General features: G+C 46.9%; 8 protein-coding genes and 1 pseudogene across 10 annotated transcripts; 5 read left to right on the top strand and 4 right to left on the bottom strand.

The window, feature by feature from the left end:
- Window positions 1–2,861: 2,861 nt before the first annotated feature.
- LOC147578337 (histone H2B type 2-E-like) lies at window positions 2,862–3,579 on the bottom strand. The gene has a single exon (XM_086718073.1). It carries the CDS (start codon window positions 3,406–3,408, stop codon window positions 3,028–3,030), a length of 381 nt encoding a protein of 126 aa, XP_086574199.1. The 5' UTR covers window positions 3,409–3,579; the 3' UTR covers window positions 2,862–3,027.
- Window positions 3,580–3,680: 101 nt separating this feature from the next.
- LOC147578338 (histone H2A type 2-A) lies at window positions 3,681–4,264 on the top strand. The gene has a single exon (XM_086718072.1). The coding sequence runs from the start codon at window positions 3,764–3,766 to the stop codon at window positions 4,154–4,156; it is 393 nt and encodes a 130-aa protein (XP_086574198.1). The 5' UTR covers window positions 3,681–3,763; the 3' UTR covers window positions 4,157–4,264.
- A 774-nt stretch (window positions 4,265–5,038) lies between these two features.
- On the top strand, window positions 5,039–5,702 carry LOC147578339 (histone H3-like). The gene has a single exon (XM_086718070.1). The coding sequence runs from the start codon at window positions 5,070–5,072 to the stop codon at window positions 5,643–5,645; it is 576 nt and encodes a 191-aa protein (XP_086574196.1). The 5' UTR covers window positions 5,039–5,069; the 3' UTR covers window positions 5,646–5,702.
- Window positions 5,703–5,846: 144 nt separating this feature from the next.
- On the top strand, window positions 5,847–9,937 carry LOC112865247 (small ribosomal subunit protein eS6-like; annotated as a pseudogene). The gene is made up of 2 exons (XR_015255080.1): window positions 5,847–6,770; window positions 8,983–9,937. The product of XR_015255080.1 is annotated as a small ribosomal subunit protein eS6-like (transcript).
- Window positions 9,938–28,131: 18,194 nt separating this feature from the next.
- H2BC21 (H2B clustered histone 21) lies at window positions 28,132–30,385 on the bottom strand. Its single transcript, XM_086718075.1, has one exon. It carries the CDS (start codon window positions 30,333–30,335, stop codon window positions 29,955–29,957), a length of 381 nt encoding a protein of 126 aa, XP_086574201.1. The 5' UTR covers window positions 30,336–30,385; the 3' UTR covers window positions 28,132–29,954.
- A 277-nt stretch (window positions 30,386–30,662) lies between these two features.
- On the top strand, window positions 30,663–31,098 carry H2AC20 (H2A clustered histone 20). The gene has a single exon (XM_025935315.2). The coding sequence runs from the start codon at window positions 30,663–30,665 to the stop codon at window positions 31,050–31,052; it is 390 nt and encodes a 129-aa protein (XP_025791100.1). The 3' UTR covers window positions 31,053–31,098.
- Window positions 30,834–31,665, bottom strand: H2AC21 (H2A clustered histone 21). The gene has a single exon (XM_086718074.1). It carries the CDS (start codon window positions 31,599–31,601, stop codon window positions 31,209–31,211), a length of 393 nt encoding a protein of 130 aa, XP_086574200.1. The 5' UTR covers window positions 31,602–31,665; the 3' UTR covers window positions 30,834–31,208.
- A 10,143-nt stretch (window positions 31,666–41,808) lies between these two features.
- On the top strand, window positions 41,809–50,014 carry BOLA1 (bolA family member 1). 2 transcript variants are annotated; one of them, XM_086718091.1, is made up of 4 exons: window positions 41,809–41,944; window positions 42,298–42,516; window positions 48,903–49,004; window positions 49,875–50,014. In XM_086718091.1, the coding sequence occupies exons 2-4, from the start codon at window positions 42,301–42,303 to the stop codon at window positions 49,887–49,889; spliced, it is 333 nt and encodes a 110-aa protein (XP_086574217.1). In that variant the 5' UTR covers window positions 41,809–41,944; window positions 42,298–42,300; the 3' UTR covers window positions 49,890–50,014. The 2 variants fall into 2 exon arrangements, with proteins under 2 accessions (XP_086574217.1, XP_086574216.1); XM_086718090.1 differs by lacking the exons at window positions 48,903–49,004; window positions 49,875–50,014 and having other exon boundaries at window positions 42,298–43,035.
- SV2A (synaptic vesicle glycoprotein 2A) lies at window positions 46,091–55,631 on the bottom strand. The gene is made up of 12 exons (XM_086718082.1): window positions 55,010–55,631; window positions 53,551–53,731; window positions 52,569–52,720; window positions 52,324–52,457; window positions 51,593–51,682; window positions 51,243–51,353; window positions 50,984–51,072; window positions 50,517–50,681; window positions 50,190–50,323; window positions 49,087–49,293; window positions 48,323–48,482; window positions 46,091–47,922 (listed from the first exon to the last, which is right to left on the bottom strand). The coding sequence occupies exons 1-12, from the start codon at window positions 55,629–55,631 to the stop codon at window positions 47,739–47,741; spliced, it is 2,229 nt and encodes a 742-aa protein (XP_086574208.1). The 3' UTR covers window positions 46,091–47,738.
- Window positions 55,632–56,012: the final 381 nt, after the last annotated feature.

Consider the following 56,012-nt stretch of genomic DNA (forward strand, 5'->3'; position numbering starts at 1 on the left):
ATGGTAATATTAACCTCTGGCCCTGGTCACATACTGATTTTAACACTTGGAGACTTACTCCAAACATGTAGTTTGGAGCCCCTCTATTTTTTTCTTATCTACCCTATTTATCCTCTGAGACCTTTCAGGACAAAAGGCCTATCATCTTTTATGCTGGGAAATTATGTGCTATTATTTCTCAAATATTTCAAGAGTCAAAGTAGTTGAAATAAAATACATCAGACAAACAGGCTTAACCGGATATCCGAAGGTACAGCAGGGCTCCAAGGTTGGCTGAATTCCAGGAGTGGCTCAGAACACTGATCCTCCCCTGAAGATGTTCCTTCTTCTAGTGTTGTCTACAATTCTTTGCCTTCACACCCCAGAGCACTCCATCCTTTGCCCTTCAAAGAAACTTCTTTCCCAAAAGATAAAAGCAATCTACATTCCCTTAGTTACTTCAATTTCTGAAATGTTTGTGCTAATCAGATAGGTCTAGATTTCTGAACTAATCAATGTGCAAAGGGGGCTGGGATTACACTCCAACCAATCAGGCCAACCCTGTAGGATTTGTTGTCTGGGAAACACATGTGACAGTGGTTCTCAAATTTCCCTGCCCGTTAAAGTCACTTGGAGAGCTTTTTAAAAATCACCCAAGTGCAGGGGCGCCTGGGTGGCTCAGTCGGTTAAACGGCCGACTTCGGCTCCGGTCACGATCTCGCGGTCCGTGAGTTCGAGCCCCGCGTCAGGCTCTGTGCCGACAGCTCAGAGCCTGGAGCTTGTTTCGGATTCTGTATCTCCCTCTCTCTGACCCTCCCCTGTTCATGCTCTGTCTCTCCCTGTCTCAAAAATAAATAAAAAGTTAAAAAAAAATTAAAAAAAAAATCACCCAAGTGCAGACTGTTAGATCCCAAACCACTTAGATAAGAATTTCTGGGGATGTCATCCAAGCATCAGTATTTTTTAAAGTTCTCCAGGTGATTACAATAGACAGTCCAATCTGAGAAACACATAAGGGATTAGGTGGATTCCTTAATGAAAATCAGGACGCTATTAGAAAAACAGAATAAGAAAAATAAATGCTACAGTAATATTATTATAGGACTATCAACTACTAAGTTGTATTTCATGACACATAAGAAGAAATAACATTTTCAAGAATACATTAAAGCTGGGCACCTCGGTGGCTCGGTTGGGCGGCCAACTTCAGCTCAGGTCATGATCTCACAGCTGGTGAGTTTGAGCCCCCCATGCGGCTCTGTGCTGACAGCTCATAGCCTGGAGCCTGCTTCAGATTCTGTGTCTCCCTTTCTCTCTGCCCCTCCCCTGCTCACATTCTGTCTTTCTCTCTCAAAAATATTTTTTTTTTTTTTTAAAGAATACATTAAGGAGTCAAGGAGAAATAGTCTGGAAGAATACTTTAAGGTGATAGTCCTTCATCCCCATTCCTCTGTGTTTGTGTTCTTTTCCCTGAGTACTACATGCACTCTCAAATTGCCAACGCCATATATCCACCTGAATATTAAAAGCTTCTCAAATTTGACTCAGAACTCTAGATCACTTTTCAGTGCCCCAAAAGCCATACCTCCTCCCAATATTCATCCTCATTAATAGCACCAGATGTTCAAATAAAAAACTTAGGGTTTTTGCTTTTAACTACATCTTATTCCTCACCAAAACCTATCACTTTTACCTCCAAAATCGAATCCTAATTCCAACATATTTAACCATCACATTATCATTGTACTCCAATCCAACAGGTCTAGACTACCAGTGGTTCTCACACTTTAGCAACCATCAGAATCAGCCAGAGGACCTGTTAACACTGATTACTGGGGCCTGAAATTTTCATTTTTGATTGATTCTCAGGTAATACTGACGCTGCTCATCTGAGACCAGACTTTAGTAATCACTGCTCTACTTCACAACACTGCTATATAGCCTAGTAGTTGGTTTTCTTGCTTCTACTATGGACAACCTAGAATCTAGATCCACTAAGCAACCAGAGTAATTTTTTTTTTTTTTTTTTTTTTTTTTTTTTTGGTAAGGAGCAGCAGGCAGAAGTTTATTACAGATCAGAAAGTATGAATAGTATGAAGTCTCTCTTTACAGAGAGGGGGCATTTACAATGCCCCCAGAGTATTCGTTAAGGCTAATGAGGTCATGTGTGCAGATCCTTGCCTAAAACAATCCAAGAGTTCCCAAAACACCGAGAACAAACTCTCAAGCCAATCTAACTCCTTTTCACTTTCCCAGCCATATTGGGGCTTTCTACTCGGCTAGCATTTTACACTCTCCTGCTTCAGAAATTACGCATATGTTGTACCCATTCTGTGGAAATAGCCTTCAAATTGGACAAGCTTTTCTAATAATTCTCATCACGACCATGTATTAGGCAATTTTGAGGATTTGCACCAGCATTAACGGTTACTAGGTATCAAAATCCGCTTAATTCTTCCCATGAATGAAGAAAAAAAAGAGCAGGTGCTCGTGAATCAGGGATACCGAGTCAATGAATTTGTCAGAAGCAAAACTAAAAGTTATCCTTTTTAGTTCACAACTCTAAAGCACATGATGGAAAGACTGAAGTACCACCACCGTTTTACCAATTGGGAACACCAACCAGATAGTTGGTTGCACCTTTGTTAACCTGACAACTTCCTTATCCACCATAAATAAGTTAATGAAAACAAACACAGCATTTCTCAACGTTAACGACTTAGCAACGCACACGTTCAACTCTACGCAGCAAAGCCAAAGCCAGTTTCAAGGGAGGTCCTCTACAAGCCAAGTAACATCATTTCCCATTACGTTCTTCTACCCAACTATACAGGAACTACTCTATCGTCTAACTAAAAAAGAAAAGGAAAGGTCACTTGTGCTTCACAAAAGAATTCGGTGTACTGAAAGAAAAACCCCAAAGGCAAACTAGGAACCATAATAGAGAAAACGAACAGCGTCTTTCCCCGAGAAGGTGGGTGGCTCTGAAAAGAGCCTTTGGAGTCAAGCGGCCGGCGACCCGTGCGAGCGCCGAGTCCCGGCAGGGACTCACTTGGAGCTGGTGTACTTGGTGACGGCCTTGGTGCCCTCGGACACGGCGTGCTTGGCCAGCTCGCCGGGCAGCAGCAGGCGCACGGCGGTCTGGATCTCCCGGGAGGTGATGGTCGAGCGCTTGTTGTAATGCGCCAGGCGGGAGGCCTCGCCGGCGATGCGCTCGAAGATGTCGTTGACGAACGAGTTCATGATGCCCATGGCCTTGGACGAGATGCCGGTGTCGGGGTGCACCTGCTTGAGCACCTTGTACACGTAGATGGAGTAACTCTCCTTGCGGCTGCGCTTGCGCTTCTTGCCGTCCTTCTTCTGGGCTTTGGTGACCGCCTTCTTCGAGCCCTTCTTGGCCGCGGGGGCGGACTTTGCCGGCTCGGGCATAGCGGCGAGCACAAGGCACGGACGCCGACCACCGGGAACGCAAACCCCACCGTAGGGCCGAGGCTACCGGAAGCGACTCGGTACTTAAAGAGGCCCCACGCAAATTAAGGTTCTGGTTACGCTGCGTCGTGATTCGCGAGTTTTCGGCCGCGCTCCTGCGAGGGGGACGAGATTATGTAAATGAGCGGATTCTGGCCGAGCCGGCCTATTGGTCGTCAGAACAAAGATCTGCCTTAGCCAATCAAAGTGCCCCGTAGACAATCCGGGTTCTGCCTATAAAAGGCTGAAGCGGCGGCGTTTGCGGCGACTATTCTCGGCCGTCAAGCGGGAGGTGGTCGCGGTGAGCGTAGCCATCATGTCTGGCCGTGGCAAACAAGGAGGCAAGGCCCGCGCCAAGGCCAAGTCTCGCTCGTCCCGCGCTGGCCTGCAGTTCCCGGTGGGGCGAGTGCACCGCCTGCTGCGCAAGGGCAACTACGCCGAGCGGGTGGGGGCCGGCGCGCCGGTCTACATGGCGGCGGTGCTGGAGTACCTGACGGCGGAAATTCTGGAGCTGGCGGGGAACGCGGCCCGCGACAACAAGAAGACGCGCATCATCCCCCGCCACCTGCAGCTGGCCATCCGCAACGACGAGGAACTGAACAAGCTGTTGGGCAAAGTCACCATCGCCCAGGGCGGCGTGCTGCCCAACATCCAGGCCGTGTTGCTCCCCAAGAAGACGGAGAGCCACCACAAGGCAAAGGGCAAGTGAGGCCGGCGTCCGGAAGCTCAGCCAGCCCTGGTGGCAAAGGGGTACCCGTGAAATCAAAGGCTCTTTTAAGAGCCACCCACCCTTTCAAATAAAGAGTTGTTCACAGTAGCGACTCTTCTCCGTTCCACTATTGGCCAGTAGTCGCCGAGCCGCTCCTGGCCTCTCAAATCTTGCGCCTCAACCATCTCGTAGATCTTACTTAGGACTTGAAGGCAGGGAGAGGAGCCAGAGCCCGTTGGGCGCAGCCACGGTCGACTGCGCTAGGAGTAGTACTGTTGGGTGGCCCCCGGGCTCCTCCCTCGGGAGTGGGTGCCAAGTACGCGACTCCCGGGCTCGCGAGGCCTTTGCCCAACACACACGTGCACCCCCAGTCGGCAGGGGAGCTGGCAGTTTGCGGGAGTGTGGCGGCCCTGACCTTGGCTTAGCTGAGCCGCCTGTCTCAAGTAAAAGTGAGGAGGCCGCCTTCGAAGCGGAGGGACAGGTCCCCGCTTGGGTTCCCGGAGGCGGGATCTTGCGCTCGGGAGGCGAGGGGGTGGGGTGAGACCGACAACTTTCCCATCCGAAAAGTACCGACAAGGCGGGAAAAGAAGATCCATCACACCAACGAGGGGGCTCTTGGAAGGGGACAAGGCGCTTTGGGGGGCGGGGAGCAAACGGAAGAGTGAGGTGGGAGTTGGGGAGCCCGCGAGGGAAGGAAGAGGGTACTGCGCGGCAAAGGGGTAAAAGGGTCAGGGAGGAAGATTCGGACAGAGTTGAGCTCAAAAATGAGCCCCCCCCCCCCCCCCCCGCCTCCCGCCTCCCCGCCCGCGGAAAAGAAAGGAAAAACAAGGTAGGAGAAAGACTTGGCGAACTGGAAAGTAGAAAGCGAGGCGAGTGGGCGGGGTAGGGAGGATTCTGCCCAGGCCAATGAGTGATGCCGGGGCGGGTGACGTCACAGCCAATGGACAGCCAGCGCGGGACTTTCAATTATCGCCCCGCCCGATCGGAAGAAGACGGTGCCTATAAAGAGTGCGGCGGCGGGCCGAGGCCCCGTTACTCTCGCTGCCGCTGCGCTGGTGAGTTGGTGTTTTGGTTCGCTATGGCCCGTACAAAGCAGACCGCCCGCAAGTCGACCGGCGGCAAGGCCCCGCGGAAGCAGCTGGCCACCAAGGCGGCCCGCAAGAGCGCGCCCGCCACGGGCGGCGTGAAGAAGCCGCACCGCTACCGGCCGGGCACCGTGGCCCTGCGGGAGATCCGGCGCTACCAGAAGTCCACCGAGCTGCTGATCCGCAAGCTGCCGTTCCAGCGGCTGGTGCGCGAGATCGCGCAGGACTTCAAGACGGACCTGCGCTTCCAGAGCTCGGCCGTGATGGCGCTGCAGGAGGCGAGCGAGGCCTACCTGGTGGGGCTGTTCGAGGACACGAACCTGTGCGCTATCCACGCCAAGCGCGTCACCATCATGCCCAAGGACATCCAGCTGGCTCGCCGCATCCGCGGGGAGCGGGCTTAAAGTGCGCGCTCGGCTCGAGGTTCCATCCCATCCAAAGGCTCTTTTCAGAGCCACCCACGACGGCACCTGAAAGAAGCTGTGCCACTCGTCTTCGCTCTCTCCCGGCCGACGCTCTCATACTCTACCACCTCCCCTGTACAAAGCAGACCCGCCCCCCCCCCCCCCCCCGCACCGGGCGGATGAGACACCAGAACCGGGTAAAGCTGAGTGTCTCCCGGCAGGTAGCTCGCGGGGCCACGCGCCGAGTCCAGGGGCGTCCCGTCCCGTTTGTTGGCTCCCTTTTTCGGGTGCGGCCAGGACCCCCACTTCGGCCTCTGTGGGGCGGGCATGCGTGCTCTCTTCCTGGGGTGTCCTCACGTGCCCCACGGTGGCCCCGGGTTGTAAGCTGTCGGGACAGGAGACGAGGGGCCTTGGGCTCCAGGACGGGCCGAGACGACGAAGAGTCCCTAGGGAGCGGTCCGGACTCGGCTGGCCCGGCTTCTTCCCCAGCGGGTGCGCTGCTCCCGCGGCCTCCACACCCCCGCCGGAAGTGGCCCCCAGAGGCGCGGCGCTCCGGCTGGTGGGACGGGGCAAATCCGCCACCCGCCACCTTGGTACCGCCAGGTATCTGCTAGGTCGTCGTCGGGATTCCCAAACCCTGCCTGCACGTCGGGTGTCGGTAACGCCCAGGTTGCCCCGGGCAGCGGGACACTTAGCGGGTGCCATTCATCCCCTTCACCCACTTTGTCAAAACTCCCTTGCTCGCCGCAGCGACGTTGCCAGAGGTCTCGCGCTCTGCACTTTCTCACCCCGCCTTTCTCGCCCCGCCCCGCCCCGCCCTTTGTTTTGAATGCCAAGGAACCTTAAGGAAGAAGGTAGGATTGGGCAGCTCCGGGCAGGAGCACACAGGACAAAGAGGGTCTGGCTTGTGTGGCCCAGCATTCAGCTCTGACAGTCCTATGGGTTTCGCTAAAACAGCGGCGGTGGGAAGATGGACCGGGATTCAAAGGCCTCCTCAACACGACACCACTCCCCGGGAGCTCCGCCTGGTCGGTATCCTTCCCTGCTCACGTCCACAGCAGGAGACGCGCGATTCTTCCAGGAGGACAACCCCACATGCAGAGACATTTGAGGAGTTTTGTGCAGGTACTTGAGTTATCCAGCGCGGGGGCGCTCAGTAGTTCAAGCTCTCGGGCGGCTGGAACCAAGGGAAGGCAGAGCACGCCCTGCTCCCTTCCCCTCCTTGCCCACGTCTGTCTGCCCCAGCATCTGTGCGGGCGGAGGCTTGAGTTTCTCTCCGAGGGGCCACTCTTATTACACCAGATGAAATGGAAGTCTTCACGCCTCTCGGGGTCTTAGAAATGAGTCTGTTTACCTAGAAGAGTGGGGCAGGACCTCGGGAAGCTGGCATTACACGAGCAAGCACTCAAACACCAGCGGCTGTGTGCGTCTCAGATGACACCTCTTATCCTTGATCGTCGTTTATGTACACCCGGAAGAGACCAGAGTTGGTGGTTTCGTTCACACAGAGATTGGTGAAAATTCACCGAGGGGAACAGAAACAGGCAGAGATAACTTTTGAAAACTTTTGCCCTTTGCAAGGAGTGTGGGGAGGAAAGAAAGAGAGAGAGGAAGGAAGGAAGAAAACTTTTTCTGCTCCTGCCAGAGGGTCCCCAGTTTTCAGCCCCAGACTCAGAGATTTTCAGAATAGGCCCTGTGACCGGCTGAATTGTGTCTCTCCTCCCCGCCCCCCCCCCCCCCCCCCCCAGCAATTCCTGTGTTGAAGCTCTAACTCCTAGTACCTCAGAAGGTGACTGTATTTGGAGATAGGGCCTTTGAAGAGGCATTTAAGTTAAAATGTCATTAGGATGTGCTCTCATCCTATATGAGTAGTGTCTTTTTTATAAGAGGAGATCAGGACACAGTCAGCACAGAGGGACGACCATAAGAGGACACAGTGAGAAGGCAGCCACCTGCAGGCTAAGGAGAGGCCTCAGAGGAAACCAAACCTGATGACATCTTGATCTTGGACTTCTTAACACAAAAAAAGGTTTTTTTGTAAGTTTTTATTTATTTATTTTGAGAGAGAGAGAGAGAGAGAGAGAGCACCAGGGGCGGGGGTACACAGAGAGAATCCCTAGCAGGCTCCATACAGCGCAGAGTCCAACGCGGGTCTCCAACCCACAAACGGTGAGATTATGACCCGAGCCAAAGTCTGGCACTTAACCAACTGAGCCACCCAGGTGCCCCTTGATCTTGGACTTCTAGCCTCTAGAGCTGGGAGTCGGTAAATTTCTGTTGTTTAAGCCAGGCAGTCTGGTATCTTGCGAGGGCAGCCCTAGGACATCAATACAGGCCCCATGGTCTCTGCCCGGGGCCTCATTCCCTGCTCAGACCAACAGTACGTGATGGGATCCCCTGTGACTTAGTTATAAGCAGAAGTAGCAGTGACTTGGAGCTCTGCAGGGATGACCCCTTTGCAGCCCGCATCTCTTGTCCGTTGAAATTTGTTTCCAAAAGTGCAGCCTGAAGTCTTCAAAGGCAGAATTACGTTCCAGAGTGGCAGAGCCCTTAGTGGCTCAGCAGACCCCTGATTTCCATGCCGGAGCCCTTCCTCCTCAGGATCCCATGCCTCAAACTGATACTACATCAGCTTCAACCAACCTAAAATACCAAAGATGCCCAAGACCTGCCCGTGGCCCTGAGATTTGAGAACAGCCTGCGGGCATCTGCCGTGGCTAAGGCAGTTCAGGGATTCCTGGCTTAGTGGGAATGGCTATGATCTGCCTTCACCCCTCTCCTCGCGTTTCTACCCACGTGTGCTCCTCCCACCACAACAAGTGGAGCGCTCGCTCCCCAAATCCACGATTGCAGGATGTGGAAGGAAAATAGGAAAGCAGAGGAGGAAGAGCACGGGGGAGTTAGGACCTGGCCCCTCACTGGTGCGGGACAGTGGTGGCCTTCCCTGGGTGGTCTTAACTGGTTTCCTGTCAAAGGTGAGCCCTTCAGAGGATGGACCTCGTCTGCATCACTAATCTGCCTTTCCGAGATATGGCCTTGCTGCCTAGTTGGCGGCCCCTAACTGGGCTTCCTGCTCTGATAGGCTATAGAGCAGTGGAGGGCTCTTTGCTCTGGGCTCATTCCGCGATGCTGGAGGAAAAATTAGCTTGATTTTTAGTGCAGTGCTTGTGCGTTACTGTGTACACACGTTTAGCTAGTAAAAACGATATTTCAGGATCTCTGCTCATTTTCTGAGGGTTCCATAAAAGGCTTTTTGCAATGGAATTTCCTTTGTAGGTGGTTTTGCAGTTTTCTTAAGACTTTTCCCTCCCCACCCCACCCCTTTTATCATCCTTAGCTGAACAACTCTTTCCCGGCTACTGGCTGCCAGAAACTCATTGAAGTGGACGACGAACGTGAACTTCGTACCTTTTATGAGAAGCGAACAGTCACAGAAGTTGCTGCTGATGCTCTAGGTGAAGAGTGTAAGGGTTACGTGTTCCAAATCAGTGGTGGCAATGACAAACAAGGCTTCCCCATGAAGCAGGGTGTCTTGACCCATGGCTGTGTCTGCCTGCTGCCGAGTACAGGGCCTTCCTGCCACCGACCCAGAAGGACTCTGGGGGAAGAAAGCACAGATCTGTTCAGGCTTGCATTGTGGATGTCAATCTCAGTGTTCTCAACTTGGTCATTGTAAAAAACGGGGAGAAGGATACTCCTGGACTCACTGATCCTACTGTGCCTTGTCGCCTGGGGGCCCCAAAGACCTAGCAGAATCCGCAAAGTTTTCAATCTCTCTAAGGAAGATGATGTCCGCCAGGATGTTGTGAGAAAGTCCCTAAACAAACAAAGTAGGAAACCTCATACCTGAGCGGCCAAGATTGGGCATCTTCTCACTCCATGTGTCCTCCAACACAGACGTCAGGGTACTGCTTTGAACAAGCAGTGCATGAAGACAAATAAGGAAGAGCCCGCAGAAAATGCTAACCTTTTGGCCAAGAGAATGAAGGAGGCCATAGGAACGGACTGCCAAGAGACAGAGGCTGTCTTCTCTAAGAGGTTCTACCTCTCGTCTGAGTCCAGTCAAAAATGAGATTTTGTAAGAGTGGCAAATAAATATTCATTTCTTTGTTGAATAAAACAAATGAATTTTTATTTATTGAGCGTCTCAGGGAAGCTCAGGAGCAGGAACTAGCCTGGTTGAGGATGGGGAACAAAATTCTAGGCCTAGGGGTAAGGGAAGAGACACCCAGAAGGAGGCGGGGTCTCTTCTGATTACCCCAAATAGTCCGCTGGGGCAAATGTGAGGGTACTTGGAGGACGCTCCTTGTACAGGGAAAAAGGGCACTTTTTCATAAGGGCACTTTTCATGCATTGTGTATAGATCATTAAAACTGTATTCCTCAGAGTGTACAAAAGATTTTTTTAAAAATCTGTCTTTCAGCTCTCCTACACAACAGCAGGTCTGGGTCTTGACAATGGAAGTGTTCTCTATTCAGCCTGACTGAGCCCCCTGTCTTCACATAGGGCCAGCAAACCACAGGCGGTGGAAGCAGGTGTATGCATACTCACTTTCTGAGGATTTGGAGCCTATTGACCCAGTCTTTCTCACCCAGCAGAGGGTCAGGCCTTGGCAGGACACTGCTGCCTTACCTATTAGCTGCCATATTGGTGATTTGCCTCAAGGGGCTAGGGCAACAGAATCTGATTCTCACTGTGAACATATTCTGGGAGGACTATGTGGAATTTCCCAGTGCCTTCAAGGGCTTCGTAAATTGCCACAGGCATTCTAGTGACAACTTGGACACCTGTTTGGCAATAGGACAAAGTTGACATCCCTGCCACTATCCTGTGAAATCCAAACTTCCTAGGCCTAATAGGAAACTTTTGGAATGTCTTTGTGGGTTTGAGAAACTAGGGTGAAAATTAGTACCAAAAACTAGTACCAAAAATTTTTAAGTCAGCATTAAAATCTAATTGTTTTAGGTACTTAAGTAATTTCCCACTTTCAGATCAGTCAGAAAGAAAAAAAAAAAAAAGTCAGGCAAAAAGCAATTCATGTTCTCTTCAAAAGCCTTCTCATGTCCAACCTGGTTGGAAAATCTGTCAGCCAAGGAGCTGGTATTGTTCATTGGACTTTGGGTCCTTTAATCAGAGCTGATGGTGGCCTCAGCTATAGCAGCAACTAGGAGTGGACAGAGATGAAGTGATGGATTTGAGGGAATTGTAGGGGGTAAAGTTGGTAAGATGTGGTGATTTAGGCATTTGGAGAATGCAAGAGAAAAAGGAGATTCTCCTTGACCCAAGGAACTAGGAGATGATAGAAGATTTCACTAAGGTGAAGAATTCAGGGAGAGCAAACTGCTTTTGGAACCAAGAAGATGCTTAAAGGCCCTTCTGACATTGATGTTGAGAATCCTGTTAACCATCTAGAAAGACGCATTCACCAGGAATTCTGAATATTAATCTATTCAGTAAAGGGGCTCACCTGGAAATACTTTGGGGGGAAGCCCTTAGCAGAAGGATAAGGGAATAAGGGCTAACAGAAGGCAGGGAATTGGATGAGATGTAGCCAGAAGTCCAGGAGAAGAGAAGAGGGCTGAGGCAGCACCCTGGGCAAGCAGGAGCAGTGAGGGGGCTGGTAGAAGAAGGGAACGTCAGGAGACAGAGGATAGCTGGTGACAGATGAGGACCACCAGGACAGCATATGTCCCAAGGAGGCATAGGTGGTAGCAACAGCACTGTATTATGCACACCATTCAGAAATGATGATAACCACTCATGTTCATCAAGCTCAGTCACTTTTTTTTAATGTTTATTTTATTTTTGAGAGAGAGAGCCTGAGCGGGGAAAGAGAGACACAGAATCCCCTCTTGTGAGAGAGAGAAATGAAGACACAGAATATGAAACAGGCTTCTGGTTCTGAGCTGTCAGCACAGAGCCTGACACGGGGTCTGAACCCAGGAACCACGATATCATGACCTGAGCTGAAGTCAGACACTTAACCGACTGAACCACCCAGGTGCCCCGTGGCTCAGTCACTTCTAACTATGCTTTCTACTGCATCTCTCTTTTAATCATCGACAACCCTGCAAGGCAGGTAGGTGTTTTCTCATCGTTTTACAGTCTAGGAAGCTTAAAGTATCTTGCCTAAGCTCCCACAGCTAGTGAGTGCCATGACCCAGGATTCCGCCTGAAATGCTAGGACTCCAAAATTCAAATTCCTAAGCAGAAAACATCAAGTGAAGAGGACATCCTGGCAGCTGAGCGGGGACGTGACGGGAGGTTCATGATGTACAGGGTTGAGGGCCTTGCTGCTTCAACGGACCCTTTGATACCTGCTTACCCACAGTCCACCTGTCACCACCACTATCAAGTGGAGAAAAACGTCTACCCTGTGCCAGAGTTGAGCTTTACAGTCTCCATCTCCTCCACCCTGTTACCTTCAGCAATGAAACACGTGCCCATGTGTCATGATCAGTACAGAGAAACAGAGGCTAAGTGCAAGGCCACAGACGCGAGTTGGAGTCCTGGCTCTGCCTCTTATTACCTATGAGGCTTTGGCAAGATGCTTCATCTCACCAGGCCTCAGTTCCTCATCTGTAAAATGGGGATAATAGTACCTGCCCAGTGGTGGTGTCTGGAGACGTTTAAAGAAAACAATTGCCATGAAGTGACAAGCCCACGTCTGATCCAAAATGAACAATAGGGAAAATATGTAAGACTATCATTAGCTATTTAGAAAAGTTGAAACAAAATTATGAAGGTAAATACCCTTACAATTCCCAAATTGCAAACCTTCCCTGGCTTTTAATTAATTAGATGCTCATTAGCCATTCCCCTGTTTACACAAGTTTGTTCTCGCCCTACCCAATGTCTGCAATTCACAGCTACTCCCATGACTGGGCATAACCCTTCCTTCCGTCCACGTATGTCCCCCACTTTGCAGGCTTACTGTTTAGTCTGTAAAATTCAGCCCTGTGATGCTCTCCTCATGTGCCCCCCACCCCACCACCCCTGCTCCTCCTCCTCAGACCAACAGCACTTTCCTCAGGTTCTAACAAGCATATGCTCTCCTCTGTTTTAGCAGTTCCTCCGGTATTGTTTATCCTTCCAGTTTCCCCATCAGATTCTGAGTTCCTTCGGGATGGGCATTTTGTCTTATTCATTTCTGTAAGTCAGGATCCTGACTGCCTAGACGGTCAGGGAATGCCTCATGCAGGACCTAAAAACCTTGGCCTCTGAATCTTTACCCGAAAGGACACACCACCCAGTACCCACACTCTCATCCCACCCACAACCCACCCGCCTCTCAGGGAACTCTCAGGAATTTGCAGGTCAGGAGCAGGCCTAGCCTGTACCCTGGAAGGAACTTCCTACAGGTTGTAACCCTTGTCCACAAATGGCTAAAGCCACCTAACTAGCCTGTTTCTGTGACCTTGGCTGAAGGCAGAGTTCACCACCACCGATCCCCTCAATGGAATCAGTGCTTCAAGGGTGATTCTTTAGGGAGGGGGGCACATTTGTGGTAAATTGGACAGCCCCCCCCCACCAAGATGTCCACATCATGATCCCTGCAACCTGTGAATATGTTACTTTATATAGCAAAGGGACTTTGCAGCTGTGATTAAATTCAGGACCCCGAGGCAAAATTTATCCTGGATTATCTGGGTGGGCCCTAAATATCATCACAACTGGCTTTATTAGAAAGAGAGAAGAGGTCTAATGGGGAGAAGGCAAAGTAATGACAGTGCTGAGGCCAGGGGCCAAGAGAGGCTAGCAGCCTCTAGAAGCTGAAAGAGACAGGAATGGATTCCCTCTCTAGAGCCTCCAGAAGGAATCAGTCCTTCTGACACTGATTTTCGCCCCTTAAGACTCATTTTGGGATTTTGACCTGGAGACTATAAGAGAATAAATTTGGGGTCGTTTGTTAAAGCAGGAAAAGGATACACACGGTCCTTTTCATTCATCAAAGACGCCAGGTTCTTTTAACTTGGTGAAGGGGGGGGGGTGGGGATCTGAGTGTCATCAGGAGCAGAGTAGGAAGTGTACTTGCAGAAAGGAGTGGGGGTGGGGTGGAGGAAGATGTGGCTGAGGAGGAAAAAGGGGTCTGGGAGACCTGGTGTTCCACAGTGAACAGGTTGGCTCCTCCACGGGCCTGACCAGCCTCCCTGACCTGCTTGGCCCGGAGTTCCTCAAGGCTTCCGTCTTCATGAGCGGCGCTGAGCGCTCCCAGACACTGCTTGGCCTCTCCCAGACCTGGGCCTCTGTAGGGCTCCCCAAGGCCATGCGGGGCAGGAAGAACCCAGACTCGCTTCACCTTCACTGTGGGCTTGTAGCAGTGGCCAAGCTCTTCTTGCTCTTGAGGAAAGCTCATACCCAAACTGCTGCTAGAACCTGTTAGGGTCCTAGGGCTGCCAAGATTCCCACAAACTTGGTAGCTTGAAGCAACAGGAATTCATATTCTCACATTTCTGGAGACGAGTGGTCCATCCAAAGTACCGAAGTATCAGCAGGGCCAGGCTTTCTCCAAAGCTTCCCCGGCGGAGGGCGGGGGGAGGGGGAGGGGGAAGAGGGCGCGGCGGCTTCCTCACCTTTTTCAACTTAAGTGGCTCCTGGCTTTCCTTGGCTTCTGGCAGCAAAATCTCCAATCTCTGCCTGTGTCTTCATATGGCCTTCTCCCCTGTGTCTTTCCCGCTCCTCTCTCTCTCTCTCTCTCTCTCTCTCTCTGTCTTTTTTTTCCTGAGTCCCATGTCTGTTTCTTTTTATTTACTTATTTATTTATTTTTAATTTTATTTATTTATTTTTTAAATTTACATCTACGTCAGTTAGCATAGAGTGCAATAATGATTTCAGGAGTAGATTCCAGTGATTCATCCCCTATGTGTAACACCCATAGTGCTCATCCCAACAAGTGTCCTCCTTAATGCCCCTTACCCATTTAGCCCGTCCCCCTACCCACAACCCCTCCAGAAACCCTCAGTTTGTTCTTTGCATTTAAGAGTCTCTTATGTTTTGTCCCCCTCCCTGTTTTTATATTATTTTTGCTTCCCTTCTCTTCCCTTATGTTCATCTGTTTTGTATCTCAAAGCCCTCATATGAGTGAAGTCATATGATATTTGTCTTTCTCTGACTAATTTCTCTTAGCATAATACCCTCCAGTTTCATCCATGTAGTTGCACAGGCAAGATTTCATTCTTTTTGATTGCCGAGTAATACTCCATTGTGTGTGTGTGTGTGTGTGTGTGTGTGTGTGTGTGTGTGTATCACATCTCTATCCATTCATCCATCGATGGACATTTGGGCTCTTTCCATACTTTGGCTACTGTTGATAGTGCTGCTATAAACATGGGGGTGCATGTGTCCCTTTGAAACAGCACACCTGTATCCCATGGATAAATACCAAGCAGTGCAATTGCTGGGTCATAGGGTCATTCTATTTTTAACTTTTTGAGGAAGCTCCATACTGTTTTCCAGAGTGGCTGCACCAGTTTGCATTCCCACCAGCAGTGCAAAAGAGATCCTCCTTCTCTGCATCCTCACCAACATCTGGTTTTAATTTGTATTTCCCTGATGATGAGGGATGTTGAACAGTTTTTCATTTTTCATTTCATTTTTTCATTTGTCTGTTGGCCATCTGGATGTCTTCTTTTCCTACTCCTTTCTCTTATTCCATCCTACATCCAGGAGAATTTCATCTAAACATCCTTAATTACATCTGCAAAGACCTTATTTCTAAATAGGGTCACATTTTGAGCTTCCAGGTGGACATGACTTTTGGGAGGACCCTATTCAACCCACTGCAGATTCTGAGCTCAGAGCCTCTTAGAGGGCCTTCTCAAAGCAGAACCAGACTTCCCCTAATTTTCTCTTTTTAGGTGCCCCTGCACTTTCCATCTCCAAAAGGCCCTTCTGTCTGTCAGTTACACCTGAGTATAAACCACGAGGAACAGATTTGCATTTTTACTCACACCCCCTGTGTCCGACAGTGTGGGGGCCAGAGGGGAGGCTGTGTCTCCACTTAGAAAACTCCAGCCTTCAGAGCAATACACAGAGATGTCTGTGGCCCTTGGCTAGATACCTCTGGTGACCTGGGGAAGGCCCAAACTGGACAACTAGGAAACTGTTCCCCAGACTCACTTGTCTGGGAAAAACTGGAAGAGAAAAGACAGAGCTACTACAACCGGGGCTTGATGTTGCAGTTTGAATATCTGTAAAATAGTGACAAGAAAGGTACATACCTCATAGGATCACCATAGGGATGAAATGAGATAAACACAGTCCATGCAAAGTACTTAGGGCAGAATCTCAACATGGCAATAAAGTAATAATTATTAGTCATTTCATTAACATTCTGATAAACGCTAACTAGTACAAGTCCTAGATCTTTACCTTGGGAACCTCACAATCAGGATGTGGAAAGACTCACAGGAAACAATGGGTACATTATATAATCTAGAGGAGTAGCATCTAGAGATTCTTCTAGACTGTGACCCAGACAATAAGAATATTTGGGTTCCTGGATGTTTTGTGACTCACAAAAGCCTTCCCCTTATGTCTTCTCATTTGATTCTACAATAACCCTGGAAAGGAAGTAGGTTTTTTTATTCCTGTTTTACAGATAGGGAAATTTCTGGTGAAGATGAGCCCCCTGGGGATACGGGTCACCCAGCTAAAAAGTGACCAGGATGGAATTTGAGCCTACGCTTTGTGTTTTACTTTTCTTTTGTATTAGGTTCAAGCTTTCCAGGGAAAGTGATTACACATAGATACAAATAATATCAATATTTGTACTGTAGGGGAGGTAACTGGGTGGCTCAGTCGGTTAAGCATCCAACTTTGGCTGAAGTCATGATCTTGCAGTTCGTGGGTTCAAGCCCCGCACCAGGCTCTGTGCTGACAGCTTGGAGCCTGGAGCCTGCTTCCGATTCTGTGTCTCCCTCTCTCTCTGCCCCTCCCCCACTCACACTCTGTCTCTCTCTTAAAAATAAATAAACATTAAATATATATATATATATATATATTTGTACTATAGAGAAGAGAAAATAATTTTCCCTCTGTCCTTCTGCATTCCTAGCTGAGACTCCCATAAATAAAAGACAGATTAACAAAAGAAAATCAAACAGAAGTTTATGTATTTATTTATTTTAATATATTTTTTTAATGTTTATTTTATTTTTGAGAGAGAGAGACAGAGTTTGAGCAGGGGAGGGGCAGAGAGAGAGGGAGACACAGAATCTGAAGCAGGCTCCAGACTTTGAGCTGTCAGCACAGAGCCTGGTGCGGGGCTGAAACTCACAGACAGTGAGAAAGTGACCTGAGCCAAAGTTGGACACTCAACCAACAGAGCCACCCAGGTACCTGTAAACAGAAGTTTATTAACATGCATACCTCATGTATACATGGGAGACACCCAGGGAAAAATAATTAACTCCCCAAGGTGGCTTAGAATTCAGACATAAATACCATCTTAATAGTGAAAGAGGAGGGGAACTGGAGGCCTCTTAGGAGACAGTAAATGCCTTTTTAAAAGATGAATGGGCCCTTAGAAGAATACACAGGAGATATGAGAGTTTGTGACAAAGTTTGTCTGGCTGTGGAGTCGAGTTCTCCTCTGATAAGGGGTAATATTCCCTGCTTGATGAAGCTCCCAGGAAAGGGACTTTTGACAACTGAGTTCCTTCTGGAGGCTGTATCTTTTTTTTTTTTTTTTTTTTTTTTTTATAAAAATTTTTTTTTTCAATGTTTATTTATTTTTGGGACAGAGAGAGATAGAGCATGAACGGGGGAGGGGCAGAGAGAGAGGGAGATACAGAATCGGAAACAGGCTCCAGGCTCCGAGCCATCAGCCCAGAGCCCGACGCGGGGCTCGAACTCACGGACCGCGAGATCGTGACCTGGCTGAAGTCGGACGCTTAACCGACTGCGCCACCCAGGCGCCCCTGGAGGCTGTATCTTGAGGCAGGTAAGCGAGGGGAGGGTCAGAGAAAATCTGTCCTTACATTGTTGTTTGAGCCTACAGCTCAAAATATCAATATGCCAAAGTAGCATATATTGGGGGAATATGTTCTGTGACCCTTCCGCACAGTAGAACAAACCTCTCGACCTCAACTCACAGTAAGAAATTCATTTTACATTGCCTTTACACAAGAATATAAATTGAAGGGGCACCTAGGTGGCTTAGTCGGTTAAGCGTTCAACTTCAGCTCAGGTCATGATCTCACGCTTCATGGGTTCGAGCCCCGCTTCAGGCTCTGTGCTGATAGCTCAGAGCGGTGGAGCCTGCTTCAGATTCTGTGTCTCCCTCTCTCTCTGATCCTCCCCTGCTCGCACTCTGTCTCTCTCTCTCTTTCTCTCTCTCAAAAATAAAATAAACATTAAAAATATATATATAAATTGCAACAAGTTTCACAAAATGATACTATTTGTGATACACTCTATCTTCTTCTTAAAAAAAGGGAAAAGTAAAAAGATGACCTCTATCAAGTAAATCAATTTCATAACCCACTAATGGTTTACAATATAGTTAGGAAAAAACCACTGGCTACAGGAAACTACAAAGAACAAAGTAAAAATCATCTTACTCATGTTTAATAAATCTTAATATTTCTCTGAATATGCCTTCTGAATCTCTCTATGCTTGCACAAACCTATGCCTGTCTTTGTAGGGAGGTAATACCCACCTCAGTAGCTAGAGTGGAAGGCTTATCGAGGTAGATGACTAAAGGAAATGTAGGTTGAGCTCTGTGGGAGCTGAGAGGAAAAGGTCCATTCCAGCTGAGCAAATATGGTGGTGATATTTTGAGCTGGGTTCTAAAGAGTATTTAGGTTTTGAGGCATGTTTAGATTGGGGGCTAGGAGAAGGTGGTGTAATCCAGGCAGAACAGACAATGAAAACAAAGAACTTTTATGGGGCCACATGTAGCATGGGCAAAGGGCAGTGACAAGAAGTGAGCTTTAGGGGTGCCTCTGGCTCAGTCAATAGAGCATGCAACTCTTGATCTCAGGGTTGTGAGTTTGAGCCCCATGTAGGTGTAGAGATTACTTAAAAAAAAAATCTTGAAAAAAAAAAGTGAGCTTTTAGTACCAGGGACTCCATGCCAAACTAGGGAGAGGCTAGGTTTTATTCTAGAAACAATGTTGGAGCAAAGGATATGAACAGGCAATATACAAGAGAACAAACACAAAAGCTATCAAACTCATGTAGAGATGCTTGAACTGATTAATAATCAAAGAAACAAAAATGAAAAGAATAATGAGATATCACTTTACACCAGCGAGTGTAGAAAAACTCATAAAGTTGGATGACCCAAGGGTTGGTCTGGAAGTAGGCTCAGAGGAGCACTGATACCATGGTGTTGGAAGTCTGGGGCAACCATTCTGGAGGGGAGCTTGGTACTCTTTGTTCAGTTAAGAATAAACAGATTCTGGGCTTGCCTGGTGGCTCAGTCAGTTAAGCTAGGCTTTGGCTGGGGTCATGATCTCACAGTTCGTAAGTTCGAACCCTGTATCTGGCTCTGTGCTGACAGTGCAGAACCTGGAGCCTGCTTGCAGTTCTGTGTCTCCCTCTCTTCCTGCCTGTCCGCCGCCCCTGCTCACACTGTCTCTATCTCTGTCTCTCTCAAAAATACACATTAAAAAATTAAAAAAAAAAAAAAAAAAAGAATAAACGGATCCCAATAAGCAGTTCTGTTCCTGGGTTTTTATCTAAAAGATATTCTTACCTAGGTCCATAAGGGAAAAATGTACAACAATGTTCATTGTAGCACTTTTTGTGATGGGGAGTTAGAGCAAACCTGGATGTTTGTCACTGAGAGTGAGGAGATGAAATGTGGTTTTGCCCATCATGCAGTTTAATGCAGCAGTTCAATCAACAGATTGAATGTTCACATCACAACAGGGATAGCACAGACACAGGTTGCGTTCTGTGGGAGATGAATGAGCAGGAAAGGCCAATTTTTAAAATAGGATTAGAGAAGGGAAAAAGTAAAACATAGAATAAGATATAAAACACGATCCCACTTACATACATTCTCAGAGAGTAGAAATTAACTAGAACTGAGAAAGTAAAAATGTGTTCTGCTATTCATCAGGCTGGGATAATAGATACAGCTAGCCAAAGAAATAGCAGGAAACATAGGTCTCAAGGACATGCTGCAGCTATATTGTCACGATCCCCTTCTTTGAATGACTACTGCTTTCTTATTCACTGAGAAATCTGTTCTAAAAGTCACAGACTACCAGAACCTTTTCAGTTTGAAATCACATCAACTAGAATGAAACATCCCCCTCCCGCCAAGAGGACCTAAATCACTTTGACACAGACCTTGATTTTCAACCCAAGTACAAAACTTCAATAAGAGGTTTCTAAACACAACATTCATCTTTATCTTAACTTTGTGGTTTCCAAGGAAACAGGAACCTGGATACACTTCAAAGCCTAATTCTGATGTCCATCCTTTCACACAGCCCTGCTTTGCTTTAAGCCCATCAAAACTCTACAGTCCATGCTTCCCCACAACCTATTAACTCTAGTTTTTCCTTGTTTGGTGAGACACGTCACTGTTTCTCTGGTATATGTTCTTCCTCTTTGAAAACTAGTCAGTAAATATGGCTTGATATCAATAAATAGCTAAGTGCTGGTTGCAGGTTGATTGAGATAGGATGATTTTTTTTCCCTATATTTATTTCAGCATTCCTACATTTTTGGTTATTTACAATATTGTTAACTTTTGTAAATGCTGCCTCAATATCTTGCTTCTTAGACATTAGTAGTACAGCATAATGACTGAAAACAGACTCTGACTTTTAATCTTGGCTTGGCCACTTACTGACATGTGACTTAACCCCTCAGTGGTTCTGTCTCCACATCTGTACAATGGAAATAATGATGCTACCTGCTGATAGTGTTATTAGGTTATTAGATTAGGGGAATAAAATGAGGTAATCCAGGGGCGCCTGGGTGGCTCAGTCGTTTAAGCATCCGACTTCGGCTCAGGTCATGATCTTATGTTTCATGGGTTCAAGCCCTGCACTGGGCTCTGTGCTGGCAGCGCACAGCCTGGAGCCTGCTTCGGATCTGTGTCTCCCCCTTTCTCTGCCTCTCCCCTGCTTGTGCTCTCTCTCTGTCTCTCAAAAAATGAATAAATGTTAAAAAAAATTTTTTTTAATGAGGTAATCCGTGTAAAGTGTTTAAAACATTGTCTGGCACCAAAGAAGAATTTTTCTATTGAAAACAATATATATGACATTCTATTTTACCTTTGCATCTATTTAATTACTAGTAAAGTATGTTCTGTAGCTTTTTAGTTTTTATTTTGAAATGGTAATAGACTCACAGGAAGTTGCAAAAACAGTACAAAGAGTTCCATGTGCCCCTCACTAAGCCTTTCCCCATGGTGATGTGTTAAATACCTGCAATGCAATAGCAAAAACCAGAAAATTGACATTGGTACATTACTGTTAACTAATATGCAGACCTTAATGACTTCTCACATGTTTTTTTAACCTGAGTTCATGTGCGTGTGTGCATGTAATTCTATGCAATTTTATTCCATGTGTAAATTCGTGTAACCACCACCACAATCAAGATACCATCCCATTCAGTTATCTCAAAAGAACTTCCCAGTGTCTTCCCAACCACCTCCCATCTCACCCCCATTCCCTGGAAACCATTAATCTATTCATCTCTGTAATTTATTATTTCAAAAATACCATATAAATGCAATATATAGTATGCAAGGATAATTTTTTTTAATTTTTTAATGTTTATTTTTGAGAGAGAGAGAGAGCACGCTAGCGGGGAGGGGCAGAGAGAGAAGGAGATACAACATCCGAAGCAGGCTTCATGCTCCAAGCTGTCAGCACACAGCCTGACACGGGGCTCAAACTCACGGAGTGCGAGATCGTGACCTGAGCTGAAATTGGATGCCTAACCCACTGAGCCACCCAGGCACCCCAAGAATAATTATTTTTAATGCATAGAAAGCAATACACCTTTTGCACAAACACATAGAAGCAAAATTAGAATGATTGTCTGCAAGGGAGTAAAAAATAAACATACAAAGGAATAATAAGAAAAAAGGGCAGTGGTTCTACTAAATATATACAGCAAATATAGTAAAAGATCCTCAGATTATGTGTGATTTGCAAATTTCAGAAAAATAAGAGTAACATTTAGGAGCACCAATTTATCCTGCATGGCTCAGTCAGAGTAAAGATTAAGAGGGTCAGAATAACCTTCCCCAAATACTGCTCTTGACTTGCTCAGTAACCCATGCCAACTGTCCAGGGCCAATCCTCTGTACTCTCATCACCTGATTTCACACCCCTCCATGACCCAGTCAGTCCTCCTTAAAGAGCCTGACTGGCTCTCCTGACCTGGCTGAGGACCTAATCTATGACAGAGGCCTCAGCAGCAAAATTGACTAGTCAGGAAAATCACTTCAGAGCATAATTCTTTTAAAGTTGATGTTCACGATTTTTTAAGTGATTGTACTAGCAGAGTCCCAATCCCAGACCTGTAGGTCCATACACAAGTCCCAGGAACACTTGGAGTCCATTGTTGCTGTCTAGATTGAGTGCTGGTTAGATTGTTGAAGATGTTTTATTTATTTATTTTTTTTATTTAAAAATTTTAACGTTTATTTATTTTTGAGACAGAGAGAGAGACAGATCGCAAGCAGAGGAGGGGCAGAGAGAGAAGGAGATGCAGAATCTGAAGCAGCTCCAGGCTCTGCGCTGTCAGCACAGAGCCCAACACAGGGCTCGAACCCACAAACAGATCTTGACCTGAGCTTAAGTCAGGTGCTTAACCGACTAGCCACCCAGGCACCCCTCTTGAAGATTTTTTAAACTGTTTTTCAGAATTAATGAAGATGAATTGAGGGTCTACTAGATGCCAAGCATTAGGATAGGTATTTGAAGCATTATTTTCACCAAAAATATTCTCACAGCACCGGGTTTTTATTTTTGTTTTTGTTTTTCCTTAAGGCCAATAACCCCACTGTCCAAATAACCTCTGCTGACAATGATTTCAAGCATACGTTCATCAAAAATTCAAATAATATTGAAAGATATAAAGAAAAAGTAAAATCCTCCTTCTGGGCTACCCAAATTCTTCTCCTTATAACTAGCCACTATTATGAGTTTTATCATATGAAATTCCAGAAAAATGTTTCCTTCATATATGCATGTATACATACCAATACATACATACACTTTTTTATTTATATCAAAAGGGATCCTGTCACTCTCTTTTCACCTATTAGATAGTTAAGTACTTTCTGAGTGTTTAATATTAAAAATAATACTGCTTTCTCTTTATTGAAGCTTGCCAGCTAATAAAATTGGGGAGTGCTAGAATATCATTTTGCAGCCACTAATGAATTAAAGGATCCAAGCATTAAGCATCAACAGCTATTGTCACAAAAAGGGGAGCAACTACACATCGTGTGTCTCCTGATAGAGAAAAAAAAAAAAAAAATAGCACCACCTGTGCAGCAGTCTTGCCAGAAAGTACAAAAATGAATCTAAATCTAATCACCTTCTGCTCCATTTATTCTCTCTGTTTCTACAGGAAACGTAAAGGGACAAAGAATCACAACAAACTACATCACAGGGAAGCCATAGGCAAAATCCCAACTGGAAAACTCTACAGGAAAAACAACCATGTCTCTTTAACAAAGAAATTACACGAAAATAGGGATGGCGGCACCTGGGGAAGCTCAGTCGGTCAAGCGATTAAGCGTCTGACTCCAGCTCAGGGCATCATCTCTCAGTTCGTGGGTTCGAGCCCAGTGTCGGGCTCTGGGCTGACAGCTCGGAGCCTGGAACCTGCTTCTGATTCTGTGTCTCCTTCTCTCTCTACCCCTCCCCTACTCACGCACTCTCTCTCTCACTCTCAAAAATAAACAAACATTTAAAAAAGAAAAAAAGGGGGCACCTGGGTGGCTCAGTCGGTTGAGCGTCTGTCTCTGGCTCAGGTTATGATCTCACAGTTTGTGAGTTCAAGCCTGCGTCGGGGTCTGTGCTGACAGCTGGGGGCCTGGAGCCTGCTTCAGATTCTGTGTCTCCCTCTCTCTCTGCCCCTTCCCTGCTCATGCTCTCTCTCTCTCAAAAATGAATAAACATTAAAAAAATTTTTTTAAATAATTAAAAAAAGAAAAAAGAAAAAAATAGAGATGGATGGGAAACATATATTAGAGTTGAAATATGTGTCAACCAACCATTATGTTCAGAACTTATTTGGATTTAGATTTAAACCAAGCATTTTTTAAAAGCTGTGACATGTAGATTAAGTTTAACACCAACTGGATATTTGATGAATTAAGGAACTATGGTTAATTTGTTTAGATGTGACTTGGTATTGTGGTCCTTATCTTTTAGAGATACATAAGGAAATATTTATGGATGAAATAATATGCTGTCTGTGATCTGCTTCAAAATGATACAGGACAGACAGTCTTAAGTTGGTAATTGATGAAGTTGGGTAATGGGTATCTTCCCCTCTGTGTATATGTTTTAATTTCTCACTTATCAAGAATTAAAAATATGCTTTTAATAAAAAGCTGCTGTTGGGACACCTGGGTGGTTCAGTCAGTTAAGCGGCCGTCTTTTGATTTAGGTTCAGGTCATGATCTCAGTTTGTGACTTCCAAACTTTGCTCTGCGCTTGGAATTCTGTTCCTCTGTCTCTGCTCCTCCCTGGCTCCCGCACCCACACACTCTCTCTCTCTCTTTCAAAAATAAATAAATAGGGGCGCCTGGGTGGCTCAGTCGGTTAAGCGGCCGACTTCGGCTCAGGTCATGATCTCACCGTCCGTGAGTTCGAGTGCTGACAGCTCAGAGCCTGGAGCTTGTTTCAGATTCTGTGTCTCCCTCTCTCTGACCCTCCCCTGTTCATACTCTGTCTCTTCCTGTCTCAAAAATAAATAAAACGTTAGGGGCGCCTAGGTGGCGCAGTCGGTTAAGCGTCCGACTTCAGCCAGGTCACGATGTCGCGGTCCGTGAGTTCGAGCCCCGCGTCAGGCTCTGGGCTGATGGCTCAGAGCCTGGAGCCTGTTTCCGATTCTGTGTCTCCCTCTCTCTCTGCCCCTCCCCCATTCATGCTCTGTCTCTCTCTGTCCCAAAAAAAAAAAAATAAATAAACGTTGAAAAAAAAAAATTAAAAAAAAAATAAATAAAACGTTAAAAAAATTTTTAATAAAAATAAATAAATAAACTTTTTAAAAAGTAGAGGGGTGCCTGGGTGGCTCAGTCAATTAAGTGTCTGACTCCCATGTCGGCTCAGGTCATGATCTCGCGGTTGGTTGGTGAGTACGAGCTCCGAATCTGGCTGTGCGCTGATGGCACAGAGCTTGCGTGAGTTTCTGTCTTTCCTCTCTGCCCCCTCCCCCGCTTGTGCGCATGCGCGCGCTCTCTCAAAATAAATTTTAAAAACAATTTTTTAATAATAAAAAAAGTAGGAAAAATAGAAAATAGAAATAAAAAACTGCTATTTACCCTCCCTGCATAAGTATCTTGGAGGATTTTGTTTAGACATTTTTGTTTTGTTTCGTATATGAAAAGGGAATTGTGATAGTTATTGTTACATTACCCACTAAAAAGTTTGCACCACATTCTTCTCCCAACTAATAGTGTATAAGATTACCCCATTTCTCTAACCTTAACCAGCACTGGGCATTAGCAAACCTTTACATTTGACCTATTATGAATCTCACAGACCCCTCGAAATCTCATGGTTCCTCAGAGCGCCATGGTGGCTGGTATCCGCCTGGATGGCCTGATGCAGCCATTTCTATGTTAAGGGATACCCCATTGCAGTGAATGGATACCCATTTGAGGGCCAGGGTGCCATCTGCCCCAGAAGGTGCTTTAATGGACATAGACCCTGTGGCCTCTGAGACTGTGTTTTCACTGCCATTTGTGTTTTCACTGCCATTTGGCTCCTTCCTGTCTCCATAGTCACATTAGCCTAGAAGCTAATGGGGTTTTCTAAAGTCTGTTTCCATATGTCTGGTCTAATCTGGCAAGGTCTGGGCTCTACCTTCCGGTGTAAACTCGTTTTACTGTGCTCTCCTCCTTGCCCTCCAAACGCTACCTAAACTTGCCCTCTAAACTGCTTCTTGCAGTTCCTCCTACTTCTCTGAGCCAGCTGGCTTTTGCTCTCCCCCAGGCCTTTGCCCATGCCACCCATGGCCTGGAACACTCTTCCTTCCCATCCACCTCAGGCCTCATCCTAAAGTCCCCTCCTCCCAGAGGCCTTCCTCGCCCCCACCAATGTCAAGTTAGGCCCCCCTCCATTGCACTATCTGTGCCGGCACTTATCCCACTTAACACTCATCACATTTTATTATAGTCACTGGTTTAATATCCAACTTCTCTCCTAGGCACTAAAAGTCCAGGGAGGCAGAAGCCACTCTGTTTTGTTGAATCTTGTATGCTCACTGCCCAGTAGATTGCCTGATATCTAACACACTCAACCAATTTTTGAATGAAAAAATGAATCAATGATATCATATCTAGCAATGCTTAGGAGTCAGAGAAGAGGAAGGATCCTAGAGAGCCTTTCTTATAGAACTTAATATCAATAGATACTTGATAGATTTACAAAATTAGTAGACAAAGATTTTCCATTGCCCATATGAAATGAATGATGAAACCTAGTCTCCCTAGGCACAGGGACAGTCTTGCAGTTAAGGGTCACTTGCTGAAACCCAAACAGAGCTGCCCTTCAGGCTTACTACTCTCTGTGTCAGAATTACTGATTACCTGTATTGTGAGCTATGTTAACCTCCCTCTTAAAGAAAGGCCCCCTCCCCAGGCCACATTGTGAAACCAAATATGGTAAGAATTACTGATAAAGTTTTATGTTTTCTGTTTTATTTTTTTTCTCTTGAAGGCCAAACTGAGGCAGTGATACAGGCCACTGGAGGTTTATCAGCAGGTAGGTGATGAGGTCAGACCTGTGCTTGGAAGATTACTCTAGCAGGAGAACATGGAATATCCGAGAGGTTTGATCCTAGAAGAGGTGAGGTGCAACCCTAACACTTTCTCCCACTTGAATAGAACAGGTGCGTGCAAGTGGGTATGATAGAGAAATGAAGGAAGAGGTGTCATTTGAGCTGGAAGGTATGACTTTGGCTTGAAAGAAAACTCTGGCCAAGCCAGAAGGAAGGAGCAATCCAATCCAGACCTGGGAAGGAGCAAATGGGTTTAGTGGAAGGTGAACAGACCATTTGAAGTAGAGCAGAAAACCCACCTAACCCTATAGGAGAGCAGTAGGAGACACAGCTATAAAAGGAGGAAGAGGCAGATTTTGGAAAGCTTTGAATATCAAGCTTTTTAAAAATTTGTGTTGGATTACAGCTCCACCACTTACTTCCTAAACAATCCTGGACAAGTTATTTAACTTCTCTGAGGCTGTTTCCTTTATCTAGAAAATAAGGATGATGATAATGGAATCTACTTCAGTGGTGCCAGTTATAGATCGAATGATGCAATGCAGAGGACCATGAAGTAGTTAAGTAGTTAAGTAGTTAAGTGCTCAATAAGTAGAGGCAATTATTATAACAATCATTGTTAACCCCAACATAAGCAAATAGACAACAGATGTCTGAGCAGGAGAAAGAAGTGATGAAAAAGGTTCTTTAGGAAGATTAAACTCACTATCACTAATTAGCTCCCCTCTGGAGTTAAAATTTCAAATTCTATCACCTCTTCCCCTTCCCCACTCTGCAATTTCCTTGCTAGTGAACACCATGCCCAGGAGGAGCCTGAAACCAGTAACCAAGACTCTCTCATATTAGTGAAGGGATTCCAACTGATAAGCAAGTTGAGATATGGCCTCTCCGATGGAGAACCAGAACCCCCTCAGTCCCCTCCCCAAGGATTTCAGCCACCACCACCACCATAGATTTATATACAGGGCACATCCTGAAAAGAATAAAGCAGGTGATATTCCTTTTAATTGTAAAGCATAGATAATTTCCCCCCAAAACCCAAGGAGGGATCCAGGTTTTCAGAGATTGATTTTACTCTCTCAAATCCCTTAAATCCTGAACTAGCAGTTTATTCTCTGGAGAGTTTCTGAGGAGAGGTCTTTCTATGCCTCAGTTTCCTCAACTATAAAATGGGAGATAATAATGGTAACTATTTCATGAGGTTCTTGTGAGGATTAAATGAGTCAATATGTATAAAGGGCCTGGAGAACATTGTCTGGCACATAGTAAGTGCTCTATAGGTGTTAGCTAAACTTTCTTAAGGACTTTATTTCTTCTACCTTGTTTATAATGCTTCTTATTTGTGGTCATGTCTTTTTAAATGACTAAACATTAACAGTGTCCTCATAACAAGCTACTTCAACCCCAGTGCACCTCTTGGGTAGAAGTAATTTTGGCCAATGGTTTATAAATATTTATCCTTTTCCACAGACCCAGCAGTGGTTGTATCTGTTTACTTCATTTAATGAGAAAATATATTGCAGATAAAAAGAAAGCAGCCAAGCTTTGAAATTAATCGGTAATTTTATTAATACAATAGCATCTACACATACTTGAAAACACGCATGTGGGAAACAGAAGACTTATTCAGTTCATGATGTCTGGAGTCCGTCTGAATTCACAAAACTCAGGATCAACCCCAGAACCCCTTAGCCAAAAGCAGAGTTGAATAACTGATCAGTGTCTTCATCAGCAAAATCAAGGCTTGGACAGAAAGACTGTGAACATTCTGTAATCACACAAAATAAAACTAAAATGCAATTGTCCACGCATTTGAGGATACAAAGGTGGAAAAGTTGGCTGCATGACCAGTGAACCAATCCCATTGCTTTTCTCAACCTCCTTTGCAAAAGGGTTATTAACCTTGCCTGTCTTACAGGGTCTATCTTTTCAGGGCTTCCTGATAAATGAGAAGGTGAGTGTAAATTAAATGCTCATCTCCATGGGGAACAGAGGATCAGGGTGGAAGTGATGGGTTTCAGAAAAGGAGACTGGAAAAGGATTCAATGCTCTGAATTTAACGAAAATCCAAAAGAGGTTACGCTACACTAAGGAGCGTAAAGGGAGAACCAACCATTGTCACCTATTTGGCGCAAAAAGAATCTTAACACGGGCCTCCTCAGAGATCTTGCCCTGAGGTGACCACGGACGGACTTGGGCAAAGAGCTCCAAAAACATTTCCATTTTCATGTCTTCACATGTATCTAATGGAAATGAACGGCACCCATCCATCCACGGGAGCGATTAAGAAAAGGATGGGGTGGGAAAATTAATTCGACAGATCTTAATAATTCAGTAAGTATTTAAGTGTCCGCTTTGTGCCAGGCACTGATTGGCACGGACAATACAGAAAAACAGACCAGCAAAGTCTCTGTTAAGGGGTTGAGAACAAAGACCATACCTAAGAAACGAACCAATTTCTGACGGCTGCTAGGAGGAAGAGAAAACCATGAGACCGGATGACAGGCAGGAACAAGAGGCGCAAATTCCTGAGTGGGACTTGGGAAGGCCTCCGAGAGGTGGCTTTTGAGCCCAGACCTCAATGACCAGCGCCGTGCAGTGACCTAAGGCCGGAGCGTTCCGAGAAGAATTAAATGCAAAAACGATCCACAAACCGAGAAATAACAGGGATTTCAAAGACCCAAAGTAAGCAGCGGAAACCAGAATCTACAAATTCCGGAGCGGGCGGGTGATTTTAAATATTCATGTCGTCCAATCAGGGAAAGGCTAGGACCCAGCAGCACAGGCTCCACCCTTAACGCCCAGACCGCTGGGATCCACAGGAGGCCACACCGCAGGGCAGAACTGGTGACTGGGCACCCAGGCAGCTGCCAAACGCTCGGAAGAATTCTTCAGCGCTCTGACGCAATATCCGCGGCCCCCGGGGCTTAGTTGTCCTGGGACTCTTTCTTAAGTGAGGATGACCGAAATCACTCATTTCGTTTTAGAACACCGATGAAACATACACCCAACAGAACGACCAGGACACAGTAGTCTAGGGACGGAAGGTGAGGAGGAACAGATTCTCCAATATCTTAATTCGAAAGGATTTGTAGGAAAACTAAGACAGTTAAAAGTTTTTAAGACGCGCTCTAGATTAAAAAGCAAAGCCAGTCACGCGCCAGGAGTCTCAAGTTTAAGAAAGGCTTAGATACTACGTGTGCCATCTTCCATGACCTTTCGCAAGTAAAACTTACTTTGTGAGAAGGAAGTGAGGGGAAAATAAGTGAACAAAGCTCTTTTCTGGTGATTAGGTGGGTGGCTCTGAAAAGAGCCTTTGGAGTCAAGCGGCCGGCGACCCGTGCGAGCGCCGTGTCCCGGCAGGGACTCACTTGGAGCTGGTGTACTTGGTGACGGCCTTGGTGCCCTCGGACACGGCGTGCTTGGCCAGCTCGCCGGGCAGCAGCAGGCGCACAGCCGTCTGGATCTCCCGGGACGTGATGGTTGAGCGCTTGTTGTAATGCGCCAGGCGGGAGGCCTCGCCGGCGATGCGCTCAAAGATGTCATTGACGAACGAGTTCATGATGCCCATGGCCTTGGACGAGATGCCAGTGTCGGGGTGCACCTGCTTGAGCACCTTGTACACGTAGATGGAGTAACTCTCCTTGCGGCTGCGCTTGCGCTTCTTGCCATCCTTCTTCTGGGCTTTGGTGACCGCCTTTTTCGAGCCCTTCTTGGGCGCGGGAGCGGATTTTGCCGGCTCAGGCATTGTACAACACCACACGCGTTAGCAAAGAAAAGAAGTGCGAGAATGGGCGGGCCTGATCCTTTTATAACCACCGTATGCAAATTAAGGCTCCAAAAGTCCTTCATTTCCATTGGGCCTTGCAGGGACCTTGCGTTATCAGTAATAACTACGTAACAGCACCTACTCTTGGCCTTATTGGCCAGTTCTGGAGCCAATTTAGGACCAATGAAAAACTCGTTCCTGACCCCACCCCTAGCAAAGCTTATAAAGGCTTTTCAATCGCTGAGCTTTCAGTCCTGTTTTGTTGTGAGGTTCAGAGCTTTCGGTGTTTTAACCTCACTTTCAGTCATGTCGGGTCGCGGAAAGCAGGGAGGCAAGGCCCGCGCTAAGGCTAAGTCGCGCTCATCCCGCGCCGGCTTGCAGTTCCCGGTGGGGCGAGTGCACCGCCTGCTGCGCAAGGGCAACTACGCCGAGCGGGTGGGGGCCGGCGCGCCGGTCTACATGGCGGCGGTGCTGGAGTATCTGACGGCGGAAATTCTGGAGCTGGCGGGGAACGCGGCCCGCGACAACAAGAAGACGCGCATCATCCCCCGCCACCTGCAGCTGGCCATCCGCAACGACGAGGAACTGAACAAGCTGTTGGGCAAAGTCACCATCGCCCAGGGCGGCGTGCTGCCTAACATCCAGGCCGTTCTCTTACCAAAGAAAACCGAAAGCCACAAAGCCAAAAGCAAATAAACCATGACAAGCCAAAGACCAAAGGCTCTTTTTAGAGCCACCCAAATTTTCAAAAAAAGAGCTAATGCGCTATTCCGTGATCAGCCCCTCATTTGACACTTTGGTGGCTCTTAAAAGAGCCTTTGGGGTTAGTGGGGATGGTCTCAAGCTTCCTAATTACTTGTTCTTGCCAGGCTTGTGACTCTCCGTTTTCTTGGGCAACAAGACCGCCTGTATATTGGGCAAGACGCCGCCCTGGGCAATGGTGACACCCCCGAGTAACTTGTTGAGCTCTTCGTCATTTCTCACGGCTAGCTGCAAATGGCGAGGGATGATGCGCGTCTTCTTGTTGTCGCGGGCCGCGTTCCCCGCCAGCTCCAGGATTTCCGCCGTCAGGTACTCCAGCACCGCCGCCAGGTACACCGGCGCGCCGGCCCCCACCCGCTCGGCGTAGTTGCCCTTGCGCAGCAGGCGGTGCACTCGGCCCACCGGGAACTGCAGGCCGGCGCGGGACGAGCGCGACTTGGCCTTGGCGCGAGCTTTGCCTCCCTGCTTTCCGCGTCCAGACATTACGGCCAAAAATGCAGTTACAGCTTCTTATTCAAGGAGAAGGAAGTGGAAAGGATAACCAATTTGGTGTAATTTATAAGAGCTACCGGGAGGGGTGAAGGGAAGTAGCCCAATCAAACAGCCAATCGGAAGGCAGAAAGCGGACTCTTCGTTTGCATCCTGCACTACAAGGAAATGACGGATTTCTTACGTACCTACCAATCGCTGGGAGCCACATTAAAGCTCCTAATTTGCATGAGAGGATTTTTAAAGAAAGAAAGCTTTCGGACAAAACGCTGGTTTGGCGTTTTACTGAGTGGCAACTTTTGTTTTCAGTTTAGAGAAGGCGAGGCGGAGGTAGGTGGGGGGTGGGGGGTGGGGAGAGGGAGGAGGGAATTGGTTCTTTTTTTTTCCAGTTTAGAGCTAGAAGGGAAATCCTAAGAAGGACCCAAAAGGCCTGCAGAGGGGCCTCCAGCAGATGCAGAGTTGTTCCCACTCAAGGGTAGGGATTCTGAAGCCAGTTATCCCCTTGAGCCTTAAATTACTCTCCAAGTCCCACCTTTTCTGTCTGTTCACAGCCGAACTCCCAGAAAAATTACCAAGGCCGTCTGCTTTCTCTGCAATTTAGTCGTGGCCTTCGGTGTGGCTTAGCCCCACCCCCAGCCATCCCCGCTCCTCAGAATACACTGTAACCAAGGACTGAAAAAGATCTGTCCTCCTCCGGACCTCCAGGAGGCATCCGATTACCGCCTTGAAACTTGCTCCTTTGGCTTTCAAAATGTCCCCCGACTTTCCCCATCCTGCTCATTTTCCTCTACCTGGCTCTAAATTCTCGTGTCTGTCTGGGCTCTGCCCCCTACACGAAACCCCCCTCCATTCTTCGCTCTTCCCGAGGAGTCTTCCCACTTCCATGCTTTCAACTATCCCAGATTTGTTCTAGAAGCTCAGACCCTTACACCAAACTGCTTAGTGGGTACCTCAACTCATTTGTCCCAACAACTCGACCAATCCAGATGCGAACTTACCCAAACAACCGCCTACCTCCTCTGTTTGCTCTTTTTCGCCAAATTACACTTAGAATCCACTCACCTGCATCTCAACAGCATATCTGGCTACTTACTTAGCATCTCTTCACTTTTTAATCCATGTTCCTGTCTGCTTCCTCACTGCTCTCTTAGATTTCAGCAACAGCCCTGAAACACTTGTTTTCCTAATCTTCCAACTGCCTTCTAGAGAAACCTTCTGGAAAGTTGTTTCTTCCTCCTCAGCTTCCCATCCTGGGTGGTTCTACATCCCTCACACAATTTGCACCCTCTCCTGAGTGTTCCATGAGGACTGGAGGACTTAAATCCTATTCATCGAGCCCATTTCTGATGTCCTCTCTTTTATCCTCACCTTTATTCAACTGACGTTTATCAAGTACATGCTACCTACCAGGCAATGGGTATACAGATAAGTGAGACTAGTGCAAAGAACTGTCATGAGATGCTTCTACAAAATAGAGGAAATCTCAAGTCTGCAAGTTAATATCAGCTATCTGTAGCTGGTAAGAATGTTGGTATAAACATGTGAAACACCCAGATCCAATCAAAGGTGATGGGAGAGTGCTTTTTCAATAGCAGAATGTACCTGAAGGTAATTCTAACTCAATCAATTATATCATTTCAGAAGATGCATGTGTTAATAGAAAGATGTAGTCCACACAGAGTCTAAATGAGGCAATTACAATAGGAATGTGTTGTTTCTCCAGCACTGTGAATACATACATACACACACACACACACACACACACACACGCACACAACCAAGGGTCCTTGGTTGTGAAATCATCAGCCTTTCTTACAACCTGGATGAAATATTTCTGAAGACTGCCCAACTCTCTTAGCTCAGATACTGGGCTCGACAACTTTCTGATTATTCTACTTCAAGATAAAAATATGAGACTGAGAATGCATGAGCTAGTTATAAGATACATCACTAGAAGTTAATGAATTTGCACCCTAGACTATTCATAAATTTCTTGTCTGTTTTGTTAGTGTGAGTCTCTCCCCAATGAGCCAATCAACGCTGAAGTTCTGACAGTGTCAACTTTTCAGACCTACAGGGTCTGAACCCAGATTAGGGCGGGGGGGCTACTATAACTCTGGTAGCTTGAGAGACCCTGCTTGAGGGGGCACTGACCTCCCCAACTCTTCCACTTTTTATCTCTTTTTTACCTCTATCACAATGACTCTGTGCTGTTAGGAAAGATGAAGGGCAAAGAGAATATATGGAACCTTATGTGATAAGCCCTATGCTGGGGGCTACCTATGAAGTAGATGTAATTGTTTCGCAGAAAAGGAAAGTAAGGCTCAGAGAAGTTAGGGCACTTGCTGAAGGTGACATGGCCATTTACTAAGACATGATTAGAACTCAGGTCTGCCTGACTCAAAAATTGTGCTCTTTACACTACTTCACTCACTAGATGTTGGGCTTCACGAGCCACTTAACTTACACAGCCTCCCCTTCTTCCTCTGGTAAAGAGAGAAAGAGAATGAGAGAAAATTAGATTTAATATTTTAGATTCCATCCAGCTATAAAACCTTATTAGATTAATTTAGATAGGCCAATCTCCCACAAATTATACCAGGCTCAATTACTATCTATTGCTCCCCAGAGCTCTTTTCCCAGCATTCTTACCAGAGCTATTAAAACGTGAAGTAGAGCAGGCCATCCGTAAAAGTAGTACACCATCACAGACAAACAGACTGGATCTTACCTCCTTTAACAAAAAGGCAACCGGGATTTTTAACCAAAGGCAACTGAGTTCCTTCCCAAGGAATCCAGTTAATCAAACCGTTATTTTGCCTTCTAGCCCCATTCCATAGTCCTCTCTCTTCCCCTGTCCCTCCACCTCTGTCACCACAACCACCACCTCCAGCCTCCTCCATACTGAGCTGCACACCATTCAGTTAGGACCTTTCCATAGGTCCCTAACATTGCATGTACACTTGCCTTTGATTAGAAGGCTTCATCTTCCTCTTGACCTTCCTTCAGCCCAGATATCACCTCCTCCTTCATGAGGCCTTCCCTACTCCCATACGCACACAGCCTCAGTGTACCCACCTCTGTGTTCAAATCCTGGTGATAGTGCTTACCACTCTGCTTTGGCTTTGGTCTCACTTCCTTTCTGTAACCACCTCAAGGGAGAGACCATGTCTTCTTCATCTTTGAATCTGAGTCCTTAATTCCTTCTACCTGGCTCTTAAAAAGGTAATTGAATGTTTTCGGCATGAATACATGAAATAACACTCTTAGGGAATTAGTGTCTTCTTTTCAAAAATATTTCTCTTTACTCAAGAACCATTCTCCAAATGTCACCTATAAATAGTAGACTGTGATAGCCAGAGTGATGGAAGATATACTGGAAGCTCGTCAATTAAACAACTAAACAAATATATATATATATATATATATATATATATATATATATATATACACACACACACACACACATACATATATATCCAACCATAACAGACTTGTTAGAATAAATGATGATAAATGTAAAGAACCTAATACAGAGCTTGGAACCTGAGAGGTCCCAAAGCTGTATTAGGAGGCCAAATAGCTTAATGTTTAAGAGCCCAAATTCTACAGCCTGACTCTGCATTGTTTACCAGATATGTGATCATGGGCAAGTTACCTAACCTCTAAGCGTCTCTGCTTCCTCACTGGTAAATCAAAAGTAATAATAGTAGATGGGGCACCTGGGTGGCTCAGTTAAGTGTCATACTTCAGCTCAGGTCAGGATCTTGCAGTTCATGGGTTCGAGCCCCACGTCAGGCTCTGCGCTGACAGCAGCAGAGTCCTCTTTGGATCCTCTGTCTCCCTCGCTCTCTGCCCCTCCCCCCGCTCACTCTCTCTCAAAAATAACAAACATCAAAAAAAAAAAAAAAGTAATATTAGGTACTTCATGGGGCTGTTGTAAAAATTAAGAGAGTTCATAAATGTAAAACATTTAGAAAAGTACCTAGCACCAACAGAGCAGGGGCATCCCCAAAATTCTTTGAACCAATTGTTCTTTAAAAAAAAATTTTTTTTTATGTTTATTTATGTTTGAGAGAGAGGGACAGAGTGCAAGTGGAGGAGGGACAGAGAGAGAAGGAGATACAGAATCCGAGGCAGGCTCTAGGCTCTGAGCTGTCCACACAGAGCTCGGCACAGGGCTTGAACTCACAAACTGTGAGATCATGACCTGAGCCGAAGTCGGATGCTCAACCTACTGAGCCACCCAGGTGCCCCTGAACCAATTTTTCATTTCAAAAATAAACATTAGGGGGACGTCTGAGTGACTCAGTCTGCTAGGTGTCTGACTCTTGATTTTGGCTGAGGTCATGATCTCGTGGTTGTGGGACTGAGCCCCACACCAGGCTCTGTGCTGAGCACGGAGTCTGCTTGGGGTTCTCTTTCTCCCTCTCTTTCTACCCCCTCTCCCTGCTTGTGCTCTCTCTGTTTCTCTCAATAATAAATAAATAAGCTTAAATACATACATACATACATACATACATACATACATAAAAATAAACATTAGGTTTATCATATGACCTAGCAATTCCACTCCTGGATATACAGCAAACAGAAATGCAATGCACTTGGATGAATCTCACAGACAATGTGGAACAAAAGAAGACAAACACAAATGAATTCATGCTATGTGATTCTTTTTATATGAAGTTTTAAAATGGGCAACACTAATCTATGGTGATAGAAGTTAGAATAACGATTACCTGTGGGGAGGTGGTATTGATTTCCCTGGAGCCTTCCAAGGTTCTGGAAATTTTCTGTATCTTGATACGCGTGTATTCATATGTAGAATTAAACTGTACACTTAAGATGTGTCAATTCCTTATGTGTAAATTATACATCAATAAGCACAAATTAAGTTTTTCATGATCAAATATTGAAGTAATCATCATGGGGGGAAATGAGTATTTTGTTAGACACCCCATCCTCATGTCACAGATTAGTGTTTATTGGTTTTTTGTTTTGTTTTGTTTAATTACACCTGAGGTGGCCACCATAATCTTTTGATGTTCAAAGCCTCTAAAAGTCTCAATCTGGCCAAGACAAACCTTCACTATATAGGAGATATTATTCTTACTATGTTTTTATTAGAAACAAAGACACTATAACTTGCCCCGTGGAGTTTGCAATTTACAAAGCTTCCATTTATTTTTGCAACAGAAATAACAATGACATCAGCCCTATTTGCACATTAGTTCACACATCCATCCAATACATTTAAGAACAACAAGTATGCCAACACTGAGCTTAACATAACACATCCAGAACATAATGAATACATTCCCTCTGCCCAGATCTCTCTTTCCTCATGGTTAGTTACCCCCTAGTCATTCAGATCTCTGATTAAATCACCTCCCTAGCAAGGCCTTCTCAACCACAGCCTCCCAACATTCCCTATCAGTTGCTGGATTAGCAAGTTGCAAAGCCCTGACCAAAAGCAAGTCCTATAGATTCTATCTTTTTTAGCAGCATTCTGATCAATTTATTTCTCTCTAGCCCATCTCCTGCCTTCACTCAGATTATCTTTCACCATACTACTGTGAACAGCTTTTCTATTCTTCCTGTTCCTCTAATACCATCTTCACATGCTATCCAAAGTGATTTAATAGAAAATTGGAGTCTTTTTCACCATATGCTCTCTCACCCTTACCCACTTCCTCACCCACCCATCCATGATGATCTCATTCCATCCTCAATAACTCCTGCTTCAGATACACTTCTCAGATGCTAAAATTAGTAGACAAAAGCTTAATGAGAAACAAGATAGTACATAGACTCAAAATATCACCCACAATTACAAATGGAAAAAGAATTTTACAATGGAGAAACTGAAAGATATCCCTTTAACAAATGATCAGAATTATCATCAGCAATAAGACAAATCAAGCTAATGCCCACTGGTATGGTTCACTGAGAAGGACTCAATATCATTTGGCAGTATTCTTGCCAAAAATGCATATCCTAAATCTGCAGACAAACCCAAATTGAGGGACATTACAAAATAAATGTTCTGTACTCTCCAACAATGTCAAAGTCATGAAAGACAAAGACTAAGGAACTATTCCTGATTAATGGAGACCAAAGAGATCTAACAACTAAATACAACATGTGATCCCAGATTGGATCCTGAACCAGAACATTTTTTTTTTCATTTTATACAAAAGACACTAGTGGGAAAATTAACAAATTTTGAATAAGATCTGTATATTAGATAATAGTACTATATCAATGTCAATTTCCCGAGTGTGACAATTACATTGTGGTTATGTGAGAAAATGTCTTTTTTTTTTTAAACTAAATACTCATTAGTAAATATCAGAGTTCTCCAGAGAAACAGACACATAGGAAATATACGGAGAGAGAGATAGAGAAGGATTTATTATAAGGAATTGGCTCACACGATTATGTAGGCTAACAAGTCCCAAGATCTGCCAGGTGAGTCAGCAAGCTGGAAACCGGGAGAGCTGACGGTGTAGTTCCAGTCCAAGTCCAAAGGCCTGAGAACAAAGAGAACCAATGCTGCAATTCCAGTCTGCAGGCCAGCAGGCTGAAGACCCAGGAAGAGTCAATGTTTCAGTTTGAGTCCAAAGGCAGGAAAAAAGCCAGTGTCCCAAATCAGAGGCACTCAGGCAGGAAAGAACTCTCTTTCTCAAAGATGGTCAGCCATTTTGTTCTATTCAGGCCTCTGACTGATGAGGCCCACCCACATTAGGAAGGGCAATCTGATTTGCCAATTTAAATGTTAACCTCATCCCAAAACACCCTTACAAAAAGACCGAGAATAATGTTTGACCCCATATCTGGGCACCCAATAGCCCAGTCAATTTGACACATAAAATTAACCATCCCAAGTACTTAGAGGTAAATGGGGCTTTATCTCTGAAACTTACGCTCAAATGGTTCAGCAAAAAAATTATATGTGTGTAGATAGATACATAGAAATAAAGCAAACCTGATGAAATGTTAACATTTGGATAATCTGTGTATCAGAATGAGGGATCATATATTGGAAAAACTTAATTTTCCACTTGTGTCAGGGAAAACCTTACTTCAGTCTATCTCCTGTGTGTTTCTTCCCTGTGAATCTCCTTCACTAGTCACATAAAACACTTCACTTCCAAATGTGTGCTTTTTCCCCACACCAAGCAATTTTCTGCAACACCAGCTGGGTGGTCTGCAATTTTTTTTGTGAGTTTATTTTTATTTATTTTTGAGAGAGAGAGAGCATGCATGTGAGGAAGGGCAGAGAGAGAGAGAGAGAGAGAGAGAGAGAATCCCACACAGGCTCTGCACTGTCAGCTCGAAGCCCCAAAGTCTGGCTGGACCTCACACCATGCGGGGCTTGAACTCACAAACCATGAGATCACGACCTGAGCTGAAATTGGGTGCTTAAATGACTTAGCCACCCAGGCGCCCCCACACCCCTGGCCTACAATTTAATTCAGTTCTGACACTCTCTACCCAGAGATAGCATCAGATCCCACAGGTTAAAGGGCTCGGTCCTATAACACTGTGCCCCCCCCTCCCCCCCCCCCACACGCTTAAGATGCCTGCCACAAGCCCAGGTTGTCTGTCACCTGTGCTTCTGACCAACTGATTATAAATTGAGGTTCCACTGACCCCTCCTTTGGGCTCTATAAATTTGCTAGAGCAGCTCACAGAACTCAAGGTAATATTTTACTTACATTTACCAGTTTATTATAAAAGGATATGATAAAGGATACAGCTGAGCATCCATATAGAAGAGATAAAGCAAGGTATATGGGAAGGGGCTCTCCAGCATGCCACTCTCCTGGCACCTCCACATGTTCACCAACCCAGAAGCTCTCCAAACTCCATACTTTTGGGATTTGATGGAAACTTCATCATGTAGGCATGATCGATCATTAACTTCATTTTCAGCCCCTCTCCCTTCTCAAGAGAATGAGGGCATAACTGAAAATTCCAAGCTTCTTTTTTTAAAAAAAAAATTTAAGGTTTAATTTTGAAAGAGAGAGAGAGCACACACATGTGTGCCCACCGGGACATGAGCAGAGGCCAGGCAGAGAGGAGGGTGGGGGGGAGACAGAATCCCAAGCAGGGTCTGCACTGTCAGCACGGGGCTCCACACAGGGCTCTAACTCACCAACCGTGAGATCACCAAACCAAAATCAAGAGTCAGATGCTTAACTGAGAGATGCAAACTGAGTCAGATGCAAACCGTGAGATCATAACTTGAGTCGGACACTCAGCTGACTGAGCCACCAAGGTGCCCCTCCAGTAGTCCATATCTTATGGAACTAATGCCATCCATCCAGATGCACAAACCTGATACTCATCCTTGACACTTCCCCTCCCATAACTAACCTATCACCACATCCTGTGAATTCCCTCCCAATATATATCTTGTAAGCACAGTTTCTCTCCACCTCTGCCTCTACTGCTGCCACCTTGATCCAAGCCATCATCATCTCTCACCTAGACTGCTACAAGTAACCTCCCAGCTGCTCTCCCTGCTTGCTCTCTAACCTCTCTGACAATTCACACTGCAGCCAGTGATCTTTGCAAAAACACAAATTTAAAGATGGTTTAATGCAATGCATGATCCTTGACTGGCTTTCCAAAAATAAAAAACTATAAAGATCACTAATGAGACAACTGGGGAAATCTATCAACTATCAACTATAGATAACAGTATTATATGAAGGTTAAATGTCTTGAGTGTAGTAATGGTATTGTGATTATGTAGGGAAATGTCCTTGTTCTCAGAAGATACATGCTGAAGTAGATAGTGGTGCAATGTAAATATTTTTGCAACTAATTCCCAAATGATTCAGCAAAAATAATAATTATTTCATTATTGTTATTATATACATACAAATTCAAAGAGAGACAAAGCAAGTCAGGTAAAATGTCAGTGAATCTGGATGAAGGGTAAACAGGGTGCTCATTGTACTAATCTTGCAGCTTTTCTGAAAGTTTAAAAAAAAAATTTTTAAGGGTAGGGAAAATATATGTCATTATGTTAAATTTCTTGAGTGTGATAAGTTTATTGTGGTTATATAGGGGAATATTCTTGTTTTTAGGAGATATATGTTGGAGTACTTAATGGTGAAATGTCTGCTATCTGCAACTTATTTTCAAGTGGTTCAACCAAAAAAAAGTATGTAAATATATTTTTAAAGTATATAGATATATACAAAGTACTTAAATATACAAGTATATATGTATAAGTATATTATATATATAAATGTAAAAAATAGTGAAAGGTAGAAGACGTTGCTTTGGATTTTCTGCAGCTTTGACATTTTTCCCGAATTAGAAGTTGGGGAAAATACTTAGGAATATATGGAGATATAATCGATAAAATATTAAAGATACAAAATAAAATACAAATTGAAAGCTTATATATCATCTTGGAAAAAAAAAAAAGTCTCATCCTGTTACAGCCCTGCTTAAAATCTTCATTAGCTTCCCATCGCTCCCAGGAAAAAGACTGGCCCACAAGGCCCAGTATGGTCTAGCCCCTGCCTTCTCCCAGGCAGGCCTTCCTACTTACTTCCCATCGCCATCATCTCTGCCCCGTGGGCTCCAACTACCCCTAAGTACACCTAAAGTAACCACTCCCCCAAAGTTCCCTCTTCTGGCCTTTGCATGTGCAACTACCACAGCCTGACTGCGAGGAGCTGAGATAGGCTTTCGTGCTGTCTCTTCTAGACTGTTACCCTAAAATCTCCTCTGAAGTTTTCTCTGCACCCCCAAGTCTGGGAGACATGACTCCTTGGAATCCTGTTCTCTCAGTCCCATCATAGCACTTAGCACACGGTATTGTAATTGCCTGCTTACTTGCTCATCTTCAGGGTTCTGTACCCTCCTTGAGACAGGGCCTGCTTTATTCAGGAATGGTCTGCGCTCAGTAATTATGTATTCAGTAAATGAAATGGGCTTCCATTTTCTCTTATATAAAATAAAGGAATTCAGCTAGATGACAATAAAATGCAACAAATAACAGCAGTCCCAACTGCGCAGGAATTCCCGGCGGTGGTTTTTTGTTTTGTTTTGTTTTGTTTGTTTGTTTTTTGCATCATTCTGCTTCAAAACCTAAAACCACGAGTTGGGAAAAAAAAAAAAAAAAAAAAAATCACAGACTACAATTCCCGTGATACCTCGGGGCATCACGTGGCGTCTGCCCAGGCTACTATCGCGTAGTCAGAACTCCATTTCCCAGCGTGCCTCAAGACGCGGGGTCCTCATTTAGCCGAGAACTTCAGGAGTCGGGTTTCTGAGCGACGACTGCGGTAGCCAAGGCTGAGTGGAAGGTAGAAAAGGCCCAGCCTGGGGTTCAAAGGGGACCGTGGCTCAACCACAACCCGGAGTTGCACATACCCTACCTTTGCAACCCCCAGCCGACTCCTGCTAAACGTGCCTCTCGGAGGCCCTTTCCAACCCCTGCCCCCCGTCGCTCCTCTGCTGTCGGCGGCTGGAGGCCAACCCTCCCCCCACCGCCCCCCCCCCCCCCCGCGTCATCCGGAGGAAAGGGGCGGTGTCTGGAGTCGAGGCGGGCACCCTGCGGGAGCCGGGTGTGGACGTGGGCGGCTGGAGGTGGGAGACGGGGCTCTCACCAGGTGGAAGGCCCAGACCCTCACTGCTCTGGGCCTTGTCTCTGCGTTAGCGGATGCTGAGTGTGCAGCTGGTCGGGCGCCTGTTCGCGATGGCCGGTCGTGTCTGTCTGTCCCGGAGCAGCGCTGGATTGGGGACTGTCGGTCCCGTCGAGGCAGCCATTCGCACGAAGTTAGAGCAGGCCCTGAACCCCGAGGTGCTGGAGCTGCGCAACGAGAGCGGCGGCCATGCGGTCCCACCGGGCAGCGAGACACATTTCCGCGTGGCGGTGGTGAGCTCTCGCTTTGAGGGACTGAGCCCCTTGCAACGGCATCGGCTGGTCCACGCTGCGCTGTCTGAGGAGCTGGCTGGGCCGGTCCACGCATTGGCCATACAGGCACGGACCCCCGCCCAGTGGAAGGAGAACCCTCAACTGGACGCAAGCCCCCCTTGCTTGGGTGGGAACAAGAAAACTCGCGGAACCCCCTGAGCCCCCAGAGAGGGAAGACTAGGATCCTAATGGTTTGGGAATAAACTACGGGCTTGCTTTCCTTCAATACGGTCTGGTGTTTGTAAGGGACAAGGATCCTTGGGCCCCATTCAGCCAGCACGTACATATATATCCTCTGGAGATAGCAACTCATTTCAGATCAAAGCTTATCCAAGGAAAGAGAATCACTCACCACTGCCCTTGCCCTGGACTATTTAGGAAAAGCTGCCTAGTCGTTTTATGTTAAATTGTGACTAAGGAATCACCAGACCTGATGAGTTGGAAATAATCCTGTACATTAAAAGATAAATTATCATAGGAGATATACTGCTTTGTGTTGATAATGGCCTGTTGAATGAGTGCTACAGATGTTCTTGGGAAAAGATACCTGTAGCCTAGAGTAGGCAAGAAGGGCTTCATTGTGGGGAGTGGCCTAATTGGATCTTTAAAGGAAAGCACAGAATTAAACCAGAAAAGAGAGGAAGGATGTTACAAGGAGGGGGAAGAGCTCAAGCAAAAGCATAGAAACTGCAGCCACCGATTGGATGAGGCAGGAGTTATAAGTATATTTGAATTTCCTACTGGGAGAATGTTTGGTTTTCTATCAGCCTACCCATTTCCAAAAGGATTTGCATTTGTTTCTCAGAAATATCCTTTATGAGGCGTGCCTGGGTGCTCAGTTGGTTAAGCACCTGACTCTTGATCTTGGCTCAGGTCGTGATCTCACGGTTTGTGGGTTCGAGCCCTGCGTAGGCCTCCGTGCTAATGGTGCAGAGCCTGCTTGGGATTCTGTCCTCTCTGCCCCTCACCTGCTTGTGCTCTATCTCAAAATAAATAAACTTTAAAAAAGAAAACAGAAAAATCCTTACAAGACAAGTGAAAACACACTAAGGCAGTGAAAAGATAACATGGAATATGAGTATAGAAGATGGAGAAAACTTTGTATAGCCCTTTTTCTTACAAGCCTTCTAAAGTCCTATTTCTGAGGGGAGCTCAAGTGATGTCTAGATAAGTACCTTGATGACCTTAATGTGGCAAGAGAATCTAGATACTAAAGAAAAAGATTAACATACATCATGACCATTTTGAGCTACAGTTTTGACTGCATCTGGTTGGACAATAGGAAGTCATTGAAGAGTTTTGAGGAAGGACATGCCAAAGAGCATTCTGGGGTAAATCCTGACAGTGATGTGTAAGGAGGTTAGCATAGGAGATTGGAAGCATAGAGAGCAACCAAGAGTGAAAATGAGACCCTGACTTCAAGGTCAGCTGTAGGAATGGAAAGGAAGAAGTTTTGAGAGCTACCATAAAAAGTCAGAAAATGTCTTGATTAGAACAGAAATATGAGGGGCTCCTGGGTGGCTCAGTCAGTTGAGTGTCCAACTTCAGCTAAGGTCATGATCTCGTGGTTTGTGAGTTTGAGCCCCACATAGGGCTCTGTGCTGACAGCTCAGAGCCTGGAGCCTGCTTCAGATTCTGTGTCTCCCTCTCTCTCTGCCCCTTGCCTGCTCACGTCTGTCTCTCAAAAATAAACATTAAAGAAAAAAAAACGTGAGGGAGAGTCAAGGGTAACACCCAGGCAGTGATTTCCAGATAGCCTAACATAAGAATTCCCATGGGAGCTTGTTTCAAATGTGGATTCTAGGTCCCCTCTCTTTAAAAAAAGGGGAGGGGGAATTCTGATTCTGCAAGAATGGAATCTGGAATCTATCTTTATTTTTTTATTAAATTTTTTTTTTCAACGTTTATTTATTTTTGGGACAGAGAGAGACAGAGCATGAACGGGGGAGGGGCAGAGAGAGAGGGAGACACAGAATCGGAAACAGGCTCCAGGCTCTGAGCCATCAGCCCAGAGCCTGACGCGGGGCTCAAACTCACGGACCGCGAGATCGTGACCTGGCTGAAGTCGGACGCTTAACGGACTGCGCCACCCAGGCGCCCCTGGAATCTATCTTTAAAAGACACACAAGAGGATTTGGAGGAAAGCTGGCTCTATCCTCAAGAAACGCTCATAAATTTTTGTTTTGATTTAGGGTTTTTTTAATTTTATTTTTGTAAATTCTGTTTTATTATGGTGGTAACACAACATAAGGTCTACTCTCAACAGATTTTTAAGAATACAATTCATTATCATTGACTATAGGTACAGTCATACACATCTATAGGGCTTATTCATCTTGCTTAACTGAAACTTCATGCTCTTTGATTAGTAACTCCCCATTTCCTTCTCTTCCCTGCTCCTGGCAACCATCATTCTACTCTTTGATTCTATGAATTTGACTATTTTCAGCTAACTAATAGAATTATTTGGTATTTGACTTTCTGCAACTGGCTTATGTGACTTAATATCCTCATGATTGGTTCATATTATCACATATTGCAGAATTTCCTTTTTAAAAGCTGAATGGCTTTCCATTGTGTATATATACCACATTTTCATTATCAGTTCATCTGCCGATGAACATTTAGGTTATTTCCGTGTCTTAGCTATTGTGAATACTGCTGCAGTGAACGTGGGAGTACTAATGTTGCCAAGATCCTGATTTCAGGTTTTTTTTTTATGTTATTTTTGAGAGAGAGAGAACGCGAGCAGGGGAGGGGCAGAGAGAGAGGGAGACATAGAATCCAAAGCAGTCTCTGTGCTGATCGCTCAGAGCCTGACGCAGGGCTCAAACTCACAAACCGTGAGATCATGACCTGAGCCGAAGTCTGATGCTTAACCGACTGAGCCACCCAGGCACCCCTGATTTTAGTTCTTTTGATAAATACCCAGAAGTGGGATTGTTGGATCATATGGTAGTTCTATTTTTAATTTTTTGAGTAACCTCCATATTCTTTCGCATAGCAGCTGCATCATGTTGCGTTCCCCCTGTGTACTAGTGTTCCAGTTTCTCCACATCTTCACTAACACCTTTAGTATTTTGTTGTGTTTGGGTTTTTTTTGGGGGGGGGGGATAGTTTTTGGTAATAGCCATCCTGACAGGTGTGAAGTGTCTCATTGTGGTTTTGATTTGCGTTTCCCTGATGGTTAGTGGTGTTGAGCATTTTTCCATATACCTGTTGGCTACTTGTGTTCTTCTTTGGAGAAATGTCTATTCAAGTCTTTAGCCCCCTTTTAAAATCAGGTTATTAGTTGTTTTTGCTATCGAGTTGCAGGACATTACTCCAAGTTTTCAAATCCCAGAGACTGAGAAGACCCTCCATCTGTAGAAGTGAAAAGGTCAGGATAAAGTGGCCAATTGAGGAAATAAATATGGTGCATCATATTATTCTGGCTTTCAGTTTGGGGAGAGAGGAATGGCATTTCCATCTCACCACCTTTCCTTCCAAGCAGGCAGAGGACGTAGGTGGAGTGGCAAAGAAGGAGATGTAGCCATTTTGGATCTTAAGGATTTATTTCCTTTTTATTTTTCATCAATATTTTTCATTTCATTTTTCACATCAACAGAGTTGGGTTTAGGGTGTCCCAGGAGAGCAGGAGAGATGGATGGGTCCCTCCAGGGGGTAGAAGGGAGAAGGCTGCGTCCAGCAAATGAAGGGTGAGGAAAGGGGGTACACACTCATACACTGGGCACTGGAGAAGGCAGTCCTTTGAGCACAGACACCAAAGAGTTAAACAGTCCCCACCTGGGTCAGTGTTACAAAATGTGGGGGAGTGACTATAGGGTGGGGGCACCAGACGCAGCATGAGGAAGATGAATTTGGATTTTTCGTTGTTGTTTTCACTTTTTTCCTTTTCACTTTTTTTTTTTTTTTTAACGTTTTACAAACAGCTAAAAACTACAACACATCACAGCTACAGTGGAGGGCAGGAGGGCACCAAAGAAAGCAGCCACACAGAGTGGGGTGGGGCAAGGGCAGCTTAACCTACAGGGGGTATCTTGTAGAAAGGGTGAGACAGGGAAACTGAGGCTTCTGGTCCCACATTAGGGGTCCCTGGCTTATTGTCTAACCTTCTTCCCCCTTCAGAGGAGTCCCTGGGAGGGCCCCTGCCTCCTGCCCCTGCCCCAGCTCCTTGTGCTTTTTGATCTGCTGGTTTGACCATATGCCTGGTTTCTTTCCCTCCCCTGCTACCCTGCGTGTGAGGGGACAGGTTGGGGGTGGGAGGGCAGCTGTGCTGTCCCTGTCTGTGCTATAGTGGGTGGAGCCTCTCACTCCAGAGGCCTGTGCTTCTTGAGGGAGGGGAGGATTTGGACCTTGTCAGGTGCCCTCAGGTCTCTCTAGACTGTGGGACTCTTATCCTAGCCTGGCCTGGGGCACCTCCCTCCCAGGCCTGGCACAAAAATAAGATTAGGGGAGGTACTGTGGGAGGCAGAGTAGTGTGTGTGTCCACTGAGATTATCCTTGGCTGTATCTTAGGACAGTATGGTGACACCCCGCCCCACGGCACATACACACACGTACATAAGTGTTACACATGCATTCACACACACAGTCCTGCTGAGCTGCCTCAGAACTTAATATATAAATAAATAAGAATCAGAAAGCTAATTTAATAAAATTCAGGCTTCTTACTTATAGCCCAAATTGAGGGGAAAATGGAGGCCAGGGGGCTGAGGTTTATTGCTACTCCCCCAGCATCCAACAGGTGTGAGAGGGCACCTGCGGCCTTTCTGACTCTTAAGTTCTTTTGGTCCATGGACTACACCAAGCCCCAGCTCCCAGCATAACCACATGCCCATGGTTTCACCAGGGCCTAGGCAGAGGGAATGAGGGGGAGGGCAGGAAGCCTGTGCTGGAGCCCCTGGAGCCAGGAAGAGCTAGGGCCCCTCACTAACACTGGGGGAGAAGGGTGTGCACGTCAAGGGGTGGGGAGTAGAGCTGCATCCCAAAACTGGGATGAAGGAGCCTTCCCTGTATCCCTGCCCACGGGGTCACACACATGCATACGCACACACACATGGCTAAGACACTGAACACAGGGGAGTGGGGACTCTGGGGCCAGGATGGCAGGGCAGGGAGGGAAAAGGAGGAGCTGTTGGTCTCACAGTGTGCCTGCCACCCTCAAAGGCCCTGAGGCCCTCTCACTGCAGCACCTGCCCCCGGGTCTCAGGCAGCTTCAGGGCCAGAGAACTACCGAGGGCAAGGGCAGCTGAGGCAAACAGGATGGGGGCAGCCTTGGTGATTCCCACAAAGGATGTGAAGATGCTGATCCCCAGCACAGCTGCCAGCTTACAGAGGGCATTCAGGAAGCCGAAGGCTGTGGTCCTGCTCAGGAGACCCCCAGTGCAGTGCAAAGGGGAGACAAAGGAAGAAGCATAGGAGGGTTTGCAGGGGACAGGTGAGTAGGTGGGAAAGTGAAGGAGAGATGGCAGGCAGTGTGCAAAAGGGAGATGAAGGATGGAAAGATCAGAGAGGTGAGGCATGTACATCAGGGAATACAGATTGGGAGGCAAAGGGAAAAGAAGACCAAAAAATTAGGTTAATAGTTCAGGCTGCAAGGAGTGAATACAAAAGCTACCAGCTCTTAGAGCAGAAAATCAATGGGAAAGTATATTCTGTTAACCCTACGGATGATTTCCCATTCAGCCGCCTCCTCACCCCACTTTCCCGCCGCCGCCGTGTAGACCCTAAACCGGCTGCCCTGCCCCCACGACACTCCAACTACCTCTTGTCCGAGGGGTAGAGTTCAACAGTCAACACGTCCAGCGCGTTCCAGGATGCAATGCTGACCCCCCCAAAAAGGCAGAGCAGAGCGATCATGGCTGACTCGCTGTTCCCAAAAGACAGGAAGAAGCAGGAGACACAGGACATCACGCTGGAGCCAGCTAGAGCCAGGAAATGAGGGAGTGGCATGAACCTGGCCAAGTGATGCTCATCCACAACCCACCCTGTGCCCTCAAACTAGGTTTGAGGGAAGCCCAAGATGAGATCTTTTTCCCAGAGTACTCAAAAGGAAGGCGCTTCACCCATCCCTATCCTTCCTTATAATTATATTTTTATTGATAATATCAGTAACAACCATTTCTTCAATGACAGCTATGGGTCAAGCAGCTTGATGCTTTATATGCATTGATCTAATACATCAACCCAATGGGGTAGGTACTATCATCACCCCCGTTTTGCATATGTCACAGCTGGGCTCATAAAGTAACTTGGCCAAGGTTAAGTGGTGGAGCTGAGATTCAACACCCATAACCTCAAAGCCGGTTGCACTTGCTAATCTGTCTACCTCCTTTTTCCCCCAGAGAAACTTCCAGGTCAGGCCCCACCCCATCTTGCAGCCAAGACCTAAGCAGAAGACACGAGAGCGAGAACCTTCTCTAGCTAAGCTATTCCTTCAGAATAAGGTAAGAAGCCTGTTGACAGCCTCACCCTGCTCCCCAGCCCCCTTATCAGTTCTGACACACCACCACCCACCCACCCCCTTACCAAGCATTCGGAGCCTGCCAATCTTGTCCATGAGCAGGGCAGACACGATATTCCCAGGAAGTACAGCCAGCGTCCCCAGGAAACTGACAAAGTACACCATGTAGGCGCCTTCACCAGTCCCTGTCACGTCTAGTGGGCAGCCCTCCTTGTTGTGCAGGAACGTGCTGTTCACCAGACGGCTGTTCACGAACTTGTACTCAAACAGGTCTGCGGGCAAAAACCAAGACAGGAAGGCAGTCATGGCAAATGTGAGAGGGAGGGGGAAGCTGCTACTGCTTATGGCTCAGGACTCTGCCTTTGTGGGGTTAGTTGCGGGGGGGGGGGGGGGAAGGGGCTCTCAAAACTGCTCAGGGCCTTCATTGTAAAACATCAAATAATATCACCATAGGAACTAGAAATCTTTACAGCAGAAAATGACCATAGTCTATGAAATGAAACAGTGGGACTGGCTGTTTCCAAGTTTTCTCGTTAATAATCTTTGCTTCTTATTCATTCTTTTGGTCTGCCCTAGCTGACTATAAGCAGTAGCAGTGCCATGGGTTTAGGAAAAATTACCAAGAAAAATATTAAAAATCATTAAAAGCCCTTTCCATTATTTTTCCCTGCAAGTTGGGAAAAACTCACCCAGTGCTCCATTAGGGGTGGGAACCTCAGTCTAGCTGGCAAAGTAGCATTTCATGTGCATGTAGTTTGAGAATCACTGTTTTAAAAAACCGGACTAATGTAATGATTCGCAACCTTTTACCCAGAAAATATTCCTTTTTGTTGTTGTTGTTTTTCCCCTGAAGGCCCTGTTTGAATGAGTTTTGCCCACTTCAAAAGTACGCTGATAACAATGCAGATTTGCTTTAATTCCAGCTCAAAGGTAAAGAAACTTGATGTTTTTGCCAGATATTCTTAAAACTATTACAGAAAAATGTTCAGTGTCTGTTCAGTTTTTGGAATTATTGGTGGTAGATAATAGGCCCCCACACCACTTTCCTACAGGGCCCCAGAGAGCTCAGTTTGTGAACCCTGAACTAGGGAGTGAGGAACGTTCCTTCTCCCCTCTTCAAGGTCCACTCAACCCTTTGGTCCGACAGGCACCAGCCAAGGCATCTTACCAGTATTATAGAATACAGTGTTGATGAATGTGCAGTTGCGGAAAAATGTGTTGCTCGAAGTGACATCCTCAAAATAACACTCCTCAAATAGGGAATCCTCAAAGGACACTGACTTCAGACGTAGCCCAATGAACCTGTAAGGCCAGGATGATGAGAAACACTTCCCCCTTACCCTCATACCCTCCTCCAAGACTCACTCCCTTGGAATTGAGGAGAAACCACAGGTATTTACTCCCAAAGACCCTGTCTAAAAAACTCCCAGACCCATGCAAGAGACAAGGGGTAGAAGGAACAGGGAAGAAGTGAAATGTAAGCGTCCCCACGTACTTGTCATTGAAGTACTGTCCCCCTCTGTGGATCTGATTCTCCAGAGTGAAGTTAAAGGTCACATGCTCTACATGCTCCCCAGAGAACAGTTTGGTGCGGGCTTCGTAGTCCACCGCCTGGAGGTGGCGGATCATGTCAGGAAACCAGACAGTCAGGCCATAGTAGCTGAAGAGTCAAGCGCGATGGAATCAGATGGGCTCACGATTAGAACCAGAGGGTCCAGAATGAGGGGGTGGAGAGTCAGGACCTTGCTTGCCTCTCCAGTCTCATCCCTCAGCACTCCTCCCTTCATTGCTGTTGGTCTCAGGGACTTCAGGTTCTTCTGCCCACCCACTGTACTCTCATCTCCCAGCCATTTGCTCCTCCATTGGCCTAACAGTCTCCCTGCCACCACCCCACCCCAGACTGTCTAACCTCCGTTCATCCCTCAGGACTTAGATCCCCACTGCCCCCACACACCTCCTCACCTGAATGACATGGTGAACCACACACCCATCATCATCAGAGTGATGCGTCGATATTCTGGACCAAAACAGGAGAGGAAATTCCCCCAAACCTAGGTGGAACAAAACAAAGTCAGATAGCAGCTGTACTGACTTCTAACACTCCCACCCCAGTTCCCCCACTTTCTCCCGTCCCCCTTCCCTTCAGTTCACCCCACAAACAGGCCTTTGTCTCCGCCTCTCCCACTCCCTTCCCTCTCTTCACCACACCGTCCTTCATTACCTGCCCTCCCAGGCTCAGGGCCCGGACCCCCCAGCGCTGGTACCAGGTCCCTGTGTCTGACTGGATTTCAATCAACTCATCCTCCTGATGAATTGTCTTAATGTGAGTTACCTGGGGTCAAGAGAAGCGGTTAGCAGTCACATAGTCTATTTCCCAACCCCATCCAGGGGCTTCAGTTTCAAAACAGTAGCAAAATGGCAGCAGGGGGTGGATGCGATACTCTGAGAGAGGACATTGAGGGAGAATGTGGTGGGAGATGTCTAGGGAAGCATGGGGTGGTATCCAGAGAGGGGCTGGGTGGGGCTGGGGCTTGAGGGCCTTGGAGGTTGAGGGGAGGGGCTCTGGCTTACTGAGAAGACTCGCTCAGGATGTCCCTTGGCTCGCATGTTGGTGTCATGAACCTGCTTCAGCACCATCCAGGCCTCATCATGCTTCCCGTTCTAGAGCCACAGACACAATTCCCACAATTCCCAGGTTAGCTCCTCCCTGACCCAGGGTAATAGACCCCCTTTTCCTCCAGTGTGGCTTCTGTAGTCACAGGACACAAAAAGTCTCCCACCCCTACCTCTGACCTGTGGGTGTGTACATCACCCACAATTAAAGAGCCCCAAGCAGGGGTACAGCAAAATGTAATAAGACTTGAGCAAGTGTCGGGGGAGTCCAGGAGACAGCTACAACTACAGGTCCTAGGGATCCCCTGGAACAATGGAAAGAGAAAACTGAAGACAAGGGAATTGCTGGCAAGGGGCAGGGAGGTTGTCAGAGGAGGGACAGCATCCTAAGCTTCTGGACCAAGATCTACTTGGAGGGGGAAGAAGCACAGGGTGGGAACTTCTCTTGAGTGATAAAGTCAGGGGCAGAGCGCCCACCTGCAACATCTTAAACCACCCATGGTTGGGCAGGTACCCTGGTTTCTCCACCCACAGAGCCCCTCTGGAGATACAATGTAAGAAAAAGGAAGCAAGATAAAGTCCCCAGGAGTATGGGCCCTGTGAGGGTCCCACAAACCAAACCCACCGTGAGTGTTTGAGCACAGAGCCCCCTGCTGCCCCTCCCCCAGCCTAGCCCTGGCCCCATTCACCTCCAGGAAGAAGCGGGGGCTCTCAGGCTGTGTGGTCAGAGCTCCGATGGCAAACACAGAAGGGAAGGCGCAGACGAGGACAAAAACCCTCCAGCTGTGGAACTGGTAAGCGGACCCCATCTGAAAGCTCCACCCTGGCAGGGACAGTCACAGCATCAGAAAGGCCAGAGGCTGGGGGCTCCCACCACAGGGCACACAGGAGAAGAGGGAGAGAGGCTGGGGTGCATTCCCCGGGGACTGCCTACCGTAGTGGGGGATGATGGCCCAGGCCATAGCAGCTGCATACACTCCACCAATCATCCAAAACATGCAGAGCCAGCTCAAATGCTCCCCACGTTTCTCCTGGGCCAGAAACTCCGAGAAATAAGAGAAGACAATGGGGATGGACCCTCCAATCCTGGGGAGCATTGTGAGAATTCAGCATTAGAAAATGGCCCTATTTCCGATCCCCTGCCCCAGTGCTCTGGATCCCCAAGTGCCTTTCATCTTCCACACCTTGTTAAAGAGACTTCTCACACAGTGCCCTATACACTCCCTCACCACCAGCTGTTATGCACCCATCCTCAGGACCCTGGGGAACAGGCAGGGAGGTCTGAGGGGAAGGGAAGGAACAAACATTGAACCTTGAAGATGGCTACTGAGTTGCAAGAGACAGAAGATGATTACAGAAAAGAGGGAAAATCCCCACAGGAAAAAGCTAGGCAAAGAGGAGTCCGAGGGCAGGGATGCGGGAGCAGGCCAGAAAAGAGCTTGCAGACAGGGCAAAGAATGCACGCAGACGGCTCAGGGAGTGTGGGAGTGTGGTGGGTCAACGCGTCACATTTCTGGCAGCTGTGGGTGTTAACAGAAAGGTCTGCTGTCAAATGCAGGAAAGATGGAGACTCGGAAGGGGATAACTCCGGGGTTCACAGGCACCCAGGGGTACAGCTGAGACCCACCAGGCCTCTCGTCATGGAGCCAGGCTCAGAATGGAACTGGAGGGTGGGGTGGAGGACTCAGGAGTGGACGAGACATGGAATGGTGCTCTGGGCAGGCGGTAGGTGGGTCCAGGACAGGGGGAAGCTGGCCTAAAGACGGTAGGAGAAAGGAGTTCATTCATTCAATTCATACATATTTGAGATGCATCTGGTGTGCCTGGCACTGTGCTGGGTTCTGGAAACATAACGGCGACAAAGGCACAGTCCTCCCTCAGGACTGCCTCCAGGGGCTTAGGAGGTGGCCACTCACCCAACCCCAGAAAGGAGGCGGCAGAAGAGGAAAGTGCCATAACCCTGGACGAAAGATGAGAAAAAGGCGAAGACGCTGTTGACTGAGAGCGAGATGAGCAGACATTGCCTCCGACCCAGCCGATCAGCCAGACCTCCCCAGAGAAAGGCTCCCACCATCATGCCCAGGTAGACTATAAGGCCTGCAGGGAGGGAAACAGAGACAGCAGAGGTATGAGCAGACACGCCTCAGTTCGCTCACTTTTTGAGCATTAAATGAGCTAGAGCTGCAGCAGAATGGATTGAGGAGCTGGAAGACTTCTAGGATAGGTAAGTCTACCCAGAGATGAGAGCAAGTGAGAGTTCTGTCTTTGCTCATGGAATGTCATCTCTGCAGACCAGAGATTCAAAGGCAGGAATGCAGACATGGGAGACCCCCAGAATTCTTTCTCTTCCTCCTGCTCTCTTGCTTGCTCTCATCTCTCATTGTGTCTCTGTCTCTCTGTCTCTGTCTCTCTCACACACACACAACACACCCCCATCTCTGGCTTGCCTAGAAGGAGTAATGGATCTACCCAAATTCCCAGACCTTCCAGGGTCCCCTCTCCCTCCCTGCCTTGACGTCCTGAAAGCAGCAGGAGAGATCTCCTGTGTCCCTAGGAAAGCACCTCCATTTCTTCAGTCCCCCCCCCACAAAACCCGTGCTTTACTCCCCCAGCTCCAATGCTTCTGGTCCTAAAACTCTCCTGTTCCTTATTTCCTTCCTACATTCAGAGTTGGAATAACTCTAAAAATCAATCTACTCCAAACTCTGCATTTTACCCATGCTTCAGCCAAGCCCCAAGGAGTGGGGATCTCCCCAACATCTCATGGCAACTTGGGAGCAGTGCAAGACCAAGAGACCTTTTGTGGGTGAGTCCAGGCGGTTTCCTCCCCCAGGGTCCACATCAGGAAGAGCCATTAGAGACCACTCACTGGCCCTTGAACACTCCCAAGGCTTGCCAAGAGCAAGCATGGCCAATTTCTCTGGCTGAAGGCAGACCTGGGCTTCCTCCCCGATCCCCACCCTACTAAACTGACTCCTCGTTTAAACTAGGGAGTTTGGACACTGACTTCTTGTTTCTCTGATCAGGGAAAAGGAACAAGATGACAGAAGGGAAGTCTCTGAAGAAACACCCAACAGGGGCCCATCCCACCATGGCCACCTCCTGCAGAACTAACTAAGCAGACCACCACCCAGCCACTGCCCCAAGCCCCAGCCCAGCTGCCCTTCCCCAAGCCTCTCTTGCACAAACAACCTCACTGTGACCCAACCCCAAGAGAAGGGTTTGTGAGGGATGAGCATGCAGAGGAACTCCACGCCCTCTGGGGACATTTTGGGATCGGGGTCCTAGGGAGCGGTAAGGACGGGTTCTCAGGAGCAGAGGTTTTTCTAGAGTTTGGGGCAGGACAGGGCTGGAGGGCCCCCCAGTGTGTCTTACCTAGCATGCCTTTGTTGGAGTCCGACAGGCACATGTCTTTCTCAGCGCTAGGCAGCACAAAGCCCACCACAAAGACCTCGACACCATCAGCCATCAGTGCCAGACCAAGCACGAAATAGAGTGTCCACTGGAAGCGGCCATGGCCACACTCCCGTAGGATGGCTTCATACTGCTGAGCCAGTTCTTCCCGTTCTTTCCGCCGCTGTGCCTCCCCCCGGCCACCAGGGGGGCCCTCCCCATCGCCCAAGCCCCCCCTTACTCCAGCCAGGGGAGCCCCATCAGCCATCCGCTCGCCTTTGCCCCCAGACTCTGCCCTGGGGATGCCCTGATATTCCCCCTCGTAGATCTCGTCATCCTCGTCGTGGCCTTCAGTAGCATCACTAGATGCACCACCTTCTTCCTCATCCTGGGCTCCTTCCCCACGGTAATAGCCATCAGCAGGGGCAGGGTAGTCATCATCATCCTCCTCCTCCTCAAAGCGGGAGTAGGATCTGCGGGAATATTCGTCCTGGACTCTGTCCAGGCCCTTTACCACCTTCTTGGCCGCATGCTTCTTGACTTCCTTGGCAATGTCTTTGGCCCCACGGATGAAAGCTGCCCGGTCTCTGAAGCCTTCTTCCATGATGGGTCTTTGGGAATGCTTCACTAGACTCCTCCACTCCCTGCTCAAGGACTTGTGAAGTCAGAAAGATTCCTTCCCCCAGTTACTCAGATGAAGTGGATTCAAGTATCTCTGGGCACAGAATAGGAGCAAATAGGACCTGGCCAGTGAGTGTGTAGGAAGGGAAAGGAGGGAGAGGAGTTCTGGCCAGTTCAGTTGGATACATGGGGAAGGGAAAAGGGGAACAGCAGAATGGGAAGGGGAGGGGGAGCTAGGTTGTGCAAGCTAAGATGGGGAGCCAGGATAACTCAGGAAAGGCCGCCTACTTCTCTTCAAGAAGCCTCTTGAGATCTAGAAAATATAAGAGGGGGGGAAAAAAGGAGGTGGTGAGGCCTAAAATGG

This window comes from Puma concolor, chromosome C1 (assembly GCF_028749965.1).
Source record: "Puma concolor isolate L17-30 chromosome C1, mPumCon1.1.hap2, whole genome shotgun sequence".
NCBI classification, from domain to species: domain Eukaryota; kingdom Metazoa; phylum Chordata; class Mammalia; order Carnivora; family Felidae; genus Puma; species Puma concolor.

What these genes read in the sequence shown, in the direction of transcription:
- LOC147578337 (XM_086718073.1), bottom strand. Translation starts at nt 3,408, where the DNA reads ATGCCCGAGCCGGCAAAGTCCGCCCCCGCGGCCAAGAAGGGCTCGAAG.
- LOC147578338 (XM_086718072.1), top strand. Translation starts at nt 3,764, where the DNA reads ATGTCTGGCCGTGGCAAACAAGGAGGCAAGGCCCGCGCCAAGGCCAAG.
- LOC147578339 (XM_086718070.1), top strand. Translation starts at nt 5,070, where the DNA reads ATGCCGGGGCGGGTGACGTCACAGCCAATGGACAGCCAGCGCGGGACT.
- H2BC21 (XM_086718075.1), bottom strand. Translation starts at nt 30,335, where the DNA reads ATGCCTGAGCCGGCAAAATCCGCTCCCGCGCCCAAGAAGGGCTCGAAA.
- H2AC20 (XM_025935315.2), top strand. Translation starts at nt 30,663, where the DNA reads ATGTCGGGTCGCGGAAAGCAGGGAGGCAAGGCCCGCGCTAAGGCTAAG.
- H2AC21 (XM_086718074.1), bottom strand. Translation starts at nt 31,601, where the DNA reads ATGTCTGGACGCGGAAAGCAGGGAGGCAAAGCTCGCGCCAAGGCCAAG.
- BOLA1 (XM_086718090.1), top strand. Translation starts at nt 42,301, where the DNA reads ATGCTGAGTGTGCAGCTGGTCGGGCGCCTGTTCGCGATGGCCGGTCGT.
- SV2A (XM_086718082.1), bottom strand. Translation starts at nt 55,631, where the DNA reads ATGGAAGAAGGCTTCAGAGACCGGGCAGCTTTCATCCGTGGGGCCAAA. An exon ending in GGCCATCATCCCCCACTACG is followed by an intron (nt 52,458 to 52,568) that starts GTAGGCAGTCCC and finishes TGTCCCTGCCAG; the next exon opens with GGTGGAGCTTTCAGATGGGG. An exon ending in GGACAGTACTTCAATGACAA is followed by an intron (nt 50,324 to 50,516) that starts GTACGTGGGGAC and finishes CTGGCCTTACAG; the next exon opens with GTTCATTGGGCTACGTCTGA.